Source organism: Typopeltis vanoorti, chromosome 2 (assembly GCF_054136105.1).
Source record: "Typopeltis vanoorti isolate ZY-2024b chromosome 2, IOZ_Tvanoo_1.0, whole genome shotgun sequence".
Classification (NCBI taxonomy): domain Eukaryota; kingdom Metazoa; phylum Arthropoda; class Arachnida; order Uropygi; family Thelyphonidae; genus Typopeltis; species Typopeltis vanoorti.
The window spans coordinates 165,996,312-166,062,500 of record NC_143550.1 but is presented as its reverse complement, the minus strand read 5'-3'; the positions used below and the strand labels follow the sequence as shown (position 1 = coordinate 166,062,500).

At 35.5% G+C, this 66,189-nt stretch overlaps 1 protein-coding gene across 1 annotated transcript; it reads right to left on the bottom strand.

Annotated features, from left to right (window-relative positions):
* Positions 1-6,072: 6,072 nt before the first annotated feature.
* LOC150109619 (uncharacterized) lies at positions 6,073-43,467 on the bottom strand. The gene is made up of 3 exons (XM_090413844.1): positions 43,400-43,467; positions 34,058-34,127; positions 6,073-14,161 (listed from the first exon to the last, which is right to left on the bottom strand). Exon 3 carries the CDS (start codon positions 14,070-14,072, stop codon positions 11,673-11,675), a length of 2,400 nt encoding a protein of 799 aa, XP_090269970.1. The 5' UTR covers positions 14,073-14,161; positions 34,058-34,127; positions 43,400-43,467; the 3' UTR covers positions 6,073-11,672.
* Positions 43,468-66,189: the final 22,722 nt, after the last annotated feature.

Genomic DNA, 66,189 nt, shown 5'->3' with positions numbered 1-66,189 from the left:
AAAACCTTGACTCCTCCTGATATGCTGATCAGTCGGTAATTTGCAATCAAGGAACCTCCTTTATGCACGGAAACTATTTCCCCTCTTTCCACCCCCTCGGGACTAACCCAGACCCGAGACTCAAGTTAAACAAAAGGGTCAAGGACACTGACAATTCTTTAGCCGCTTCGCGTAAGACTCGAGCTCGTATACCATCCAATCCCTCAGATGTATTCACATTAAGGTTTTGTAGTATACTATTCAATTCCATTTCACTCACCTCAATTCCCGTATAAGCTATTGGTTCCTTCATTCCTGCAATATCACCACCTGGATGATATACTCTTGCAAAGTGCTCGCTCAATAATTCCACTATATCAACTGATTCAGTTAAGTCCCTACCATTGGCATTCCTTAAAATCATTCAGCCATGTACATTTTTTCTTTTACTTGGCAAATCGAAAAAAAATGTTTGGGATTCTCTTTAGCTTTCATGGCCAATTTCCTTTCATAATGCTCTTTTGCTTCTTACCACACCCGCTACCCTTCTGGCCTGTGCTTTATACTGTTCGTGTGCCTGCAGGTCACCTTTCTCCTTAAATTCCCTCCACAGTTTTTTTTTTCAGCTCAAGCTTAATGGTGTTATTCATCCATTTAACCTTACTTGATTCACTCTCCGGATTCTAGGTATGAAGGAGGTAATGGCTGACTGTAAACGCTCCTTTACCACTTCCTATGCACTATCAACCTCCAGCCCTTGCAGTTTTACATGCCATGGCATTGAACCAAGCAATCTCCTAAGCTTGTCATACTTACAGCCTGGTAATTCAACACGTACCCTGTCTTAATTGAAAATTACACGCATTTAGCCACCTTGCAGGTCAAGACCTTATCACTCTCACCGATTGATGGCAACGTGGTCATATTCAGTTATGACCACATTCAATTAATATGGTGTTGGTCTGCCGTGGACGTCTAGTACAGCCTCTATTCTTCAGGTGAGAGGCTGTCAGTATTTGACACTCAAAAGGAGGAATTTTGTCTCATTCCTCCGACAGAAACTGGATCAATTCACTTTTCTTCTTTGGAGGTGGGAAACGTTACCTGAGAGCTCACTCCAAAATGTTCTATAGCATTTAAATCTTGAGATTGGGATGGTCAGCAGACAGGACACCTCACCATTGTATTCCCTAAACCATTGGGTGACCACATTCCTTGATGAATGGGAGCATTAGCTTGTTGAAACATGGCTGGCTGCACAGGAGGAAAGTGTGTCAATATGGAATGAAGATGATCACTTATGTTTGAAAAAGATATAATGCGCAGCATACACTTTATAGTTCGCCCACCGATTTGAGGTCCCTCGAAACTACTGCGCATGTCAGAAAAAGGAGAATCCATCGATAATAGGGTAATCAGTCTGTCTTCTTTTACGAACATTGTTGTTTTTAAAGTGTAACTATTTTGCTTGTATAACAGTTGGAAAAATGTACGTAGAGTGTTAATACGTGCAAATACTACGTTCTACATAAAACAATGTCACTTCGCTCCATGATAAGTTTCCTTTTATTCTGGGACTTTTTAAAACAAAATCCGATTTCATGAAGTATTTTCCTTAAAGTTTCTCTTTTCCAAGGAAAATTAATTTTTTCTTTAAGCACAGGAATCAATTTCGGAACAGTTGGCACTCTTTTCTCGAATACGTAAAATTCGTGAATAGCTCTTCTTATAACGTCTACATCAAAATCATTCAAAGCTACGGTTTCGATGGTTTTACTCTGGCGCTTTTTTTTTTTTTAGGAGATTTAAATTTTGGCTTACCTTCACCTTTTGATTCCCTACGAATTCTTTCAACAGTCGACCCCGATACGCCCGCAATTGCACTTGCACGTTTTATGACTTGAGAAAGGGGAACAAGAAGACGGCCTTCTGACGATTATTTTTCGCATAATGTCAGCACATTATTCAATATTCTTTTGCAAGAGCTACTGAAGCGTGTAACAATAGAACTTGTTGACTGTACTGGATCCATCATACAAATTAATAATAAAAAAATAATGCAAAAAGGAACAACAAAAATCAAGCTAGTACTAGTACAGCGACAGACAAGAAAGCACGTGATTTCGCATGTTGGCGACCAATTCGTACATCCTTCATTTCTTTCTCCCCTTCAGCATGAATCGACTATTCTTGGCACAAATCCAACAAGGGATCTAGAAATGGTGGGCGAACTATACCTTCGAATACAAGCAGAACTAAACCATGCTATGAAAATGCGCCCCAGACCATTGCAGAACCACTATATCCTGTCACAGGTGCAAATAAGTACTGTGGCTGGTAAGCTTCCTTCTGCTGATGCCACACACGTATTAGTCCTTTTGCAGCAAAAAGTGTGAACTTGGAGTCAGCAGACCATATTGCATTATATCCTTCTATACAGTTATGTAGTCCACTGGCTGTGATCTTTGCACCACTGGACGCGACGACGGCGTTGACTGGAGTGATCAGAGGCTTCTTAAGGCACCGACCTGATATCCAACTCTGTGTAGTTCCGGGTGCAGAAAATGGGTTTCTGATGGCAGATGTTGAATTTTTCACACAGCTGTTCAGCAATAGCCTTCTATTCTTGTCCAATTTTTATGGATACAACACTAATCCTAGGCCTACTTGTCGCAGAGGTCCTCCCGCATTTTGTGGAGACATTCGCGTACCTGTGCTTGAAAGTTCACCTCTCGTGGTCCGTCGATTACGTTTTGCTGTTATTAAGAAAAATCTGCCTTCACGCTCCATTGTGGAGGGTGACGACCTCTTTGTAAACGTCTGGAACACATTCCATTGGTTTGAAAGGCCGTCCAGAGCCTGGATAAGAGGGCTTCAAGCTTTTCAATAATTTTTTTTCCCTGTGAAATCATCTAGATTCTAGATGATGTCTTTGAGACATCCGGGTTTGCAACTTTATTCCTTCACGAAGGGTTCCTTCAAACGCAATTCGCTTAGCTAATCGTTTTATTCTGTCGAGTTCTACCACGTGATCCTTTTGCGCGCGATTCGAAAATTTGATTTGAATACGTTCCCCTTTCTGTTCGAAATTGTTATACAAATTGCCACAAGCTCATCTGAATTTGCGGTGTAATCTTCAGAAATGGTGCTCGTTCTCAGGTTATGGGTCCTAGTGTGTGTGTGCGCGCATGTATATATATATCTTCTTATTCGATCTCATCAAAATTTTTTTCCTATAACGATGGTTTTAGCTATTGTTTCAGATACATGTTACAACTGGTCTCATACTTTTTCAAGTTTCAATCAAAAAAAAAAAAAAATCAGCTAACGCCTTTTTATTCCCGTATACGGGGAGTAGGCGAGGCCATTTAGCCCTATCTAACTTTTGGAGACTGACTGGGCAGTTCAATCTCCACTGGAACCAATCAGAGATAGATGGCCTAAGGCTATCACTAATTAAGCGGTACTCAGTGAAGAGAGACGGCTCAAATGTGCCGCCATCTCGTGGTCCCTAATCCGAAATAATGTGGGTTCTACGGTCGATTTTCTTGAGTTTCATTAATATTTAAATTCTTGTTGTTCCAGGTTTGTTTAACCATCCAGTTTAAAGCAAAGTTTTTAATGTATTAATATTTCCATAATAGTTGTGTGAAATCTATTGAAAATAAATACTTAGCATTTTTACTCTTCCACTCAAAGCGAGTTTGTGATGAAGCAGAACTTGGACACGCGCAGTTTTCGAAGTGTACCTTTTGACGGAGCACAAATCTCGAAGAGCTCAAAACTACAGTACTGTTGTGACGCTATGCTGCCTATAATACCCAGTGGACCTTTGCAACCAGGAAATCTTTTTGATTGTCTAAGTTTCAGGACCGACGAGGGAGAAGCCAGTATAAATTAATGGGAATTTGATTATGTTGTATATGTTTTTTTTTTCTCTTTTCGCTAGTATCAGTTGTCCGTCTTTAGTGTGTGTGTGTGTGGGGGGGGGGGGGGATTTTTTTCCCTGCGCTAACCCCGTCGTTGGTCCTGCTCATGATATCCGCTTTGTAATGTCGGGTGACACTGAGAAACTGCAGACTGCCTACATGATAGTATCAAATAAACTGGCTATTCAATGATCGTGTACAAAGCATTTCTTCCTGTTAGTGGGGGGGGGGGGAAGCACTGGCTTTTATATTCTATAAGGATAGGCGAGGTCATTTTATTCAACTTTATTTTTTTTTTTTTTTGAGACTAAGAGGGGGGGTTTCAATCTGTTATTCTTGCTATCTCCATAATAGTTTTCGATTGTTAATTGTGATGCCAAGCAGCGAGATTTTCCCAGGCACAAGGCTCCGATTAAAAAGAGTATTACAAATTTTAAGTATATTTTTAACAACACTACAAAATCGTAATGTCGCTTTATTCATGATTAAAATCTTAGACCACTGCTGATAATGTGCTACCTTCTGTCCCTCAACTGTATTGGAACAAAATTTTCACACACATCATCATCATGTATCAAGGCCTAGCATGGCCTGTTCCGGCCTTAGAAGTCATCGTTGAATCATTTAAGAGGACGTCCTGGTTTTCTTTTTCCTAGTGGCTTGTACTTTTAAGGCTTGTTTTTGGTAATCTTTCTGCTTTCATTCTTTGAACGTGTTCCATCCATTTATGTTTATATTTTTTAATTTTTTCTATCACTGGTTCTTGGCTTAATTCTTTCATAATTTAACCATCACACACACACATGTATATGTACGATATATGATATACTTCAACCAGACAGATAAGTAGCTTGACTATAACTTCTACCTTGACTATCGTCACCACCAACTTTCCAGTTATGTGATTCGCCCATTACCAAGAGAGAGAAAAACTATGGGATTTTTCTTAACCTATTTCACTCAAGGAATCATCCTTCACCTTATATAATAAAGCAATTTTTGCAGCAGCTAATTCTTAAGTAATAATATCTAATCAAAGGGTAAATAGAACAAATAATTAAACTGCATTAAGTTTTTAATCATCATCATGCGTATCAAGGATTTAGGCCTAGCATGGCCAGTTCCGGCCCCTTAGAAGTTATCATTGGATCGTTTAAGAGGACGTCCTGGTTTTCTTTTTCCTAATGGCTTGTACTTTAAGTTTTTAATAATAAAGTGAAATACAGAAGTATCCCAATCAGTAATGCACTCAGGATTTAATCTTGAAGGGGGAGGGGGTAAGTTGAGCAGATTTCAGAATACACACTACGACCTATGACCGACATCTACAATGATCTGTAATTCATAAGTAGTATAGAAATAGAAGACACGACACAACATAAATTTTTTTTAAAAAAATAATTTTAATTAGGAAAAGATTTTTGAAAATTTTTTCCCCTTTTTCCTTTGGGGGACCCCCTCTGGGTGCACCACTAATCCCAATTTATCAGCTTTTCATATCTGAAGTGCCAGCAGTTTGTATCTTGAAATTTTGCAGTGGTGGCTGATGAAGCCAATATATTATCTCTAGTTCTTTTCATAGGAACATATCCCTTTTGATATTGTTTTACCCTTTCTCACACATTCATGAAAATAATCACACTAATTCCTTCAAAATAGTTTTGTATAATTATCACTTTAATGTGTCAATATGTAATTAGTGATGAAACAATGGAACGAGGCAGTGTCAAAATAATTTAACGAATTCAGACATCTTTCGATGTCTGAATTCGTTAAATAAATTATCTTGGTGCATGACTTGTGCTAATGTGGACTCTGAATTTATAGTCGTGAAGGGTCATGATGTTTATCCATTCCACATTACTTAGCGCTGCATGATGAGCTAAACTACGAAACAATTTCTTTGTCGCAAAACATAGGAACATCAATCCTTTTGTCATCTTCTACCTTGCTGTAACCCCCCCCCCCTCACAACACACACAAAGATGTAACCGAATAATTTAAAATAATTTTATGTAAACACTTCAAGCTCTTATTAAATTATATAATTTTTTGAAATATAATTTAATTTATAACTAAGTGAAACATTTTTTACTTGAGTTCTTATGGTGACATCTGAGTGTTCAGGAGCTCCATATGTATGTCAGGCAATAAAATAAATGCATTCGGTATAAAAACAAATTTTATTTAAAAATTAAGCCACCAAAATAAAAAAAAAATTCCATATATATACTTAATTACTAATAATGAATTCCATTCTCTAATGCCAACAAATAGCAATTATAATGGTAAAGTTTGCTGCAACATTAGACAAAAATAACCCTTTAAGGCAAATAGGAAAAATAGAGTAATTTATTTCCCCTCATAATTGGCATCTTCCATGCAGATAGAAGTATACAGTTCATTTGTGCCTTATTGGTACAACAGCAGTGATTGTTTCACATATTGATACATAAAATTTATTCATCTTATTTCAAACAATATGCCCAATGGGGGAAAATTATAAAGGTTCTACCTCAAATAAAAAAAAAAATCTTTAAATGTCAAAAACTGCATGTCTATGTGAGAATACATATACTATAGATATATATATATATATATATATATATATGTCACAGATTATGCTAAGAAGCACCAATTTACTATTATAAGTCATACAGATTATATAAAATACATATCTGAATAAAGAGAAATGTAAATAAGAATGTTTTGCAGCTGGCAATGTTTTATGAATTGATATTAGTTAATTATTCAATACATAGAACATGGAATAACTTTATTTTAGAAATGTCTATATATATAGCTAACCTCCACTGCTAAAGAATAAAATCAACTTCATTTCTCACAATTAGAAGTGTATTCTAAATCCGTAGGCTGAAACAATGAATATACAGAAATCATTATTCTAACTCAGCCTCAAACAACTCCAAATCAAATTTCTCTGATTCAAAGAAATCAAAGATTTTTTTTTTATAGGCATCGAATCTCCCAGACAAAAGCTACCACAAATACTCATTACTACATTGCTGAACAATTCCAGTTGGCTGTTCAGAATTTTATAGGCATCGTACCACCCTACAAGAACCATAACCATGATGGTTCTATTTGACATCATCACCACAAATACCACAACATTCTACCGAATGTTTTATGATTAAAATTTATAGGCATCGAATCTCCCAGCAAGAACCATAAACACACATACTGGTTCTATTGAACATATTGAAATGGATGTTCAAACCTGTTAGACCAACATACAATAAATAGACAATATACAAAAATACACATTCTAAGCAGTCTTGCCACAACAGTGGTATAATTTACACTTCTTATACATATATATTGATAACTTACACATAAAACACACATCTCTTTAAGATTTCTGGTTATGCACACAACCAGAAATTACAACCATTTATTTTTCCAGTACATGAATAATACAATTCGCAGGGTGCTGAGGATATCATACAAAAATAAGTAGCCTTAACTCATCTACCTAATCGGCAGCTTAACAAATAATTTTGACTTGAATAAAAAATAAAAAATTATTTTTGACTCATGTATATTGTGTTTTGACTTGTAAAATCATTATTGATTTGGCTAAACATGAAATGATCACAATTTTCCTTTATACTACACAAGCACTGATACACTACTGATATTCTCAAGTATAGCATTGCATTTTTTGTTACCAAGGGCTAAAATGCATAGACATCTAGCTTGTTCTATTATAAAAGATATGATATAATGACCTTTAGTGCAAATAAGCCTTAATACCCATCCTGAGCATTACTATAGACAAAATGGATAAGGGAATATCCATTCAAAAATACCAGGTGCTTCAAAAATGTTACTTTTTCATTTTTAATATTTCTACTGAAATAAAATACAACACACAACTGATTAAAAACTTGTAATATTTGTAGCAGAGGCCAATAGAATTCATGTATTATAAAATTCAAATAAATTGAGTTCAAAAATTTTTTTTTGCAGCACCTTATATTTTTTCCCCTGCTTATCTTTAATTATAGATAAAGGATAGATAATATTTTACAGCCTACTGACTTCGCTGATCTTTCAGAATATACATTTATAGGTCAGAGGGATATAGCAAGTCACAATGATATCTGGACACATTTTCTAGTTTCAAACTACAAACAAGAAAATGTGTGTCACTGGATATTATTACTTTAAGTGCTAATTCTGTGTATAGTAACTATACTAGAATAATAATTATTAGCACAATAGAAAGTGTGTAAGATAAATTTATATATATATTCTGTTCTAGATATTCCACCTGAGCCTAACAATTTATAACTACATGGCAGACAATTTGAAATAGGAAATTTTTTGATACTGAAGAATGCAGAACAAACTGAATTTCCCATTAACAGTGTTTCAAATCAGCCTTGAGAACACATTCCATTTACAGACAAAAAATACTAGTGGTGATGGTGGATTAAGTGGTGGAGACAGAGTTATAGAGTAGGTTCCCTCTCTTGATGAGTCTGAACTATTTGGAGATGTCATGTAATAATAAACTGTTAACAGGAAATTCAGTCAATTCTCAAAACTAATAAATCAAATTAAGATAAGTTTTCCACTGATCAACTGTCACTGTTAATAGCAGAGCTAAAATGAATAATAAAATAAATTCTCTAAGCTAATTTCAAATAAGCACAAAGAATTTATGAGCTATAAGATCAAACTTAGATACTTAAGTTTAACATGGGATGGATTTGCAAACTACTTGGGAACAACCTGGACATAGAATCCCATTAAAAAAAAAAAAGTGCTTTTGTGCTTTTCTTTCTTTTGTTGACTGCCACCAAAAAAAGCAATTATAATGAGAGAGAGCCTATTTACAAGCAACCATCTGGTTGTTTAACTTTTATTGTGGAAGTTAAAAGTTAAGCTAATAGTGAAAAATTGTTTTTTGAACAAGTAGAATATAACAAGATACCTCAATAACAGATGAGGCCAATAGATGCTGAAATTTTTACAGACATTTAAACTTCAAAATGAAAGCCCAGGCTAAATACTAAAAGCAGCAATTACAACTACTGTTAGATGTAGTTAGATCAATAGTATATTCCTTATGGTTCATCAGAGCATCAAAAAGTGCAATGCAAAGTAACAAAATTAGTCTTTTGACCAACTTTGGGCTTATTTCTATCAAAATATTTTCCTTAATATTTCCTACTTTTCCTAAAAGACCAAAGAAATTTTAATTATTTCTTAGTTAAGTGAAAGGTATTATAAATAATGTGGCAATATCACTTTTTTCTTTTTCTCTTTAGTAAAAGTTTAAACTAGAGGATTATTTATCTATATTTCATTATGTAAAACAAAGCAATTCTGCTACTTCTAAGTATACAAAATTCATCATCATCTTAATGTTCTATTTTTACCTTAAACTTTAACAGAAACTATGTGAATAAATAATGTAAACCTACCAACAAATATATTTTTGTTATTTTATTTTTTTTTCATTTTTTAACAAAATAGTATCCTTCAATAAGAAAATGTTAAAATATATAACTTCTTTAAATAAAGTGAAATAAAATTCACAATTTGGTAAATAGAACTGATTTAAGATCAATTTTATAGATTACACTTTTAATTCTAAATATATAAGCATAACATACAATGACATTATGTTATTGTATATAACATATACAATAACTATATTGTAAATGTAATGTAATGATTTTTCTTTGGTACTAAACTAAAAAAAGTCTAAATTTTAGTGAATATACTCAGTACTAGTGAGCTGTTACCTATACTTTTAAACCTAATTTTACTGGATAATTTTTTTTTAAAGAGCTGCCAATCTACATTACATCAAAAATACTAGAATACCAATTGCAAGTTTTTATGACTATGGATTCAAATTAAATTCTAAAAGAATTAAAAATATTACCCCCCCCCAGTATTTCTTATGATCTTAATTAAGATTATTCTCATTTATTTTCATAAACTCCTTTCTTTCAATGTTACACAGTGACCAGATTCATTTTGGACAAATTATGGAGACTAGTACCACGTTAAGCGTAATAGCTTGTTTCCTGTTTCGACCTTCATATTAAAGTTGTCTGCTGTGGTGTACATACAAGCACACACAAATATATTATACAAGTTACATTACAATTCAAACATATGACTACGTATCAATATTTTGGTCAACTTTTAATGATCGTCTGAAAATCTGAAGAAATATGGATGACAAATATTTAATCCACAACCTTTTTGTTCTAAAGTGTAGTAATCCAAGATCTTAGTCATAATTTGAGAATAACAAACCTTATTTTAAATTTACAATATTGATTAGGCTACTACTGTTACTGTATCATTATATGTTAACATGAATATGATCTGCCATGCAACAGGATGTTATTTTGATGCAGTTTTTTTTTTTTTTTCCCCACCAGTATAATAACAATTGACCAAATTCTTGAAAATCTAGCATACTATTTGAATTATAATGCAAATTGTTTCTCTCCACATGTGTGTAACGAAAGGAATTAATTTCTCAAATTAGTTATGTAAGTGTGAATAAAATATAAAAATTAGCTCCATTTTACATGATGCATTTCTACTCAATACTCCTGGAATAACTAAAAAGAATCCTTACAACACTGGTCTAATTGAGTAATTATTTTACAAAAAAAACCAAAAAAACTTAGATTTCACACTGAAATTCCATAATAGAATAGATTTTAAAAATTCATCACCACATTATCATGTAAACAGATAACAGCGACACAGGTAACAATTCTTCCTGGATTCACTTTATTACAGCAATGAAAGGTGTTCCTGCAGTGGAATCTAAAAACAGTCCACTGGATTACAGCAATGAAAGGTGTTCCTGCAGCAGAACTGAAAACGGTTCCACTGTGCTCATTGGATTACAGCAATGAAAGGTGTATGCAGTGGGACCAAAACCAGTTCCCTGCTAACTTCTATTTCAATGAATACTTTCCCCTCTCACAATCAAAAACTGGCCTTATAAACTGATAATAAGTAAATAAATGCACACCTATTAACAAAATAAAATTTCAACAAACAAATGATGAGGTTAATGTAAAAATTTTGAGTTATTTCTAAATTACCTGAAATCTTTATATCTTTTACTGAAAGCAAGGGCTGGCAACTTCTGTGAATCTTGCTTTCTTGTGTAAGGTAGTAAAATTTTGGATTTGTGTGTGCATCTGCATATATATGCCAGTACATGGATTATATAAAGAAATGTTCATATGACTATAACTGGTAAATGAAATTTATTAAGAACATTGACTACTTTCACCCTAATTAACGGGACTCTTTTGGCTGTGGAAAATATCAAGAGGCAAATTTACATGAAAAGATTAGATTAGGATCGCAACAAATATGGTATGTAAAATTTCAATAATTCAAATTATCTGTGAGTATGCCTATTGTGTACAACAGACAAAGCACACAGATAAAGTGAATTACCAGAATCCTAACACAATAGCATCTTTTTGTCTCTATACTAATCTTTTGATGTTTGTAAGTTTCTTCCTTGTTTCATTTTCAGACCTGATAAATGTCCCATGTAATTAAGCCAAAATTAGTTATGTTCTTAATAAATTTATTATTTGTTTACCAGATGAGGTCATGTGAACATGTATATATGGGAGAACCTAAAGCACAATACAGAAACTCATGATAAATTCATATACTTTGCACACAACAAACTCTATCCTCATCATCTCAGTTGTTCTCGGGAGCAACTTGACCTCATTATGAGCTAACTTCAAGTGTTGTATAATTAACTGTGGGTAGTATGCCATTTGCAATATCTGTAGTAAGAGGGGAAAGGCTTATTTCTCTGTGATGACGTTCCTTATGAATGCGAACAGCTCCACTCTGGGCAAACCCTTGATCACAGATATCACACTTGTAGGGTTTTTCTCCGGAATGAATTCGATAATGTATCTTCAGGTCATGTTGCCACGTGTATACTTTTCCACATACTGGACAAGGATAGACACGCCACTTCTTGTTTCTGTGACTCACTGTTTCACAAGCATATGTGTGAAATGAGCATGATTTTGAGTTCAAATCTGAAGATTTATCGTTTTCTTCTTTATTCTGACCTGATGTCATTAATTCTCTTAAAGTGTTTGACAGTTCAATTGCATTTTCATCAATTTTATTGCTGTTTATGGAATCTTCTGATGTGCACGTGCTACTGTCTTCTGTACCCATATTACTATCTTCTGAAAATTTTGACAATTCTTGGGTTTCTTCTTTATTTTGCTTCTTGATGCACTGATGGTGAACCAAATCTTGGGAATTCTCAAAACTTTCTTCACAGTTTCCACACAAGAAACTCTGCTGAGAAGCATGCTTAGCCATATGACGTTTCAGATTTCCAACTTGGGAAAAAGCTCTTTCACAGATAGTACATTTAAATGGCTGTTCACCAGTGTGAATACGTCTATGATTACGCAAGGTGGACTCGTGTGCAAATCCTTTACCACACTGAACACATAAGTGTGGTCTTGCAGAAAGATGCTTTGTCATGTGTCTCTTTAGGTTGCCCACTTGAGTGAATGCTCGGGTACAGACATTACACTTAAATGGTGCCTCTCCAGTATGTATTCTAAGATGGTTTCTTAAAGTTGCAGGGTCTGCAAATGCCTTTTCACATTTGTTGCATTTGTGTGGACGATCACCACGATGAACACCTAAATGCCGATGAAGATTACCAATCTGTGTAAAACTGCGAGCACATACATGGCATTTGAAGGGAGTTTCGCCTGTGTGAAGCCTCATATGATTAATAATTGCTTGTGAGTGTGAGAAGCGACGGAAGCACAAATAACAATGGTAAGGCTGTAATTCTAAACGTCCGTGTACATCTAATGCATGGTGTTTTAAATCTATGGCAAGATTAAAATACTGTAAACATTCAGTGCAAAAGAACTGCAGCCGACTGATGTGCACACGAAAATGGGCTAAAAGAAGTGCCTCACCAGAAAATGTGTGACTACATTTTGGACAATGCAGCTGATTATTCTCAGTTGTGGCATGCTGGATGATGTGGCCACCATACTTGTCATAATTGATGTTGATGCCACATATGCAACATGGTGTGGTAGAATTATGAGTATGCATGTGTCTTTTACTTTCTGCTTCAGTAACAAATGCCTGGTTGCAAAATTGGCAGGTATAAAATTTTTCGGGACTTACAATAACAGAGGCTCTGCAATTAGCTTTGTTTTCTTCACTTCCTAACTGGGTGCTCAAATCTTTCTCGACATCATCAGTATCAATTACAAGTGGTACATCACTACTATCATCATCATAATCATCTTCATCACTGGTTGATGTATTGGATGCAACAATATCGTCCATTCTTGTAAAATCTTCTTTACCAGGTGTAGACTTATTTTCTGTTGATACAGTGCTTAATAGTTCTCCATTTTTTGGAAGCTGAGCTGAGTTGGAAACATTTTCTTTTAATTTTTGTAGATCTGTTTGAATTTCTTCATTTTTTGTATGCTGATAATGTTGTGTATGTGCAAAAATACTCTGCCTAACAGAAGATGTTTCTGAATTTATACAGCCGTCATTTTCTAGTTTATGTTGGTTTTCATTGTTTATAGAAAGTTGTTCATTTAACCCATTTACTATATTATTTTTAGAAATAACAGAGTTATTTGGAAGAAACTGTACAGGCTGATTTACCAGACTCAACAAGCCAATCACACAGTTTTGTATTCTGTCCCAGTCTTGATTTTTATCTTCCTGAATGGATGGAAATTCTTTATCTATGCTGTTTTCCCAATACATCTGATTTTCAGAAATTTTATCCTGAATAGGAATTATTTCCAAATCAGTTGGATGAATATCATCCTTCGCCTGCTCCGTGTTTAGCCCTTGTTCATGCTCAATATCCATAATGACTTCATTAGCTTTAATTTCTTCCTCGTATTCATCGTGTAAGAGTATATTTTTCTTTTTTGGACATATTCCTTCATGAACTTGTAAAGCCCGAGCTGTATACTTTCCCGAACAATACGGACATGAAAAGAATTGTGGCCTCTCCTTGAATCCATTTCTATTCGCTTCTTCATAGCTGGGAAGAAAGTATTCACCATCACTTTCCTCATCGTCGCAAGCTGGATTTCCCATATTGTATAGCGCATACCAGGTGTGGATGTCAGAGGTGAAAACACTTGGTCGAACTTTCACATGCTTTTAAATTACTCCCACAGTACATCCTAAAATAAAATAATAAATGAATAAAAATAAAATAATAAATGAATATATATATAAAAATGCCACAGCTATATTCGAGATATTTAACAAATCAAATATACAATAATGTTATTTTTATACCTTATATGGGAATTAATTTATAAATTCGGAACTTTTTTTATTCCATATTTCAATAAAATTGAAATATTTGCCTATATTTAAATTTCAATTGCCTCAAAATTTTAAGTAGGTACTCAATTTGTTGTGCATAAAAACTGGATCATAAACATGATACTCTAATCACCATAAGAATTCCATTTCTCATCCGTCAAAAGATGGATCGAGTCCCCTGATGGTGTAGGAGTTTAATGTAGCCAGTTTGCCATTCCTTTACTGCACTCTAGGAATAAGTTTTTGTCTATAAAACTGTGTGTTCATGGGGCTGGTTTGCCTGTTCTGAGGGACAAAAAACCTGGAGTTTCCATGTGAAAAAACCATCTATCCCCCGTATGTAACTCACCATTTGATTGAAAAGACCTGATAAAGATTCTTCACGTCGTAGACTGGATTCAAACCCAGATCTTTTTCAACTATCTATACTCATCTATACCAACTAAGCTATGAAGATCTCTATGAGAATTAATATGCAATTTTTATGCTAAGTATTTATGTACAAAATTAAATACAGAAATTATATAAAGAAAATTTCTAAATTGCATATAATTTTTTCCCCTCCAATTCTTATTAATTAATTACAGCCTTGATAACTTATTTTGTTGAAATCTAGAAGTATCTAGCGTAAATTATTTCTCATTTTGTTTAGATAATATTGTACACAAATATCATTTGGAAAGTACAAAATTGTGTTAAGGAGCATGTAGAATACAAATATTGTTGACAACTATTATTAACAATAAACTGCCCTATATTACCAATGGAGAAGGGATAAAATGTCTAACTGAAACTTTCAAAAGTGGCAACTATTATCACACCATCTCCAATCAACAGGTTACGACTTGAATCATATCACATACATGGATGTTTGTGAATGTGTTTAGGTGGTAGATGAATTTGATTGCCCAGTGCGAGACAAGTAAATTTCTGGTCTTACAAACCTAATTGGTTCCTGGAAAGTTGTTGGTAAGCCAGCAGTCACAAATGATAAAGAAACACATTTATTATTTTATTATGCAAAAGTAAAAATGTTCCAGGGTTTACTGTTTTAGATCTTAAAATAAATTTTAAAAAATCCAACAAATCTGAAATCAGCCAACCTGGTTGCCGTTAGTGGTTAGTGTAGCTGCTCTCCAATGAATAGGCTGGTAACCTATTCCACTTAACCATGAAAAATATGGCTGTTACACTACTGCTGATGATGCTTTTATTTAACCTTCATGTCCCATTCATGTTGAAGTTTACTCTCCATACAAAAAGGAATGAAATAAATTATTATTACATGACACCTCCAGGGAGTAAATATTTACAACTTGACATTTTGCCAGCTTAAGTTAACATTATCAAATACACATTCAGTAAACTAAAAGAAAAATGACCTCCATAACAAGGACAGTCAAGTGTATGGAGGGCAACAGTGGTGCTCTGCAGTGATGTTCCATGATTACTGCTGATAGGTGGATAGGAAGGTGCACCAAACTTCATTAAATATTACACTATTTTAATAAATTTAGTTTAATCCTTTATTCAAGTGTAAGCAAACAAAGTTTCCCTGAAGTATCTTCAGGTGCAACCTTTGTTTGCTTACACTTGGATAAAGGAATAAACTAAATTTATTAGTCTAACCAAATGGGAAAAAACTTCCAACATCTTTCTCTAAATCCAGAGTAATTTAATAATAAGGTGAGACACCTTTTGGCAACTTGTATAGGTAAATATGAGTTCTCCATTGCTTCCACCACCTCTGGGTCTGGCTCCCACTGATGAGACCTCAATAAAAGATTAAACTAAATTTATTATAGTCTAACCAAGTGGGAAAAAACTTCCAACATTACACTATTTCTATTACAATTCACTAGGTTCTGTAGAATGAGCCACTTGCAGGAACAGTCTGTGATTTAAACATGGATCTGTGTGGTGGCTTTGCTTTTTTTCCATCTGATGAAATGGTTTTCATCCAAGGCATGTTGTGTTAGTCTGTTTTTTTGGTTTCCCATACCAAATATATTTTTTTAGTCTTTTCTTCTTGCCATGGTGGTTCATCCTGTCTGTCATAAATAATGGATCTCACATTGACAGATGATACTGCAGACACCTGAGAAGGAGGGAGAGAGAGGTCCTTAATTTGTCTGAGGAAAGTGGAGACTTTGTCTAGAAGTTTGCACTGTTCTGATTTTTGCTGTTTCAGGAGAAATTAAACTGGACTCACTCCAGAAACAAAACAAAAAACATCAGAACATTCTATAAACCTACAGATAAAGTCTTCACTTTCCTAAGATAAGAACCACCAGAATTGTCTCTCCCTTCTTTTTCAGGTATCTACAGTATTCCATGTCAATATAGGATCCAGTGTTTTGGATATAACGAACCACTACAGTAAGAAGAGAATATAAAAAATATATTCAGTATGGAGAACCAAAGAGCAGCCTAGTACAACATGCCTTGGATGAAGCCCATTTGATCAAGTGGAAAAAAACAAAGCTATTACACAGATCACATTTCAAATAACAGCCTGTTTCAGGAAGCAGCTCATGTTACAGAACCGAGTAAACTGTAACAAAAATTATGTAATTCTAGAAAAATTTTGGCAGACCATCCTATTCAGATGTCAGCAATAATCATAGAACATTGCTGCATCCACCACCACTGTTGCCCTCCACACAAGTGACTGTCCTTGTTCTGGAGATCATTTTAATTTTAGTTTTACTGAGTGTGTATCTTCAAAATTATTATTCATGACACCTCCAAGGAGTCTGAAGACTCATCGCGGGAGGACACCTACCGTACAACTCTCCGTCTTCACTACTACACAAAACCTCTACTACCAATCACCTACATCAACGCCATCTACTGCCCACCATCACCACCGCTGGTATTTTTTGTCTGTAAATTGAGTGTGTTCTGAAGGGCCGATTTGTCTGTATGTGGGATGAAAAACCAGAGTTTCTGGGAGAAAAAACTCTGCCACCTCCGTATGAGATCGGCTAATTCACCTTCAATTGAAAAAGTCCATTTGATAATGATAGCTTGGGCTAGCCAAATGTCAGGTAAGCATTTAATTTAGTTTGTAAGGTATTTATTTCATTTTCACATAGTTTTTATCTGAAAACTTTCAACTCGAATCACTACAACTATGGAAATCTCAACATGAAAATGCAATTTCGTGTCCTCCACCAAGATTTGTAATGTACATTCTCGTAATCTGTTATTATACCCAACATTTAACAATCCAAAACCATTTCATTACCCACTTTTGTATCTTCTATCTACTCAGATGTCTGAGGATGCAGTCACGACAAGCTTTGTTAGACTTCCTTATTCTTACACGTCTTTTAACCACCATGGCAATGAGGCTCCTGGATTACAATTCCCTGTTGAACATTCATTCATGATCCCTAGCCTTTTTGAAAAAACAAATTCCTATCAATATGGCATGCATAATTTCTTTAAACCAAAATGAAAAATTTTACCTTTGGAAAAAACAAATGGACATCCATTATAATTTTGTCCATGGCACCAGCCATCCAGATGTTCTTGTAGGCACTCTTTATCAGGAGTGTTGCTATAACTCTAGTGAACTTTGCTTCATCAAAAAAATTCATATTCCCCTTCAGGCCTTAGAAACCTGGGTATGTCATCAGTAAATTTGTTCAAGGAGAGATGATAGATATTTAAATATTAGGATTTTTTGATGAAGCAAACTTCACTAGGATGATAGCAACACTCCTGATAAGGAGTGCCTATAAGAGCATCTGAATGGTTGGTGCCATGGACATAATTATAATGGATGCTTATTTTTCTAATGATTCCTTGGTGAAGCATTCATAATAACAGAAAACAAAGAAATGGTAAGGTTAGAGACATTGTAATCTCAGCAAAGCTGAAATGACTGCAAATTTAGCAAACACCTGCAAGCAATATTATAAACAAATAAAAAATACCAGGTGAAAATAACAAAAAATGAGGTAAAAACAAAAAATCCAGTCAAAAGGTGCAATCAGTGTTAACAGAAAGTGAGATGCATCCGATAATCTGGGATAGGGAGAGGGAAGGGATGAACCAATGCAAGCAATTTACAAAGGCTAAACAAAATTTTTTTAAAAAAATGGTTTTTTGATTTTATCAGTGGCAGCACTTATACCTGAAGTATAGTTGGATACAGTGTCAGTGATAAAACTCTTCTTTTTAAACTAAAATTTACTCAAAGATAAGATGGGCTCTATTTGAATGAGCCCAAAATTTCTAAGTGGGAGTGTGTGCATAATCATTTTATATTTAGTATTATTATTTTATAGATATTGAAAGTTTTTCTACTTGGTTATATTATAAATTAAAGATGCCAAGAAATCATATTCTTGGTTTCATCCTTTATCTAAGTGTGAGCAAAGTTTGCACATGAACTTCATGACTGAGCAACTTACATATATAGGCTAATGACTTCACATCAATTGCCTTATTATCCTATAATGCAATGCACATATCCTTACAGGCATGTATACTACTATGCACTACCCATATATACTACTATGAGAAGGGCCACTACCCAGACCAGTTTCGACTTTTATTGAGGTCTCATCAGTGGGAGCCAGACCCAGAAGTGATACCAAGTGTGAAGTAATGCAGAATTCATATTTCCATATATAAGTAGCAAAAGGTCACATCTTATTACTAAAATACTTATGGGATACTAAGGCAATTGAAGTCATTGCCTCTATATATGGAGTTGCCTGGTCATGAAATTACTTCATGCACAAACCTTGCTTACACCTGGATAAAGGATGAAACCAAAAATATAATTTCTTGGCATCCTTAATTTATTAAGTCATTATTTTGATTTACTACTCATTTCTTTTTACAACATATACTGTACATTCATAAAGTGTTCCAAGTAAAACTACTTTTTTCAAGAAAGTTATCAGGCATTCTGTGTAAAGGTTTATCAGATATTCAGTAAATCGAAGGTTGTACCATAACAAAGATGTTAGCTGTACAAATAAAACAGTTTTATTTTTCTAATTACAAAGTTTTTACCTTTGTGAAAACTAAATAACTTTAAATATCACCATTAATTCTTATATTCATGAATCACAGTATAAGCATTTTAATAATGAAATTACCATTTCATTATTAAAATGCTACTAAAATTAATTATCACTGTTAACTTCACTAATTGGAAAGGTGTTTTGCTGCACAAATAAATGTTAATGTCTAAGTTTTTATCTAGAAAGAAATGATGAGAAATGTGTTCTATAATGCGTATATGCTATGCACCTGTGCAAAGTGAGTGGGTGAAGGACTTTGTACAATGTTGATAAGCTTGAGGTGGTAAAATGATATATGAGAACACAAAATTTTCTATTAAGAAATTACAAAAAAACTTGGAGACAAACAAGTTATATATTGATAAAAGCTGCACATTGGTGATTAAACTTTTAGGATATCTTCAATTTCTTTTTTTAAAAAAAATCTGTCACCTTAGTAAATGCCTTCTTAGAAAAAAAGCCAAATTTTACATTTCATATAACACAGAGTAGAAAAGTCAAACTGCATTAACACACCAGAAAATGCCAAAAAAAAAAAATTACCAATGTTCAATATGCCTGGTTTCTTAATAAAAGTATTCCCACTTAAAAAATGAGTTTATACAGAGGTATCTCCTACAAATTTATGCTTTTACTCTTGCAAAACACATGCACCAATAGGATATATGAGAATGGAGATATGATTAACCATACGATTAGGTTTATAAGAATCCAATATTGAAGACAGTGAAGACAGGATCACTTAGCAATCAAATTTACAAAAGGATGAGTGCCAGAAATTTAAGAAGACATGGTATCTAGCTTTAATACCTAGCTTCTAAAGTGTAGACAGAACAGCATGCATCACTGGACGACAGTAGTACTTTCCACTGAAGAATACTAACATCACATATGGAAAATCCACAAGCAAACTGCATCAATTTTGATATCTTGCACACACTGCTAAACACATGCAATCCAGAAGAAGCTTATGTAGTCTCCAGCTTTTAGAGCAGCTGAGCAGAGATAAATCAGGCAATTATAAAACTGTGAGATATGTAATCAATTATGGCTATGTGGTATAAAAAATAAATTAAAAATGAATTTCATTGAATTCTCTAATGAGCCACCACCATAAAGAAGGTACAGTAATCCCATGTTAATAGCATTTCAACACTGGAGATAACTCTCCCATCATAGGCATAAGGGTAGGATATGCAAGCAGGCCCATGATGAAAAGAAAAGCAATGAGCATATATATTATTATTATTACTAGATAACACCTCCAGGGAGTTCAAAGACTCATCGAAGGAGGGCACCTACTCTACCACTCTCATCACTCAGTCCACCAACTACTGAGAACCGCATTATCTACACCAACGCCATCTACTGTTCACCACCATCACCACTAGTATTTTCACAGACAATCACAAATATCCATGCCCACATCGGGATTGAAATCCACAGCCTTTTGGCTAGAGAGCAGTACAGTAACCACTCGGCCTGTAAATATATATATTATGTGTACAAGGGGGAGGATATAATTACAAGAAAGAACATATCTTAAATATTTGATCGAATTGTAAAAATTTGTTTTTTCTTTTCATCCTATTTTTAGGATATATATGAAGAAATGTCAGACATGTCAATTCCTTCATGGTGATTACAACCTTTGAGATTGGGTTACAAATTATGTTACAATAAAACCTGTAATATGTATATACGTATATATATACATATACATACATACATACATACATACATGAGGAAAGAGAGGAATTGTATGCGAGAGACCGTTTACATTTGAATGAGGAAGGACGTAGGCATCTGGAGAGATTGCTGTTCTGAACGAGTCAGTGTGTCCCAGGGAGGATGATAGCAGGGGTAGCCTCTTGTGGGAATGGATACTTGGGAGAAGGGAGACAATGTCAGGTAACACTGAGCCCAGTGGAGTCTAGAAGGGATAATGCTGGGTATAGAAACAATGGCATTTCTATGCTTTATACTAATGCCAGGAGTATCCGGAATAAGGGAGAGGAATTGGTGGCGCAGATAGCATCAGCCTGGCCAAAAATTATTGCGATCACTGAGGCGTGGTTGACAGAAGGGGATATAACAACAGGAATAGAAGTCGCTGGGTATAGCATTTTTCGTCAGGATAGGAGGGGAAAGTGTGGTGGTGGGGTACTGCTTATGATAAGTGATGACCTATGTCCTCTAAGAGTGGAGAATTTGGAAGGAAGTGAGACAAATGATTTTGAGAGCATATGGTGTGAGGTAGAGGTACATATACATACATACATATACATATACATACATACATCGAGGTAGGCAAGACAGGATATTTAGTGGGGTGTTGCTACAGACCCAGGAGCACAGAGGATGGGGACCAGGAGATGTTTAGACAGCTAAGTTTGGCAAGTGCAAGAAGAATGATTGTTATGGGAGATTTTAACTTCAGTAGTATAAATTGGAGAGAGGAAGATGCATGTAGCAATAGGGGAATGGAATTTCTAGAATTCTTGAGGGACAAATGTCTTAGGCAACATGTAACAGAGGGAACAAGAGGTTCAAAAGTTTTGGATTTGGTTATAGCATCAGAAGAGTTGATAATAACTGAGTTGACGTCTCTCCCACCAGTTGGAGAGAGTGACCATATGGTGATGACTTGGAAAATGAATAGACATGCAGGAGTATCAAAGAGACGGGAACTTATGTGGAATTATAAGGCAGGTGATTATAATAGTCTTAGACGTCAACTTCGGGAAGTTTCATGGAGGGAGGAATTGGTAGGCCGGGATATCACTAGTGCGTGGGAAATTGTGAAAGAATATTTGTTATCAGCAATGGTAAGTTGTATACCACGAGTGAAGAAGAGGAACGCAATTTGGAGTAAAGTGGATGACAAACAATATTAAACAGGAATTGCATGCAAAAAAGAGGCTATGGAAGAGATATAAGGAAACAGGTGAAGAGATGCATGAGGAATATAAGACACAGGCCAGAAGAGTGACTCGTGTGGTAAGGAAAGCGAAACTGGAATATGAGAGGAGATTGGCCCTAAGATCCAAAGAAAATCCTAGGGAATTTTTTAGCTATGTGGCCAGTAGGAGGAGAAATGACTGTGGAAGAATGATATTGTGGGATAAAAATGGGAATAGAGTGACTGATGAAGAGGACATAGTGGAATTGTTCAATGAACACTTTATTGGAGTATTTCATCCTAGAGGAGTCAGTTTTAATGCTAGAGGGATAGGACTGGTTCGAGGTCTGGAGGAGAGTGTGTTTCAGATACTGAGTACTCTGGATATCAGTAAAGCTATGGGACTGGATGGTATTTCACCACGAGTTTTGAGAGAATGTGCTAGGGAATTGACAGTGCCTTTAACGTGGCTTTTCAATGAAAGTTTGGCTTTGGCAAAGGTGCCCAGGGAATTGAAGGAAGGTAAGATAGTGCCATTGCATAAGGGTGGTAACAGACTGGAAGTGTCTAATTATAGGCCAGTCTGTGTGTCATCAGTAGTTGTTAAGATCTTGGAGAAAGTAGTGAGGGACCGTATACAGCATTGGGCAGATGAGAGTAATGTTATCTGTGAGAATCAACATGGATTTGTGAAAGGACGCTCTTGTTTTAGCAATATGCTAGCCTTTTATAATAAAGTTACAAGAACATTAGATGAGGGAAAGGCATATACTGCAATTTTCTTAGACTTGACGAAGGCATTTGACAGGGTGCCACATGATAAGCTGATTAAGTTGCAGCACATGGGTCTGGATGTCAGATTGGTCAACTGGATTCAGGATTGGCTGTCTGATAGGTATCAGAGAGTTGTGTATGGTGGAGCAGTTTCCAGGAGGCAGAGGGTTACAAGTGGGGTCCCACAGGGACCAGTACTAGGACCTATATTGTTCAACCTTTATATCAATGACATAGCCAGTGGATTGTAGGGGGATATTCAGTTGTTTGCAGATGATGCGAAGCTGGGAAGGATTATTAGTAATAGTGCAGATGTGGTAGCCCTGCAAGAGGATTTAAATAAGCTAGATAGATGGGCAAATGAATGGGGGTCAGTTTAATGCAGCAAAATGTAAGCTCTTGAGGTTTGGGAAACATCGATGGGATGCTGCATACTCTATGGGAGGAGTGATACTGGAGGAAGTAGGGGAGACAAGAGATCTGGGGTTGATGATTGATAGAAACCTGAAGTTTAGGGGACATATTGCAAAGGTGGTGAAGGTAACACAGAGGATTGCAGCTATTATGAGAAGGACACTGACCTGCAGAGATAAGAGGGTTATCATTCCGTTGTATAAGTCTCTGATCAGACCACACTTGGACTATTGTTCTCAGATTTGGTCCCCAGGATTTGAAGGGGATAAATTAACTGTGGAAAGGATACAAAGACGGATGACAAAGATGGTTTCAGGACTGTACAAGGATAGTTATGAGGATCGGCTGAGAGAATGTGGACTGCAGAGTTTGGTGGATAGAAGAAGGAGAGGTGATATGATTGAGACTTTTAAACTGTTGAGAGGTGGTTACAGGGTTGACACTGGGTAGTTCTTTCGCTTGGTTGAACAACGGGAAGGAGTGATGACAAGAGGCCATCCCTGGAAGTTACGAAAGGAAACTGTGAGCAAGAGGGTAAGGAGTGGTTTCTTTGTGTGGAGGGTGGTTGAGCCGTGGAATGCATTGCCTGATGGAGTGGTGGGAGCGAGAACTGTCAGTGAGTTTAAAGAGTGGTATGATAGACTTTGTGTTTCTCAGGGGGGGGACCTCCCCTCGATGAGTCTTGACAGACTTCATGTCTTAGGAAGGACCTCCCTCGATGAGTGTTTTGACTCCTTGGAGGCCTGAATAATAATAATAATAATAATAATAATATATATACACACACACACTTGGTCGTTGACTTCCATTCTGGCTGACAGGTCATATGTCGGCAATATATTTATTAACAGTATGCTTTAACCTTTCTAATCTTTTTATCATGTTTATAATTTATTTTTATAATCTTTTAAATTTATAATTATGTATATTGTACATAATGTGAAAAATAACACTGTACTGTAAACACAAAAATACAATCCAAAATTAATGTACAAATTAAATTTACGAAATCAATTTTTAATCTTTGCTTGTGCTGGGTTGTGGATTGTCAGGGTCATGTTCTTGGGTTGAGGTAGGAGATGTTCTCTTGATAAGGAACATGCTGAGTTTTGTTTGAACAGTTTGTTTCTCTTTTTCTTCATATATCTCATGATAACAACGCACAGAATCTTGAATGATATGTTCAACCTTTGTGAATCGTTCGACATTAGGGTCCATTGCTTCGAAACTGGCGAGAGCTTTATTCAGTTGCAAAAAAGAATCTGATAAACTCTTTACAGTGAATTTCTTTTCTGGCTCCTCTTCTTCCTCTCTCGCTTTTTCTTCTGACACTCTCTGTGCTTCCAATTCAATCAACTACTCTACTTCTATTTCACATTCTAATTTAAGATTTTTTGCAAGTTTAACTATTTTTTCTGTAATCACTTCCAGTTCCTCTCCTTTTTCAAATCCTTCAAATGTATTCGCATAACATTTTAGACACTTTTTCCCAAATTCCCAACATACAATTCTTTGTTACACATTCCCATGCAGTTGAAATATTCTTGATACACTGAAGAATGTTGTACTACTTCCAAAAGTCTCGCAAAGATAAATAAGCATCAGAATCTATCGATTCGATGACTTGTGCGAATGTCATTCTGAGGTAGTGAGCCTTGAATGCTGAAATAGCACCATGATCCATGGGTTGAATGAGAGCGGTTGTGTTAGGTGGCATAAAAACCACTCTAACCATCATGTTGAAGGTTATCCAGATGAGGAGGGTGGCCAGGGGCATTGTCCATAATCAATAAAATCTTGAAAGGGATACCTCTCTCCGCACAATATTCACGAGCCTGGGGAATAAAGCAGTTCATGAACCAGTCTTCGAACAGTGCTTGAGTCATCCAAGCTTTAGGGTTTGAACGGTAGTAAGCGGGCAGTGTGTGCTTGTTGATGTACAAGGGTTTTCTGAATGATAAATGAGAAAAGGCTTCAGCTTAAAACCCACGACATTCGTACCAAGCAACAAAGTCAACCAATCCTTAAAAGCTTTGAATCCTGGCATCCTTTTTGCTTCTTGGTGTATGTACGTATGATTAGGCATGCGTTTCCATTGCAAGCCAGTTTTCATCTACGTTAAATATTTGTTCCGGTAGATAACCTTCTTCTTTGATCAAACAGTCGAAACTATTAACAAATTTTTGGGCTTCATCTGCACTTCCTGTGACACGTACATTATGCAAAGCAAATCTTTTTTTTTTAAAACGTTTAAACCATCCAGTACTAGCCTGAAAATCTTCTGCGTAATCGTCTCCGGCATGTGATTTTAAACTCTGAAACAGACTTCTAGCCTTTGCTTGCACCGTGCAAAGGCTCATGAGTGAATTTTTCTGTATTATATCTTCCATCCACATAAACAACAATTTCTCCATTTCATGGATCTGTTGTTGTTTGGTTAAAATTATAGACTTCATAGATGTAGAACCTTTCACAGCTTCCCGAATTCTTTCTTTGTCCTTAAGTATCGTTAATATTGTGGAATGTGATAACCAAGTCACGTGCTATCATATTCACTTCCTTTCCCCCTTTATACTTCTGGACAACTTTCATTTTACACTCTAAATCAATAGTTTTCCTTGACTTCTTAGCTGGCGTATCTGTAGATGAAGGTATTTTCCTTTTACTAGACATTTTTTGGGTAGTATTTCAGTAGAATTTTAATTAATACACCACACGCAACAGATGCTTGAAAGCGACTGAGTGTATGTGAGAGATAGTTATCGTACGTGTAGCTGCCCGATTTATTATTAATTTATTATTATTTTTTTTTGTGGTCGTAAGTCGACGACCAGGTGTATATATATATATATATATATTTTAAAAGTGACTTCATAAAAAGAACAGGTTTGAAACTTATATAATTAGCACTGTGGGTAAGGTACAATTTTTTTTTTTCTAATTTTATATATTTTATTTTTTTCATATAACCTGGAAAGAAATTCTGCTCTAGAGAGCAAGTGTGGAACTTTTTTTCAAGCCACTTCACACCTCTAATACCAGGTTGGTGATCAATATACCAAGTGATGATGAAATTCATCTCCCACCTAAATGCAATCACAATCATCCATACTCATGGTTGGAATCAACCTCACAGCCTGCTGGTTAGAGAACAGATATGGTAACCACTTAATCAACCAGGAAAGCTGTTTGTGTCTCCATTTTGCCAAAGATCATAACCATATAGTACATTTACCATGGGTAGGCTAAGGAATCTATCATTTTTAATTTTGTACACAGTCCAGAAATCCTGCTCTAAAGATCAATGGAACTTTTTCAAACCACTTCAGACCTCCAACAGGCAGGACGGTGGCTTAAGACTATGGAAATGAGATTTATCTCTCACCAAAAGACATTTATGAATATTTATGGCATGATTCAAATCTATGGTCTTGTTGGTTGGAGAGTGGATAGATTAACTGCTTGGCCAACCATGCTGGCTGTGTAAAGAATTGTTGCTATCTGTTGACATTCATCCTTTCCAGGCACTGTAACCCAATGTTTAAATCCATACCAAGAGAAACAGTTCAAGACCATTACATTCCTGCCACAATCTTCATAACTACAATGATGGATAAGATGTACTTACCAGATGGATGAGTGTGAGCATGGACATGCACTTATCCATCTGGTCAGAAAAGGATGTAGAGGCAATCTGTTGCTCCATATCACAGACCTCCAACACTATAGACATCATGACATTCTTTACACCAGTGTAGTGCACACATATTGAGACTGCAACTCTTTATGTACTGCCTTACTACTAACCTGAACTACAGCACTCATTTTCACATCAGACCATCAAATTTCTATACTACTTTTTTAAGCACCCTTTGGTCTATCTTAACTTCTTGCATGTTTCTCCACTCAGATGTCACTATCATATATCAACTTGGAGCAATGCATCAATAATAAGCCAAGTAAGCCGTAAGCAAGCATCAGTAAGCCATGTTTTACTGATGTCATGAATAGACAGGCCCAGTTTGAGTTATAGGGGCTCGCACGAGCCCCTTGTTAAATTTTTCTCAAATTTCCAAGCCCCTTGTTCTTCTTGTTTAATAATCTTGTAGAACTAGAAAATAACACCATGGAATGTATACATGCTACTATAACTGTGTTGGATTCTGATTAAGGGGAAATTTAAATTATTAATATTCCTTGCAGAATCCAACTTGGTCCACCATACCAAAGCTATACTTGCAAAAGTTATTTGATATTAATCCCATGATTATAAATTATTATTCATGTAATTGCCTTGAGTTTATTTATTAAATTTTATTAATTAATCTAAATTATGTGTTAGCAATGATAAGACCTTGTATTGAAATATTATTCTGTTTATTTTGATTATTCCTAATTTAATATTATGAGGAATTGTATATATAAGTTTAATATGCCTTATGTGAATTATAATATTTTTGATTTTTTATTTATCACTACCAGTATGTAAAGGTATAATGTTATGCAATATTTGTTTTATTTTATTTTGTTTGTTACTATGGAGACGGGCTAGAAATAGCTAGCGCGTGCATGGATCGCGAGATATGGTATTCAACTGCAGAGAAGGATTTGGCATAAGAGAAACAACTTTGGATGGAAAAAAGAAGGGAGGTATATAAGCTGAGAGCGGAGAAAACCGGGGCTCTTCTCTTTTTCAGGACCATCCATTTGGGGACACAAGAGCATTGAGGATAGCACAGAGAGACGAGGAGAATAAGGAGAGGCAGCAAAGTGAATGCAAAGGATTGCTGTGTCTAGAACTTTAGTGCTAATTGGACCGGGAAAGTAATAGGCAACTGAGAATAATTCTAAAAGTTAAAGAATTACTACGTGTTCCATTAGTTTCATGGAACTTTAACAGAGAGCTGAATTGGTCGAATAGTGTTAAAGAAGGAATAAGCATTTTCCTTTATCCAAGTACGTCTATACACGTGAAGTGCGACCATTAATAGTTCAGTTATCATCGAGAAGATTTATTCCAAATAGTGCTGCCATAGTGTGCTAAGTAAATATAGTTATAAAGTGTGCCTATAGTGAAATTGATGAGCAAAGGATTTCTCCGGTAAGAACTGTCCAATTATATGTTACTTCTGTGCAGAGATATACAGGGTGTTCGGGATAAATTTGACAGTTTCGTAAGGAAAAAGAAAATCTTCTTTGTATCTATTAAATTTAATGAATTGACAAAAAAACATTACAGGCAGAGTTAATTACAATACTATCAACAAGATTTACTCAAAATAACCACCATTAGCATCGATCACAGCTTCAATTCTGCTTCGGAACCTCGAACAAGCTGATGCTACAGTCTCCCTGGGAAGGGCCGCAAAAACTGTTTTAATTTTATCCATTAACTGGGCTTTTGTATTACTGGAAGTGCGATTGGTGTCTTTTTCAACTGCACCCCATACAAAATAATCCATGGGGTTAAGGTCTGGGGAGTTTGGAGGCCAAACATTTGGACTGGTGAAGTCGTAGAAATTTTCAGACAACCATTTTTGACTTTTCCCAGAGGTGTGGCAAGGGGCCGAATCCTGCTGCCATACATACGGCCTACCATTGGCTACCCTTGTTATCCAGGGCTTGACTACAGTTAGCAACTCCACGAACAAAGCCCGAATTCCAATGCCAGGGTTCTTCAACACCTGTTCCTGCAGATTTGCGAGGAATTCTGCTGTACGAACGCAATCAGATCGTCTGCTAGGGATCTTTCTTCTTGCTACATCCTCGTAGTCACCATTGCAAGTCTCTAGTTCATGCCTGATTGTTTTTACTGTATTCAGGGAGCATTGGGCAGCAGTCGTAATATCCTTATTTTGATGGCGGGCACGAATCATCATGATACAAGTTATTCTCTTCCATGATTCAGGTGGGTTCCAGCTATCCATCCTTTCTGACATCTTGTATATGAATGAAGAAGGGTCCAAACTTTTAAATGAAGAGAAGTGTGTGTTAATACATGTAACTTACGGAAAAATATAATTAATTATAAATATGTCAAATTTATCCCGAACACCCTGTATGTGTAATTCCTCCTGTTTTGCTGAAATTAGCCGGAGTATGAGGTATGAAAGTGTATACTTATGAAGCAGTTGTTGCCACCATTAATGTATTGAGACTTTACTGACTGTGTGATAATAGTCAAATTTGTTACTAAGAGATCTTGTGATACTGAACTCTATTAAAAGTTATTTTAATATTGTGAAAGCTATAAATCTGATAGCAGAATGCCCATAGACTGAATTTGTAAGATGTTGTGACCAGTTAAGCTAAGACATTTATATTATCTTGTTCTCAGAATTGAGTTTATATGTATAATATATTACCCAGAATTAAATGTTTTGTTTTGATGATTTTAAAATTGTGTTTGCCTGAATCTCTTTTATTGCACCGTTCATGAAATTATCGGACCTAGCGGGAGCTTCAAACATAAGAGATAAACTCGGTCTACGTAAGAAATAATATTGATATAAATTTAGTTGATGTTTGGTTTTACTACATTTCATTAGAATAATCTAGATATAGAGTGGTGCAGTCTAAAAATATAAATTTCTCTATATTTAAGTTAATAATCAACCAGCAACTTATTACTTGTTTAAGAACAGAGTTAAAACAAGATAGTGGATCAAAAACAAGGAAGTACGATCCAACAATTGCTACTTTAAATTTATATGGATTTTCTGATAACTATATAAAAATATAAGACATTGTTAAAGTGACCACAGATTTTTAATTCGTACATATGTTCGTACAATATTGTCTACCGGTTTCGCTAGTAACTGACTAGTTTTTTCAAGGCTTGCACAGTACAAAAAAAAAAATGATAAATGCAAAAAAGGTTTAAGAATACAAAAAAACGTTAGTACCTGTTAGGTAGCTAAGGTAACACGTAACATTTTACGCCCAAAAACATGTATAACTATATAAAAAATCATTTCATTGCATTTTGTTCTGATAGAGCTAGTGTAATATTAGGAAACAAATCAGGTGTTGCAATCAAACTTGTACAAAAATTTTCCAACGTTATGATTTGCCATTGCGCTCATCGTTTACACTTAGCATTAGACGATTCGATAAAAAACATTAAAGAAATAAATCATTTTGAAATATTTATGGATAAATTATATGCTTTTTATCATTAATCACCAAAAAAGCAACGAGAATTAAATACGATTGTAAAAGACCTTGGTGAAATTTTAAAGATCGGCCGCGTGTTTGGACCATGATGGGCAGCTTGCAGTTTACTAACGGCTCTTCCTCTGTGGAGAAATTACCCAGCTTTATGCAAGTATTTTGCATCTAAAGATAAATATAAGGGCTTTTTAAACTGACTTCTCAATTTGGAATTTTTAAAAGATCTAGCATTAATGATTGATATCCTACAGGAATTATCATATCTGTCAGAAGCTCGACGATGCGAGCTCTTTGTTAAAATTTCCATAGCTCACCACTGGATAGGCCACTATATAGCATCCTATAATAATACTTCTTTCAGAGTCTATAAGCTCTTCTCCATATGCCATTGACAGTATACTGATGTACATATTCCTAGAGTCAGATGTACATCAGTATACTGATGTACATCTGACTCTAGGAATATCTATCTCATACAGCAAGATAAGTCAGGAGTGATGAGAGGAATATATACTTCAGCATCTTTCAATACTTGTTTCAATGTAAGATTTAGTCAGATTAATTATTTTTAAAGACTATGAATTTCTGTGGATGCTCTTTTAGTGATACCTTAAACTAGGACCAAAATGCTAAGAATTGGTATTCGAATCTCAGTGCAGCTGAAAAGCTTGCAAATTTAATTTTAAAGAATAACAAAAAAAAGAAAAAATAAAGAATTAAAGCAGAGCTACAAACAGAGGCAAAAAATCCACCATAAGTGAAAATCAATGCTAACAGAAGGAATTCTAACGGATCGAAATATAATAAATGAGTGAAATAATGAAGCTAATTTTCTGGAGTTAATTAAACAATTGCTGAAAATACAATTGAGTCTGCATTGTCATTATTGCTGATGGTATAGACTTAGTACTAATCTCAATGAGGACCCCCCCCCCAATCCTTAATAGATGGAGGTGAGTCTCCTTCTCCAACAGTGACCCAGTCCATCTTGGGAGAGTGTTTATATACTATGTATGAATATACATGAATGAAGTATATAACAAACATCCATGCCTAAGGTGGGGATTCCAACCTACAGTCTTTTGTCTGGAGAGCTAATGTAGCACAGTCCCATAATTCAGACTGAAGGCTTGGGATTACAAAATCCGGTTGATACGACAGAAAAAAACAATTATTTAGTAAGAGAATTTTGTGAGGTAAATATAAAATAAATTTTTTAATGCATAAAAGAAGGGGAAGAACCAGTGGGTCATTTTAGGAGTGAGTTGAGAGTATGGTCAGCAAAGACGTGAGGACTGGGAGAGTTGCAAATGCTGTATCGGCAAATGAGTTTAAAGAGATATGATAGGTATTGTGTCAATAATGGTGACTGGGAGTTATGAGTTTTCAGATGTTGTGAAGCTAAGATGATAATCTCAATGAACAATGAGGAAAAGAACTTACTTTTGAAAAAAATTTTTACCATTCTAGTCTTTCAAAGTTAAAAAAATATTGTGAAGGAAATATTTATACCATTGCATTAAATTAATAAGAAAGACTGCAAATGCTATGTAATCTGGGAAATGTAATAAACCCTTCTGCTTTAAAATGGCAAACATAACATGTCATAAACTTGTAGAAAATATTTTGGTTCAAGGTCACAAGATTGAAAAATATAATTTTCAATAGTACATATAATTTTATGGCTTTTGTGAAAAATCTAATTTTTACTAGTTAATCTACTGTGGCTAAAATGACCTATTTGGGGTTATTTCTAAGCAATAAGAAGAAATGCAAATTTCACAACAATTTTAATTTGTCATTCCAGTTTATTATTATTAGACCTGAAGTGGCTTCCATGTTGGTCTTCAGAGTAGCATTTCTGGATTATAATCAAAAAAAGTAAATATTAAAAAAAGAAAGCCTTAGCCCCACACACAGCATTAAGGTACTATAAGGTTTACAACTTTTTGTGGGCAGGAGTCACTTTCTTTTTTTTTTTTTTTTTTTGAAATTCAAACAAATGAGCTAAATGTTTCAACAGAAGAGAATATAGAAACTAACATTTCTTAGTTAAGTGATAAATGAAATTGCATTGTGGAACCAGCAATAATTAGGCTTAGTAATTTTTGTATCCTCTGTTCTGTATATTTCCTCTAACTTGTCACACTTCAATGGCCAACTGAAGAAACCTAAATAATGCCATGATAGTGCAGCTAATTCTATCTGTGTAGTTTACTACTATGTCTTGCTCCATATACTCTCTGAGGTCTACTTCTTTAGTAGGATGAAAGTTGTCCTAGGTTTTCAGGAGGAAATGTCTTGCTACCTAAGACTGGCTAAACTCACCTTCAGTTTAAGTCCTTAAACCTTTTTTACATCCTAGCCAAAGTCAAATACAGGTCTTTCCAACCAAAAGGTATTGCTTTTACCCATTGAACTTTGGGAGGGTCTTATTCATCACCAGACAGAATAACTTAAGTGGATCACAGTGAAATGTACAATTCCAATAGCATGTTTTGTACTTTTATCTAGACAGTTGTGACTTTTCTTCTTTAATAAGTCTTATTATTACATGATATCTTCAAGGAGTCACTCATCATGGGACGGCACACTATACTACAACTTACTGTCTCCCTTATTTAATCTTCCAATTACACAACATCTTCTAGCACCCACTACCAATAGTATATTTTTCTATAAATTGTGTATATTCTCCTGACCAATTTGCCTGTATGCAGGATGAAAAACCATACTACCTCTATATGAGGTTGGCTAACTCACCTTAAACTGAAAAAGCCCATAGATTCCTTCATCACATTCAAGAATTTAACTCTAGTCTTTTCCAACTAAAGGGCTATGCAACTGCAATTCAATTACACTAGAAGCACTTCACTAATTTTATGTTCATTAATATTATATTGTAATATAGTTGGACACACCTTTTACAGTTATAAACACGATTCAACAAATTGTGGAAAATCATACTCACTACACAAAAAAATGTACTTGCCTGAGGACCCACCCCTCCATTTTCAGATTAATTTTTTATTTAATAAAAAACTTGCAGATTATGATATAAAAAATAAATAATGTTCTGGAAAAAGTCAAAACAAAGCATGCATTACAAGAACATATTACAGAAAGTGCTGTGAAAACTATCATTCAATTTTTGATAATCTGACAAGTCATATTTACAAACTTTGAGAAATGGGAATGTATTCTATAAATCCTAATTAAAATTTCACATTATATCATTTTCAAATCTCAGCAAAGGGCACCCATTCTTGAATCTTGATGCTTCTTTACAAGAAACTCATTAATTTAAGTAAATAATTCATTCATTATCTCTCTGAAGAATTTTTGCATTTTCTATGCTCCATTATTCAGCTTCTCATATCAATTCAAAAATGAGAACACAGCAAATTATCTAACTGTTATTCAAGAGGAAGAAAGCTTACATTTACTCTTGATTCTTTTTCCACCTTTTTCTAGAGTAATTTCTTGAAGTTATATTATGATGGGTGGGATCTAATAAAAACATAAGCCAATGTAGCCAGGCATCTTTAAATATTTTGTTTTAAGAATGTTAACATTATATTATAAATTAATCACGGATTTCATTTAACCTAATTAAAGTCTATGCTAACAAACAATTTACAAAAACTTACAAACTCTGAAAATAAAAATGCTTATTACATCAGTAACTCAAACTTGAAGAATACACTCACTTAGACCAAGCATGTCAACTCTAAATAATATACTTATTTTTAAGTATGTATATTAAATTTTTAATAAGTATTTTAATGTGTATTTTCTATATATAAGTTTTTTACCTTGAGGATAATATATGTTAAAGATACCAAGCTATTTTCAACCTGGTTTTTACTCCATTTCTCAAGTAAGCAAACAGACAAATAAGTCAAGTTTGCGCCCGAGCGTAATTCAAGTCTAAGTGACCCGTAAAGTAGTACAACTCGAGGCAACTCATGGTAAAGTCGGAATAAGCTCTGATCACTATTCTTAATATTTACCCTTAATGCAAAGCCCATCTCCTTGAGGAGATGTACAATGCTATGCATTAAAGGCAAGGGGCCACTACCCAGACCGGTTTCGACCTTTATTGAGGTCTCATCAGTGGGAGCCAGGCTTAGAAATACCAAGGTTAAGTAATACAGAGCTTATAAGTATTTTATCAAAACAAGTTACCAAAAGGTGCTCTGACCTTATTAAATAGAAATCTCAAGATGAGAGATAGATATAGAAAGTTTTTTACCTTGGGCATAATATATTTGGGAAATGGAGTAAAAACCAGGTTTAAAATAGCTTGGTATCTTTAACATATATTATACCCAAGGTAAAAAACTTTCTACATCTCTCTCTCATTCCAAGATTTTTTATTTAATAAGGTCAAAGCACCTTTTGGTAACTTGTTTTGATAAAATACTTATAAGCTCTGTATTACTTAATCTTGGTATTTCTAAGCCTGGCTCCCACTGATGAGACCTCAATAAAGGTCGAAACCGGTCTGGGTAGTGGCCCCTTGCCTTTAATGCATCAAATATTTACCCTTAATGCAAGATTAAGAATAGTGATCAGAGCTTATTCCGACTTTACCACAAGTTGCCTCGACGTGTACTACTTTACGGGTCACTCAGACTTGCATTACGTGCAGGCGCAAACTTGACTTATTTGTCTGTTTGCTTACTTGAGAAATGGAGTAAAAACCAGGTTTGAAATAGCTTGGTATCTTTAACACACACACACACACACACACACACACACACACACACACACACACACACACAAATAAGCAAACAATCAAAATTATCATGAAAAGTTATATTTAGAAAGAATATATTTTTTCAGAATGTTCATTTATTATATGTTTCAAAAACAGGTATCCCTCGATTAATTAACGTAGTTAATTAATCCCTCGATGTTACCGCGTTAATGAAATCTAATAATCAATGGTAAAAAGTACAATTCGTCCCTGATCGATTACTGTACTAATAGTTCGTTTTATATGGTACTCTTTTAGGAAAGATAAAAAATGAATGCAAAGTAAATGTTTAATAAATAATTGTACCTACACTTGTTACTGCAATTTTTTTTAATCTAAAGAAGTCATAAAGAGTCGTTTGAACGGTTTTAGTTTTTTTCTTATCGGCATAAATTCTACAATAACAAGCAAAATTACTCTCCAGACCTCGGCAAACAAGCATTCTTTGATTAACATCTGGATCTATATCCATTATTGCTGCTTAAAAGTTTCTAAACTGCGAAATATTCCATCCAGTTCTTTGACTAGATGGAATATTTCCTTTGGAACCTCATCTTCACATTCCATATGTTTGTTGTCTTCATATGTATGTATTGTTCAATTTCAAGAAGATCGTTGTCACTGAAATCTTTGAATTTGAATCCAATAATTCTTTAACATCTTCTGCATCAACATCACCAAAACCGAGGTCTTCACCAATTGCAACGATTTCTTTGACCACGTTGTTCATAGGATTTTGAAAACAACCTAAGTCATTAGCGCATTCTGGCAGAAGGTTTTTCCAAACAGCTTTCATGCAACTAGAAGACACTTGCTCCCATGATCACAAATGTTCTCAATTGCATGTTTAATGTTAATATTTTTCCAAAATACTTGGAGCGTAATCGCATTTTCTCCCATTGTTGTTTCTACTGCCTTTGATAATGTCTTTTTAAGAAAATAGGCTTTAAAAGTTGCAATGATGCCCATGTCCATAGGTTGTAACAATGATGTTGTATTTGGTGAGAAAAATAAAACTTTCACATTCTCACACAGATCATTAAGAGAATTTGGATGACCACGAGGCTAGCAGCCTCGTGGCGTGAGCACGATTTTGCGTGGTAAATTTAAAGGCACGTTAATCAAAACTTTTGCCGTGTATATCAAGGGATTGCCGCAATTAATTTCGCTGCGATAATCAAATCTGCGTTAAGCAAGGGATACCTGTACACGTTATAATTTTTTATAACGTGTACAGGTTATTATTGTTATTTTTAACAATTTAAGAGAAATTTGTTTTCTAGCCTGCACTTAGCATGACTGCATTTAATCCAATAAATGGCATATTATATTCATGTGTATGAATGTCTCCTACAGAGATGATATATTATTGTTGGAATATTTAGTTGGTCTAATCAGTATTTGAACATTTAGATGTCATCCATATCACTGCAATTTTTCTCTTGGAAAGTATTAGAGGAAAAAAAAACAAATGCCAAATCTTGACCATGCTTTTCCCAGGCATGTGATTCCCCCTCCCCAGTTGAAATGAGTAAAATTTGATAATGCACATCAGCAACCAAACACTAAACCAACAAAGCATCACATCATAAAATAAATATAAAACCAAAATGCACATGTACTTTTGTACTTTTTCAAGCTCAACAAATTTTGACCAAGTTATTGCATAACTATGTATTAGATTTGTTTTTGTTCAAATTTAGTCAAAGAGAAACAACAAATCTAATTTTTCCTTGTCTTACAGGAGCAATATCAAGATGCATGACACAGGTCGCAACAAAGACATACAAGAAATCATTTCATGGCCACACGTCACACAGCACATGACAATCAAGAGTTGCACTCAGAGTGCATATACATATGTATGCTTTGCATGTTTTCAGATTTCAAACTATTTGATCAATTTTTACTATTAAAAGCAAATTTTAATGATTTGATATTTTATTATTATTTTTTTTTATTTTCTCAACCTCCACGGAGTCACAAGTCTCATTGCAGGAAGCAATGATAGACTGTGTTCAATCACTAGTGAACATAGTCTATCATACCACTCCTTAAATCATCCACAGTCTGCACTGCACATTGACCAACTGCTCAGGCAAAAAACTGCATACCCTTTTACTCACTACCTCCTGTTGTAACTTTCATGGATGGCCTCTTGTCCTTGTTCCTTTACCTAGTTCTACCATATGAAAAACATCCTCAGCGTTAACAACTTAAATGTCTCAATCATACCCCTCCCCTTTGCCTTCTATCCACCAAACTCTGCAGTCTGTATGTCCCCAGTCTATCCTCATAATCAATGTTGCAGTCCTGACATTTTTGTTATCTGTCTCTGCCTCTCCAAGGTTCCTTCACACAATCCTTCTCAGAAGACAGGAATCAAAGTCATTGATTCAACGAGCTAAGACTAATTGTTCAGTTACTCATCAATTACAGGAAGAACTCAATATCAAGCAATATATGAAATTAAATGGGTCTCAGAAAGGATTACATAACATCCATTTGACTCCTACAAACCTAACCTAAACAACAAGGAAACAGGTACGTTGAGTTCCAATCCTATACATTTCTAGCATTTCAGAACTGATTTCCAGAATTCTGAAGAAATATGATTTAGTGGCTACTTTTATACCCAAACTCTCAACTTATTTCCCCTCCTCAAAAGATAAACACTCTCACAGCAATCATATATTTATCACAAGAAATTTGATAAATCTGGAGTGGCTCAACACTGAGTAGACACAGACCACAATGTTCTTGGTCAGAAACACGCCCACTATATCGCTGTTGAAACACACACATACTGCTAGGATTAACCTTTTCTCAGTTAGAACATAATGTTACTGGAAATAACATCACACAGCTCATTCTATTTCAAATAAATCCATTGTTTGCATTCTACCTTATATCAACTGATTTTTGCTACCGAAGATGGTCTGTAATTTTCCAAATGAAGTATATGGCCTTATAATAAATTATCACCTATACCGTGCGTTTACATGTAAATAATTCATAAAACTATGGCACAAGTTTCTCTAAAAGAAACAACTTGTCATGTAGCACCCTGTCAAATGCCTTGGAAAAATCCAAAAAATTACAATGTATGCCTTACCTTCATCCACTGATGTTGTTACTCTATTGTAAAAGGTAACCAGATTACCAAAACAAGAGTACCCTTTAATAAATCCATCTTGGCCTGCATAAATAACATTATCCTAATCTTTCCAATTCTGTACATGAGTTCTTACCAATTTTTCTTATCAAATCTTAACTACAGAAGAAATACAAAGAGGCCTATAGTTTGATACCTCCATTTTACCACCACCCTTATGCAATGGTACTATCTTACCCCTCTTCCACTCTCTAAGAACCTGCCACACTGCAAGACTTTCATTAAAGAAGTTAATGAAACAGTCAGTTCCAAGCACATTCCCTTAAAACACGTGATGAAATTCCATCTAGTCCCCCTGCCTTATTTAGTGTACTCCATATTTGGAATACATCCTCTTCATTCACTTGTAACACTTCACCACTCATTATCCTTCTAGGAATAAAGCCTATAGTACTAGGATGGAACACTAATAAAGTGATAATTAAATAGCTCAACAATGTCATCAGCTTTGGTCACCCAATTCCTGCAAGGAATTGGATGACCAAATCTGGTCTCCATTGGATCTCCATCCTGTAAGATAATCCGTCCACTATCAATTTTCCTCCTACTCGTCAGATAGGGGAAAAAAAAAACCTCCTTGAATTGCAGTGCCAGTCTCTTCTCATATTCTAATTTTTCTCTTCTAACAGTAGTAACTTTCTTAGCCTGAGCCTTATATTCCTCAAGCAACTGCTCTCCATCTCTCTCTTTATATGCCTTCCTTAATCTCTTTTTCTTCTGCAATTTCCCTTTTATTCCTTTTGACTCCAAATTGCTTTATCTTCTTCGCTCAAGGTATACAATCTGTCATTGCTGTCAACAATTTTTTCTTAAGTATCTCCCATGCACTAACAATCCCCTCTTCCTTTAAATTTTTTTATCAATTGTACTGCTGAAAGCTGGTTTCTAAGTCTATGATAGTCACCTGCCTTATAATTCTACATAATTTCTTTCTGTTTTGATACCTCCCTATACCTAATCATCCTCCAACTCAGGACTACATGGTCACTCTCACCAATGGGGAGGGCAAGTAATCAGATCCTCTGATGCTATGACCAAATCCAGAACTCTCAATCCTCATACTCTCTCCACTACATGCTGCCTAAGGCAGTTGTCCCTGAAAAATCCAAAAATTCAGTTCCCTTATTACTACATGTTGCTTCCTCTGCCCAGTTTAGAATACTACAGTTGAAGTATCCAATAATGATTGTTTGCTTTGCACTTGCTAAACTAATTTGCCTAAACATTTCCTGCTCATCACCATCTATATTCCCTGGTCTGTAAACAGCATCTCACTAAATACCTTGTCCTATAAACATCCATCTCACACAATATACTTTCAAAGCCATTAATGTTACTTCCACAGAGATTCTCCCTGAGAGCATACAATTCATCTTTTATCATAAGTAAAACCCCACCACCACCATGTTTATCTTTCCTATCCTGCCGAAATATGGTATACCTTTGATTTCTGTCCCCATTAGAACATTCTCTTCAGTTAACCAAGTTTCACTGATACAAACCTTTGAAGAGAATGCTCCTAGCATTTGTATACAAAAAAAAATAGTGTATTGACAGCCTCCTTATAGCCATTATTACTCCCTTCATACTCCACCTAGCTCTGTAATATAGTGTACACTCCATTTTTTTAAATTGAATTATTAACCTAGCTGTTTCCCATCCAGAAAAAAAAAAAAAAAAAAAAGTGTTACTAGTGATTTCAAACAAAGCAAAAACTGGCAAATAGATACAAACCTTCATATGATTGAACAGACTGAATACTGAAAAAATTTATTTCCTTTAAGAAAATTTGCATTGCTTCTTTTCTTGTGCATTTCCATTTATTTCTGTTCTTTCATACTAGTTCTTCAGTTTTTATTCTTAGGTATTATCATTATTCGTGACACCTCCAAGGAGTCCGAAGACTCACTGCAGGAGGACACCTATTGTACAACTCTCCATCACTACACCGAACCTCTACTACCAATCATCTACATCAGCGGCATCTATTGCCCATCACCACAGCTAGTATTTTTTCTGTAAATTGTGCGTGTTGTGAAGGACTAATTTGTCTGTATGAAGGATGAAAAACCTGAGTTTCTGGGGGAAAAAAAACCCTGCTACCTCCATATGAGATCGGCTAACTCACCTTCAATTGAAAAAGTCCATAAAAATTCAACATCATGATGAGAATCAAACTTAGGCCTTTTCTAATTAAAGGGTGCAATGTAACACCATTCTTCCAATTGTGCTACGGAGGCGCAGATATACCATGGTATATTTTAATCTTGGCATTCAGTTCTGAATTTCAATTTGACATATTTCATAGAATAATGCAAGATGAGCAAATACTGAATTTAGGGGTCTGAGCTGATAGATGCTAAAAGGTTGTGTACAGGAGAAGTGATAAATTGCAAGACAGTGTTCAATGCTGGGCCTGCTGTTTAACTTAGATACTGATGATACAGATCAAGGTTTAAGAGGAAATGTTCAATTGTTTATGATGCTACATTAGGGATAGTAATGACAGAGCTGACATGATATTGCTACAAGAGGATTTTAGCTAAGTTAGTGCTGAGGGAAGATAATGGCAAGTGGCTTTGTTGTTAAACATAAGGATTTGCCAGAGAAGATGGAAGGGGTGAAGAATCTGCAATGACTGCAAGATAGGATCAGGATGTTCAATATGTCTCTTAGTGAAGTTTAGAAGATACTTTACACCTTTTGCAATATATTCAGAAGCTGCTGCCATAATGCAAAGGGCAGTTATAAGTAGTCATAAGGCAGTGGAAATTACTAATCTGTTAACAACGACCTTTTCCAACTTAAAAAAAATTAAAAAGTATGGTTAGTCAGTCAAGGGAACAAAAGTGTCATTTCATTAAGCATTAAAAGGTACCTTCAACATCTGGTAAATAATGATCAAAGAATAATCTTCATTTCTTAAATCTTCTAGAGGAGTTAAGTTGAGAGGAATCTTCAACTGAAAGTAAGTTAGCCACCTCACATGTGGGTAGCAGGGATTTTTCTCCCCAAGAACTCTTTTTTTTTTGTCCTACAACACAAGTAGATCAGCCAACGAACATAATTAATAGCATTTTTATCTATGTAGTGGGTGGTAGAAGAAGGTGTAGTGCAGATTATGGATTGTGCAGCATAGGCATATGTGGTTGTGAGAAGTACTCTCTTTCAAATCTTTCAACTCCATAGAAGCATCAAATGATAATGATGATGTTTCCCCATATAGTACTATTCAAATGTACAATCTTATTTAAATAGAAATGCATGTATGACTTTTAAATGGTTAGTGAGTAACAAGTGTGTCTGAATACTAGAATACAGGTATCAGCAAAACATCATTCCATAATTAAAACCGTTGATACCATTTTGCATCTCCAAGTTATAGGATCACAATTTTAAACTGTGACATTATCTTATCTTTAAGAAAGCAGAAAATAAGAATGTAAGGATTTTTTACCCTTTAGGCACAGTCTCTACTATAAAATCTTACTTATGTTTTAAGATCTTTTGATAGTAGGATAAGAAAATTGATGAAAAAATGAGTGATAAAAAAAATAAATAAACTATGAAAAGAGTGAAACCTTCTGCAGTTTTCTGTCACTTCTACACAGCTGGCAGAATACTTGTTTCTCTGATGAAAAAGAAATGATGCTAAAAAAACAATATGAAAAAAAAAAAAAAAAACAGTGATGGTTTTCTTATTAAGTGATGTCCTGGTCCACAAATGTGTTCAAATAGTAGTTTTGTATGAAATATGGAAAGCACTAGAGAAGATTCAAAACTATGTGAAAAGCTTCTCTAGGATATTTCTGCCATGTAAAAAAGAATCGTGGTAGATAGAATCCAAAAGCCAAGATTTATTTACGAACTGGAAATATTAAAATTAAAAGTATTTCAATTTTATATATCTTACTTGAAAATTTTCTGCAATATCATAAATCTTAAAAAAGAACATTTTTAACAACCAATCATGGCTATGGCTATTTTCGCATAGATGCTAATTCCTCAAAAAATTTTGTAAAGGAAGAAAAATTCACTATGTCATGAAAAATTATTCAATCAATAAAATAAAATAAAAGAGCCATAATCAGTTATATTTTTGTAGAAAAGTGAAAAATATGAATACATTTTTGCTCCAATGTTCGCCTATTTTATACTGCAAGATCACAATTTCCAGAGGCCTGACCGTTTTAAAGAGTTAAAAATGAGGGGAGAACTAATTTTATTAGCTGAGACTTGTGTACATTTTGAATTTAATTTATTTATAGAAACTGTTTTCAAATAATAAACCCGATTCAGATATAATGCTTTTTAATTATTTAATAAGTGCTTCATTCTACTAATAACGCACTTTTTTTTATATCTAATAAGTTTTTTTTTTGCTTCGTTGTACCAATAATATATCGAAACCACACTCCATTAAACCTTGTTTTGTGCGCAGATATAGAAACTAATACTGCACTCTATACGCAACTACGCAGCTGCACTGCATATACAGTTTCGATAACACACGGAAAAATGAGAAAGACAAAGAAACAGTATTAACACGGTGACGAGAATTCATAACAATACCAATGAAAAATTTGCAACAGGGTTATTTAAATTAGGCGAACTGGAAAAATAAAACTCTTGAATTACAGTCACAAACTAAATTGATGCATGAAAGCGAAACTGGAAAAATTCAGTTTCAGTGAAAGCATGGCGTCAACAAGACATTGTGTTCACAAAAGAAACCATGTAGGTCAAATAACAAGAAATACTGTGATAAACGTATCACAAATTCATAAAATATACATTAGCAATCCTTCAAAACTAAAATAAAACCATTAGAACATTATATCCTACCCTCTTTCCAATTCATTCCTTCCAAATAGCAGAGTCTTCAACCACACCACAACTTTTAGTTTCGTAACTGCAGGTCGTTATCACTACACAACGAACAACTACAAGAGGGGCGTTCCGTTCAAAACAACGCCATCTTCAATACATTTCAGGAGGATCGAAACAGAAACCCAAATATTTATATAATTGTAAATTAAGATGATAATAATACGAATATTAGAGCCGATTATTTGAAAATTCGTTAAAAAAAAAGCTTCATCGTTTAGACGAACAGATGAATAAATATAATCACAGATATGTACAAGTATCCTCATTAAGAAATATTATTAGAGTAAACCACATAATAGCATGCAAGTAAATATGTTTTTTAACTAAACAAAATCTTCAAATATTTGAAACACGAATATTAAAAATAAATATACCATAGAAGAAACTCAGGGAATAAAGCTGCAACGATGCCTATCACACTTTATTGAATATAGCGTCTTAAATGTAAATTTAAGACGCCGTTCTTTGTAAATTACTGCAGCAAATTTAAAAAAAAAAATAAAAAAATCCGTTGAACTGAACTAAGAATTGTTGATTTCTAGCAACTTGAATAACCTTTTCCACCAAGCAGTGATAACATTTAAAAGAGTTTAGCAAGGAAAATTTAAAAATAAATACAGAAATTAAAGGTGATAATGATAAAGCTTGCGATATGCAGTGAAGAATTTATAGTAGTTGAGAGCTTTTGCATATACTATTCCTAATCTTTCTCCCCAAAGAATTTCTTATTGAAGAAGAAATATCCACAAACATTGGTTATACATATCTATAATGAATTGTTTCATATTATTCGAAGGTACTAGCTTGAAAGGAATGCAAGTGGCAAATATTTTTAATAATGTGTTTATAAGATTTCCGAGAAACATTTGGTATTCTGTTAAGTATAAATTTTTATTCGTATTCTAAAATGCAAAGTTTTTATTTCCAGGAGAGATGAAATTTGATATGACTTCATCGCAGATAAATTGTAATGTAAAAGTTTTGTTTTTGTTTTAAAATTACTTTGAAATTATTTTTGAGTAAGATACATGCCATAACAATAAGCGGGATTAACTTTTTACTGTCTATAGGTCAAACACCCAAATACTTGATTAAATAGAGTGTAAATAAACATATTTTAAAAAATATGTTTATTTTTAAAAACATACTTAAAAAAAAACTATAATAAAAATTCTGAGCTAGGCTACCCGAAGATAGACTTACTAGTTCAAGCCTAGTCGCTGACTGGAGGAACTTTTTCTAAGCCTTTCTTCGACCGGTTCCAAACTTAGTTGACTCTGGCATAGGCAAGCGGTTTTTTCTCTCCCAGAAACTCGGTTTTTTCCTTCCCGTAAACTCAACAAAATCGACCGTAGAACCCATATTATTTCACACAGTAACATATCCTGTTAGGGTTAGGTACCAAGAGATGGCAGCACTTGTTTTGCCTGTCTTTTCATTGGTGGCTGCCTATAATTAGTGATAGACATGGGCCTGCTATTTCTGATTGGTTAACGGTGGAGATTGAACTGCTCACTTAGGTCTCCAAAAGCTAGATAGGGTTTAAAAGTCTCGCCTACTTCCTATAGGGAATAAAAGGCATTAGCTTATTATTATAACTCACCATTACAGACAATAATATGAGTGTTAGGATTCAAAGCTGCATAATGGTGGGAGTTGTCTTTCATAAATCTTTATCTCTGTCCTGAAAGTTTGGTTCATTGATAGCTTGAGTTATTATTAGTGAAGGCCGAAGGATGGGGACTTGCTACCCATCTCTCTTTAGAAATTAGCACTAAATATGTGACAACTACTTCCATTGGGAATTAAAATTCATTAAAAGGTTTTGCTTTTATTTAGTGTATTTGTTCCATGTGTTATCTAGAAGAGAAGAGAACAAACTCCTATTATTGTTCTGTTTCAGTAGTGGAGGCCATAGCCTTTGGGATCAGAGAACAGAATTTGAATGAAACAAAAAGTAGATTCAGTGGGTTTGCAGTTTGCAATACCATTAAGCAGCTGCTGCTTGTGTTGTTGCAGACCAGACATAAAGAGCAGGAATGATGGATGCTGGCTGAGGAGAACAGCATCTGCTGACATATCTGCAGAAACGACATAAGACAAAATTGTGTGTCTGATTCAAGAAGAGTGATTATCTTGCAAACTGGGAACTCAGCTTGTCTTGGGATTATGGAAATTTATCATTTTTGATAAATAAAGGAAGATTGTAGGTGAAAAAACAGTGTAGAATTCTAACAATAGCTATGAAGCACGAGGATAACAATCAATCTGCCATCAGGTGTAATGGGCAATCAGAGAGGGAGGGAGAGAGAGAGAGAGAGGTGGAGTAAACCGGTTACAAAGGACATAGGTGAGATCTTATATATCTTTATTCGATTAAATACCTTAGAGATATCAAGAGAAATTATTGCAGTTTCTCTAAATTTCTGAATGGTATGCATCCAAAGGCAGATGACATAAGCAAGCAATAGAAAGGAATGGAAAGATCACAATGTGATAACTAGTCTAGTGAATTTATCTATATTTTTGTCTTTTCACTTAACACCAAGATCTCCTGGTGTATTACTTTCTCTCGGAATCCTACATAATAATCTGTAGTATTGTTGATTAACTCAGAACAATTGCTGCTACTTCTCGACATGACAATCGTTCATTTATTTGATTCAAAAATAGTGTTCGGGAGTCAGAATGAGTATAAAGTTGCTTGCGGATCATTTCATAACAAAATACTTGTAGGAAACACAATTTGGATTCAGTAACTTGTTAAAAGACAGTTTGGATTCAATAACTTGTCAATGACCTCTGTTATTAAATGATGAGAACAGAAGTCATCGTGTAGTTTTGAGATGAGAAAGTGTCCAAGCAGGTTCATCTTAGGTGGAAGTAATAAGCAAGAAATTATGACGAACTAAGAAAAGAGATAGCTAACTTACTGGGCATAAAAAATTGAAGGATGATAACCTGAGACCTACTTCAAGATCTCTTGCTGATGGCAATGCTAGATTATATATTCCTAAATTTAGGAGGAAACAATCTCATTAATGAAATTAACCATCACCTAGCAAGGAGAATACTGTAGGGAGAAACAATGAGATGGTATTCATGAGCTGTGTGAGTAGTAAGGATATGGTAAAACCAAGGAAAGGGACAAATGTAATTATTATTATTACTTGACACCTTCAGGGAATCCCAAGACTCATCGAGGGAGGGCATTTACTCTACAACTCTCTATCTCCGCCACCCACAATCCTCCAACTACAATGAATCACAACTACACCATCGGCATTATTATATTCAACGAAAATCACAAACATCCAAGCCCACAGCAGGATTCGAACCTGCAGCCTTTTGGCTGGAGAGCGGGTACACTAACCACTCGGCCAACCAGGCCATTGGAAATGAGGTAGAAAAGTTGATGTATGAAAGAAGATTAGCAGTGGAAGCAATACGGAAAATCCTAGGGAATTCTTTGCTATGTGGTCAGTAGAAGAAAGGGTATGAACAGAGGACTGACTTATGTGAGCGGAGACAGTACACAAGTGATATTAGTTGTTAAGAGTTCAGTGAATATTTTACCAATATTCCATGTTGAGGTTAGGAAATAGTAGTAATAATAATAATGATCTACTGTCTTTTATTCTCCAAAGGGAGTAAGCATGGTCGTCGTTTTTAGTCCTATCAAACTTTTGGAGACTAATGAGAAGTAAATCGCCAGTGAGAGATAGTTTGCCCAAACTGTCGATGATATTAAATGCATCCAGTGAAGAGAGAACGGCAGACACCGGCCGCCATCTCATAGTCTTTAACATTAACACGATATACTATTGTCTTAAGTAGTGTGGGTTCTCTCGATTTCCTTGAATTTATAGGATAAAAAAACTGAGTTTCCAAGGGAAAAAGAGCACGATTTACTAAGGTTGTAGGAGTTTATGGGATGTCATCATTATATTTAGAAATGTGCAAATGACTTAGTGTACTTGGCTTGGAGGTTCACCAAGAGACCATCAATAGGGAACGTCCTTGAAAAACTGTATGAATGAAAAATAGGGAAGCACTGCAGGAGGAGTAAAGATTGGAATCAGTAATGGGCAACTAGAAAAATCAGTAATAGTCTGTCTTCCGGAAAGAGATTTTAGAGGACACAATGGATTTATTGAAAGGAGATATCTTTTTCAGAAATCTGGTTTCATTTTATCTAAATGCGTTTCATATAATACTGTATGACAAATTACTGAGGGAGGATAAACAAGGGGAAGCTTGGATTCAAGAATAATTGACAGATAGACATGAGAACAGTGCTTAGGAGTGATCTCTCAAAGGGGAGAAACAAGATGCAGCGTATTCCAAGGTGCTGTTTAAGGACAACTGTTGTTTAACTTATATTTGTATACTGATGATACAGTTCATCGTTATAAAAGTGAAATGAGACTGCCAAAAGAAGACCTTATAGGGTCCATTCTCCTAGCCAACTCCACGAAAAAGCTTTCTTTTCGCCAGGTTCCAGAAATAGACCATTGAACATTATTACAGTCAATTATGTTAGTTAGGGTTTTTTCAAAAAAACGAGATGGTGGAAATAACCACGAACTCAACTGCCAGCTACAAATAAGTGTGGAAAGTGACTGCCGATATTCAAAAGTTACCTAGAGATGAACTGATTGTGTCTACTTCCTTTGAAAATGAAAGGTGTTAAAGGATTTATTTATGATTTTATGTTTGTATAGTTCACAATTTTGGAGGAGATAATTAATTGGTTTTGCAATTTGCTAAATTAGAGAAAATTATGCTAGAGCCATTTAATGTAATACAGATTTAAGGATTTCTGGCGAAATTAATACGGTTGGGATCAAGGGAGGACATTAAGTTCGATATTGCCAAGTGTATAGTCATGTACTTTGACTCCAGAAAATGAAGTGATGAGTATTATATGGATAGAACATAGAATCACCAAGTGAAAGAGGCAAGTTATCAGGTGATTATGGTGAGTAATGTGTAAAAGTAAAATAATTCGTTCCAAAATATGTGAAACTATCTCAGAAAGTTGCTACCAAAATGTGAAAAGACTGACAAGTAGGGATAAAGTGTTTTTATTTTTCTCTGCACCGATTTGATCATATGGGTGAAAAGAAAATATCTGGAAGGTAGTGACTCTCATGTGTGGTATTAAATATAAAGACAAAGTGAGGGACTGTGTTTTGCAGAGGTTGGTAGATGTGAGGTGATACGAGTGAGACATAAGGTTAATGACAGTAGCCTATCAGATAGTTGTAGGTGGAAATTTTACAAAACCTAATAGATGGTTAAAGAACAAGAAGAAGCTTATTACAGGAAGATTTAACAGTCATGTAAGAAAATTAAAAGTAAATTTTCTTCGCAGAAAGCAGTGAATGAGTAACATGAATTGCAGAAGAGGATGATGAGTGCATCAATGGCAATTGCTTTCAAAGTTGTCCAAAAGACTATACGGATTTCCAGTGCTGAGACTACATGGGAATTTGGAATAATCCTAACTAGTAATACTATTTTAGATATTTTTCATACTGCTTCATCAAAAGTAGTTTTGGTTCAAGAACTCTAGCTTCAGTTACAGCTCACGAAAAACCTCTAAATAACGGAAAAAACAAATTCAAATCTAAATCAAAATATGAAAGGACTAAAGGCAGAGAATTTGCTTTACAAGACGATTATCGTGTTTCATAATCCCTAGCGGCCGCTGGGCGTAATTGCTATCTTTCCGTTCCTATCTCTGTCGTATTCGAGTTATGCTAGCACAACGTTGCCCAAAGAAATTCTTGAATGGCATCAGTCTCCTCCAAAGCTTGTATAAATAGCCTTGATAAATTATCACTTATACATAGAGAACAACTCATTCCTTACCTCTTCTGTCTTTTTGTCAGAAATATCCCAAACAGTTTCAATTCTAACAATTCTGATAATACTGGTTTACTCTTCCACACTCACAATTGTGGACAATATCTAAGCTTCAGAATTACCACTTGTTTTATATTGTCTTCATAAATTTTCATATTCATTTGGCAATTACCCTAGATGATAAAAGAATGCTTAGAGATAAAAAGTCAACGATCACTTCATTGTCCTAATCTATATTGGTGACCAGCGATATGGATTAGGCTACTGTCTTCATTTCAAGGACTTAAAAATGATTCAAAGGGTCATCAACAGCCAACTCTTATTCTAATCAGCAGTTGGCGGCCAGCAATATGAATTAGGCAACTCTCAATCTACACAGACCTCCTAGCCAACGCCACTTTTCACTGGACAACTATAGAATGGTTTGGACGCATGGCCTCTCTCTTGACATGTCTCATGCGATGGTGGTGGAGTTTTCCATTCCTCAAACAAGCAAACCAGCTAGAAGAATACATGCAATTTACAGACACAGTACAAGGGCTTCATGGCCTTAATTGCTTCGGAAGTAAATCCAAACCATCAACAACCAAACTTTGACATTTCTTAGCCAGTTGAGTCCAGCTCAGAAGATGTTTACTGAACTATCTTATGTGGTCTGCTTTATCCTTTACAAGCTCTCGCCAGTTTCTTTCCTGGTTATGCAATGCATAACGGTGGATGATTTTGTCTCCAGAGATTTCTCCGCCAATGCAGTAGGTCCATTATGACTGTTTCTTCTCGAATTCATTTCTTAGTTTATTTCAATTTTCTTTGACAAACTTTTGTATGGCATCATTCCACCGACGCTCCTTGATCTTCTGTCACCAATTCCTTAAACTCTGATCTCCTTGCCAATTTTTATTGCCACAAAGACAACCTTCTAAACTTTTAATGTTACTAAAATTGAATCGTAACTTATTTCTCAAAAGAGAGACCTCATTTTTCATCCTCTTACCTTTGATAATATCCAGATCTCCAGATAAGACGAGGTTTTTTTTGTGCTGTATACGCATCTAGCCTTTCTTGGCACAAACCCATAACATCCATAGGTTCCTCAGTCTCACAAAAACTTGGTATCGTTTTCGATTCAAGACATCACATCTCTATGGCTGTTAACCCTATAGAAATCCGAAATTCATATATACTTAGAATAATGTTTTCATAGTTGGGTAATATATCAAAAATCGCTATAAAGACTTAATGTTATCTAGAAAAGGCCACACTTCTTAATATATGTCGTCTTTGTCTCTCACAGACTCAATTCTGCTCAAAACGTTGCAATTCTGCTCTGTGTGTTTTCTACATGGATTTTCATGGTCGTTGTTCCACTGAACTGACTGCTACCAGTCATCCACTTTCCTCCGAACAATTTAAAACGCGAGAATTTGCTAATTAGTATCCACGCACGCACACACACACACATACACACAGTGAGGTTCGAACATCGCATCCTCCTCTTTGATTCCATCTACTCATGTTCTTAGGATCACCTCATCTATTCAAGAAACTCAACAGGCTTTTTCTTTCTTTCTTTTTTAAACTGGTTGGCCAAATATAACACTGATGTACTATATAGGTTTGCAGCCTCTAACTGGAGAGCCTCCATATAGACGAGGCGATATAGATGAGGCCCATTGGTCGAAAAGACCTGGGTTCGATTACCGTCAAAGACGTGAAGAACCTTTATCTCGACTATTTTGACTAGAGGTGAGTTAGCCGTTTTCTCGTATGGAGGTACAGGGTTTTTTCACCCTGAAAACTCGGGTTTTTCATCCCTCAGAACAAGCAAACTTGCCCGTGAACACACACGAATCTACAGTCATAAATATATACTTAATCCCTCACTAGGAGGGCTGAACCAGTCCTAACGGACGGTTGAGGAACGGGAGGAACCCACACGAATAAATAAAAAATTTCTAATTGTGGTTGTGTGTGCGGAAGGGTTGATATATTTACATTCAAATTCAAGTTTTTGCCCCAATTACTTTTCTGTAGAGCATCATTCGTATTTCCAAATGTTTTAATTTTCTGTGAATTCATTACATAAAATTAAAACATGCAAGAAAAATAAAAGCTAACTGCGTAGTTAAAAGCTACAAGTGATATTATCCACGGCCTCTATTTATGACTGTCTAGGATTTCGATTTTAAGCAAATTGATCCGAGGAGATCGTAATTAAGAATCATATCACACTGATACCCCAATAGTGTTGGTTATCTCGTATTAATAATTATCAGTACAACTTTCGTTTTGCTACAACTTGACATTATAAGTGCTCAGAGACAGGAAAACGCAACCAAAAACGAAACAGCTACGAATCCAAAGCAAAACTTTTCAATGACGAATCACGTGAATGTTCGTGTACTCATCCACAAACACCACGAGTTCGATTAAGTTTACCACAATAGGATTTTTCTAACTCTTCTTTTTCTTTTGTTCTCTGTGTCGTTTAAAAAAAAAAAATGTATTCGTTACCTCAATACCTTACGAGAAGCGGAACAAAGTGCGTAACTTGTTCAGCGGAAAGAGGCAACTAATTATATCAGATTTAGCAGGAAAACCTCCCAAAAGGAAGGAAGGAAGATGAATAATAACAAAGTAAACAGCCAGCAATAATTTCTTTGATGATACAACTGTAAAAACAATTAGAAAAATGAAAGTAAAAAAGCATATTAAATTTTATTCTAAAAAGAAACTCCTGCTTTTTTATTTTAACAATTAAAAGCAACTGCTGTCTGTTGAGATGATATTTGAAAACAAAAAAAAAAAATCGATATTGTTCTTACTTATATGTATTAGTATTATTATTATGATTCCATTTTCTTAAAATTGCCAATTGTTTTAAATTTTAATCTTCTTAGTAAACGCAAGAAGATTAAATATGAAGCTAATCTTCAGGTTTTAATTTTTTTTGTTGTTGTTGTTGTTGTTGTTGTTGATAATCTTATTGTATTAATTTTCTTGGAACTGTCCCACATGTATCGCAAAAGACAGTTAAATAATCTTTCAATAATGAAACTGAAAAAAAAAAATGTAAATCATGACTAACTTAAATTCATTTAAAAAATGAATTAAAAATAAGATTTGAATTAAATATCAAAAATAAGTAAAAATTATTTACTTATTTTTGACAATGGCGTGATTCATTGATTTTCTGTGCGAATCATGTCACACACACACACACAAAAAATCCATCCTATTACGCCATTGTTAAAAAAAATCAGATCACTAGAACGGCAATGCACGTGAAAGCATACTTCATTATGAGTCACGTGACGGTGTAATGCAATCATTTAGATTCTACATGTTGCACCATATTGTGCGTTTTTTGTTATTGATATTTTAGAGCAGAGAATCAATAATACAAAAGTATCGAAACTGTCCTGGGTCTTCCAGTAAGAACCAGAAACAAAGCACCAAAGACTAACGACAATATGAAGGTTAAAGATCCGTTTCTTTCGATATCAGAACAATTTCCAGTAACTATTTGCTTTTATTTTAAGAGTTTCATAATTTTAGTCGTGCTACATTCCATTTTTGTAGAAGCGCATCTGATTAAAAAAAAAAAAAAAAAAAAAAAACATCGACAAATAAATCAGCAATTTATTTTATTCTTATTTTATTTATGCTTAATAAGAATATATTCTTATTCTTATTAAGCATTAGATGACATATGTCGGAATTTTTCAGAAAAACATATTACTAAATGATCTTATTTTATTTTATTATTTTAAAAGTATATTCTCTGTGCCTTAGTATGACAACAATTTATCTCCGGATTTTTTTGCAAAAAAAAAAAAAAATTAATAGATTGCGTGATTCCAACTCATAGTGGTAAGGAAAGTCTGCTCCACACAACCCACCTTCTTGACTACTTAATTTTACATCTACACACAGTGGCACTATACAACTATTCTGCTGTCTATATACAGCGCCACCTACCGCCAACTAATATATATATATATATTTATCTTTCAATTGCGTGATTCTCTTCGCAGATTTTGTCCATGACCTCGTTCTATAACTTAAAAAAATCATAATCTGCCTTAGTTGTGTGACTACCACACTATAAATCCCACAAAATGATGGCGTTATTTAAAAGCATAATCATGATTTTTCTCCAACTATTTTTATTAACTCGTATATTATATGCGAAACAAACAAAAAACATTCCAGTTCAATCTAATAAAGAACGAGAAAATGTATCGTCTAAAATCAATAATTTTAGTTTCAAATGGCAAACTTAATAACAGTTTTAGTTTTCGTTTTTAATTACACCATATTAAAACTGCGTTTTCTTGTTTGAAGTCATTTGGAAATCTCTCCTTGTACGACGAACATTCTTATATGATTGTCTACATTTTACAGAGGTTTATTATGTGATACTACTATTACAGTATTTTGTTATTTGATCGACTGCACCCTCAGATTATCTCAACAAGCTGTAGTTCTGAGTTTAATATTAAATTTTCTTTGTATTTTATGTTTGTTTATAAATACAGTAGCTCATTTATGTAAAGTTAAATGTAGCAGCAATCGGAAGTCCCGCCTAGTGATTTATAAGCAAGCGGGAGATATATATATTCAAGTTTAAACGGTTCTTACATGTTAATCAACTTCTCTCTTTCTTCCTCTCCACCTCCCAGAATCTTTATTTATTTTGCACATGACATTTAATTATTTATTTTGCACATGACATTTAATTATTTATTTTTCACGAGAATATTATTTTGAAGACATGATACGCCATTCTTTCTTGTTCTGACTATAATTTCGTCTGCTATGTTTAAATACGAAACTGTTGATAGTCATATTCAAACGTATTTTCGATTAGCTTAAAATACGGTGCTGTGGATATTAACACTGTATTTATTGAAGTTACAAAATTATAAATTCATTTATTTAGAAATATTAATGAATAAATTTCATCTGTGATATTTACCCGACGTTTGTTTTTAATTTACGCTTATAATATTATAAAATAAAAAAGGACAACGTTATTTAAAGATAACTTTTCAAGTCTGTTGAATAAGGAGCCATATTATATATTCATTATTTTTGTTTCCTACTCGTTGGCTAGAGTTTGGGGTTTTTGGTACAGCGTGCGCAAAAAATAATGTATGCGTCCTTGCCTACGAGTACATCGTTGATCTGAGCGGCCTACCAACTATAGGAAAAAATCAACGGTAATTCTGCCCTCAGTACGAATGTTGAAGAGTCCATCATATTCTGATATCATCTTCAACGCTTGATCGGCTTGCTTTAAAAAGTGTTACCCAGTTGCAAATAGATAACAAAGCCTGAAGTGACAATGATATTCCGTATTTTGTAACGTTTTACTCAACTGAGCTTATCACATCACATAAAAATAAAAAGTACAGCACGTTCCAGGACGCAGGACGCAGGACATATATCGCGCAGAGGGTGAAGCTTGACGCTTTTCATATTCCCTGTTGTCTGTTTCGGGAGCAGTGATGGGAGAGATTTGTGAGCTATTTTAGCTTCCCCTGAGTGGGCAGAAGGGGTTATTCGTCGTTGGGTATTAGGATGGCGTTCGGTCTTTTATGTTTCCAGTGGTCATTACCGTCATAGTTTCCGGCTTGCTGAATTAGTTGGTTTGGATGCGTAAATGTCTTCGTAAAGAATTTTTCTGCTAGGGAGCGTAGTAGTGGAGAGATGTAGGAGATATTTATGTCCTGGTGGATCTGGGCGTTCCTGATGAACCACGGGGCGTCCAGTATCATTCGCACGCACTTGTTCTATAGTCTTTGTAGCTTGAGGATGTTTGTCTTTGAGGTATGGCTCCAGGCTTGGAAGGCGTATATGACTGTGGGATGGATCACTGTCTTGTACAGTAGTATTTTATTTCTTGAGTCTAGATCAACAGACACAGCAAATCAAGGGGTATAGCTGGGCGATAACTTTTGAAGCTTCGGTGCATGTGCTCTTGATGTGGCTGTTGAAGCATAGTCACTTATCGAGAAGTATTCCGAGGTATTTTGCTTCAGTTTTCCAGGCAACTTTAGAGTTGAACAGGGTGATGTCTCCTTTGGGGGATGCTCGTCTTCTTGTGAAGAGTATCGTTGTGCTTTTCTGGGGGTTTAATTGTAGTCTCCAGTCTTTAAGCCATTTTTCTAGATTCAGGATGGTGTCTTGTAGTTTTTTGGTAACGAGATGTGGTTGACGAGATCTGGCTAGAATAGCCGTGTCATCTGCATAAAGGGCGGTGGTGGATGTGAGAGGATTTTGAGGGATGTCTGCCATATAGATGTTGAACAGAATCGGGGCTAGCAGTGATCCTTGAGGAACTCCACCAAGGATTTTCCGTTGGGTTGAGACTGTTTCATTGATTTTGACTTGCATCCTCCTGTTGGAGAGGTATGATTTGATCAGGTGTATCATGTTTAGTGGAAGGTTAGCGATGATAAGTTTGTAGAGGAGGCCTTGGTGCCAGATCTTATCGAAGGCCTTTGAGATGTCTAGGAAGACAGCTCCAGTGTGTTGATTCCAATTGAATCCTGTGGTGATGTATTCTACCAGTCTATGGATTTGATGGGTGGTGCTGTGATTTTGACGGAAGCCAAATTGTTCTTCTGGAATGATATTTAGTTGGTTTATATGATCTTGGAGTCTGATGAGGATGATTTTCTCAGCTACTTTCCTTAAATTGGATAGCAGGCTGATGGGACGGTAATTTTCAGGTAGGTGTGGGTCTTTGCCTGGTTTATGAATTGGGATAATGTCAGCTATTTTCCATGACTGGGGGAAGTGCAGCCATTTGAGGATGGAGTTTATGATGTTTTCCAGATGTGCTATGGCTGTGCATGATATTGCCTTGATGACTTGATTAGAGATGCCGTCAGGAACTGGAGCTTTTTTGATCTTGAAATGGTTGATGATGCCGATTACTTAGGTAGGTGAGGTAGGCATTATAGGACTTGGATTGACATCGGGACGATTTACTGTGAACCTGACTTTACGATGGATCTTGTATACGTGGCTGATGTTTAGGTTCTCATATGCAGGACTGCATTGTTTCTCTAGTTTTCTTGCTATGGCTTCGGCTTTGTCAGCATCTGTGTATGCAAAGTGCTGTTCTGCTTGCAGAGGGGGGAGGGATTTGCGCTTGTTCCTGAGGTTGTTTAGGAATTTCCATATAGAATGATCTGCTGTGGAGATGGAGGTGAGCTTGTTGTCCCATTGTTGGTTCCTGTGGTTCTGGAGAGCTTCTCGGACAGATTTGTTTAATCTGTTGAGGGCTGTTTTATCCTGGGGAGCACGAGTGTCGTGATATCTTTTTCTTTGTCTGTTTTTTCCCTTATTAAGTCCATGATTTCTTCCGGGAGACGATTTTGTTTGTGGGGAATCGTGGATACTGTGGCTGCTGTTATGGCTTTATTGATTTGATTGGTGAGGTTCTTTATTGCCATGTCTATTTCTTCCTTGGCTTTTATATGGGGAACCGGACCAATGTGTTCTGGTAGCACTTTCTTAAGTTTCTCCCAGATGATGGAGGTTTGGGGGGGGGAAGGTGACTGGTCTTTGTTCCATAAGTGAAGTAGGATTGGGTTGTGGTCTGATGATAATTCGTTCAGTGCTTGAACGCTGTGCTGGTATTTGATGTTGTGTAGAATGGCGATGTCTAGGATGTCGGCTGTGCCAGTTGGGCTGTGGTCGGTTGGTTCAGTGGATCCTGTTATGACAACGTTATTTAATCCTGTGCAGCTGAAGAGGATACGGCCATTTTTATTTGTGGTTCTGCTGTTCCAGGAGGGATGTTTGGAGTTTAAGTCCCCAGCGACGATGATGGATTCATTTGTGCCTAGTACAGCATCCAAGTCAGAAAATAGCAGGGTCTTAGCAGGGGAGTTGTAGGCGGCGTAGATTTTAAGTCCTCCAGTTGAATTTGTGTGGACTTCGACACCGGTGAGTTCTAGGTTGGAGGTTGGGGGGGGTGAGTATTCCATTGTGCCTGATAAATATGGCTGTACCACCATCTCTGTAGTCCAGTCGGTCATTTCTATATAGTGTGTAGCCTCTCAGTTTTGGATTGTCTGCAGGTCTTAGATGAGCTTCATTAATTAGGATGACGCCAGGGTTGTATCTGTGAGAGAATTCTTGAAGCTCCAGGGTCTTGTTTTTTAGGCCATTGGCGTTCCAAGCGGCGATCTGTAGTGAGTCTGGCATTAATCTAGTTTTATTCATTGATAAAACAAGCATTGATAATATGGTTTGAATTTCTTTTAGAAATCTTTTTGTGGAGTTTGGTGAATGGTTTGACTTACTGAAGTCTTGAAGCATGTTTGCCAATGAGGCTGCGATGACTGTTGTCATGTTTGGAAGAATTTGGTCCTGCTGGATATCTTTGGATGAGCGGGCTACTTCGGCGTATGTCCTGCTTCGACGGTGGCTTTCCAGACTGTTGGTATTTTCCATTTGTGAGGGCTGGTATTTTGTTGTCTTTTGTTGTGTGTCAGGCAACTGGGGAGCCGTCAACTCTGGTGCCTGTGGGCAGGGTTGAGAGATCTGTTTCCTTTTGTTGTCTGGTTTATTCTTAGGGTAGTGACTGCAGCCTCTGTAGTTTGCCGGGTGGGGGCCCCCGCAGTTCGCGCATTTGGCTGGTGAGGTCCTGGGTTTTGAGCAGGTTGCTGTGGGGTGGTTTTGCCCACATTTGAGGCATTTGTAGTCTGCTCTGCAGAGTTTCTGTTCGTGTCCGTACTTCTGACATCTGTAGCACTGGCCTGACGAGGCTCTTTTTCTTAGTGGTTCTGTTGTGATTTTCAGACCACAGATCGTTGTTAAGTTGTATATGTTCTTGTGTGTGTTGGGTATCTCAACGAGTACTAGGGGCATTGGACTCTTGTCAGCCCGTAGCATTCTGCTAACCTTGACAGGTGGGAGATCGTGGAGGCAGAGGTCTTCGGTAATTTCATCTGTGCAGATGTTTTCTGTTACTCCCCTGAGTACAACTTTTAGGTTTTTCTCCGACTTCAGTGAGTAAGTATGATATTTAATATTTGACTCGTCCATGGTTTTTGTGAGGAGTCTGTAGTCGCCTACTGTGGAAGGCTGGATTTTAACTCCGTCGTCTACGTTTTTTGCCCATGAATAGGCAATTTGGTGGTTTTGCACAATAGGCCTAAGGGCCGTCCAACGTTCTTTTTCCTGTAGAACAATTGGAGGAACTTTTTCGTTGTTGGGTGTGGGGAGGTCAGTGTTGGGGGAATCTTTTTCCATCCCCTCGTTTATCTGAGTCTCCGATGTTTTACGTTTTTTCCGTGCATGGGTTTTTGTATCATGTTTTGGAGTGGGAGCAGAGATTATCAGATTCATCTTCCCTTCTTCCCCTGATGTTGAGTTGTCCCCTTCTGTGGAGTCGTCTGTGGCTGAATATAGGTTTAGGAACCCTGGCCACTCTACCTCAAATTTCTTCAACAGTTTTTTGAGGAGGTCAAGCGCCAGCTTCTTATCCAACGTTTGGATAAAGTCGTCGGGACTTAAACTGGTCATGTTTAAAATGTTCAAATATATGCTTACCTGAGCTGGATCTCAAAGACTTCCGTATAGCTTATAAACACAAAATATAACACACTAAAGGACTATCGCGAGACCCCAATCACTAATTAACAACACAATCATCAGCTAGTTGTTTACTTTCGCTTTCCGCTTATATCAAAAATCTGAATCAACCCTCCATATTATTCATAACAACTATCAAAATCACTGATCATAAAACTCCTACGCAAACTTATACTAAACTAAACATAAGTGAACAGTGCAAAAGAAGTAGGCCACACAGCACGTTCCAGTATTACTTCGTTCGAATATATAACTATTCCATTTAAGAGAATAAAAGGTGTTAGCAGATTATTTATAAATAAAATCCAAAAGTTTATTTAAATATAGAAATATATAAACAGAATGCTAGTGTATATTATTATTATTATTATTATTATTATTATTATTATTATTATTATTATTATTATTATTATTATTATTATTATTATTATTATTATTATTATTATTATTATTATTATTACATGAGTATAACTTTATATAATAATTAGTCTTACCCAGTAAATGATAAATGTTTAATTATTATTTTTGTTTTATAGTGAGCATACGGCAAATGATTCTTCTTTTAGTAAAAAGAAGAATCATTTGATTACTTTGACGATCTTAATATCAATCTTATACAACATTCGATATTCAAATGAAATACATCTCACGTCTCTGTTTACAATTAAAATAAACTAAAGTCACAGGTTATCACAACACTTTGCAATACAATATTATTCGTTTAATAAATACAGGAGGAAAAGATGTCTCTACTTACAATTCAAATTCTATTTAGCAAAAGCTGTAAAATCGTTTGGTAAATCCACAACAGAGGAAGTCGCAGAGTATTTGCGTTCGCTGAAATGAGTGCTTACGAAGCGAAATATGAACCAAAACATCGAATGTATATAAGTGTTTTTTATAATCGAAACCTGAAACAGAAAACGTTGATAAAGCGGCAGTACTAATCTGTAAATTTAAGAGTAGAGGACTGCCTGAAATACGTTCAAAAAAATCGCGTTTTTATTTCAGTATTCTTCTAAAAAACGTACAAAAACCAAAAACGAAAAAATCAGTTAGGCCAAAATTCATATTTTGAAATATGTAGGATTTTGTGAAGAAGATAATAATGTATGTTTTACGTTAATTAGAATCATGAACAATCTTCATTTTAACGTGGAAGAGTTGAACGAAAAATTAGCACGTTGAAAAGAGAACTTATTATTATTATTATTATTATTATTATTATTATTATTATTTTATTCACATTATTGATACACAGTCAAAACAAGATATCATATAAACGACAATTAGACTGGTGATACAGAACAATTCAGATTCTACCCAAGAATCTAAGAATAGTCCGTCACGTAGAGTCGTAAAATATGGACTGTTCCAAGAAATGCTATTTTTTGTAGGTCATACGGGGTCACGTCGTTGATGTTTAATTGCAGTAAATAGTTGGATATATTCTCTGAAATTGCACCAAGTACACCGATAACTATTGGGATGACTTTGGTGTGTTAAAGCCACAGCCTGCCAACTTCGATTGCCAGAAGTCAATATTTAGTAATTTTTTTCCAGTTTTTTGTTGTTTATGTTGTTATCACTGGGTACTACGATATCAATAATCCAAACCTGTCGATGTTCGATAATTGTGATGTCAGGTCTATTGTGTTCCAAACGCCGATCAGTTTGTATTCTAAAGTCCCAGAGAATTTTTGCTGTTTCGTTTTCCAATACAGTCTCTATTTTATGCTGCCACCAGTTATCAGAAGTAGGAAAGCCATATTTTTTGCATACATCAAAATGAATTATTTTGGCCACTTGATCACGACGGTGTTTATAGTCAGTTTGAGCTATTTTGCTGCAGGCACTGATTAGATGTTCTACAGTCTCATCTTTCTGATCGCATAATCTGCATTTGCTGTTATTATTATTGATGTTGAAAATTTTTGCTTTGATTGCATTTGTTTGTAATGCCTGTTCTTGAGCTGCTAGAATAAATCCTTCTGTTTCTTTTTTAATATATCCATATTGTAGCCATTGCCACGTCTTATTCACATCAATTTTGTCTTTCAGTATCTCGAAGAAATTGGCCGTGCAAGGTTTTTTTTTTTTTTTTTCAAGCGCACATATCGGTTATTTTGTTGTTCCTTTTTGTGATCGGTTTTGTTTGCTGTTGCTTTTAGAAGGCCCTCTTGTGTAACTGCTTGAAGCATTTGCTCACAGCTATTGTCGATGTAACTTCTTAAACTAATTTCTTCTTCTTCCATTATTATTATTATTATTATTATTATTATTATTATTATTATTATTATTATTATTATTACACTGGAATGTAACTTTTTTTTCTGTAGTGTATTTCTGGTGGGGGCACCTTAAACATCTGAATATGTTGGCATAACAAGATCGTTCATGTTCCATATTTGGATTTGGTTTCGATATTATGGTCTAAATGAATAATTTTCGATTTGATTATGCTGCGATATTTAGTTTTCTTGCCAAATAGTATCGCATGCTCCAACAGTTTCAGATGCCAAGTTAAGCGCACAATATCATGCAAAACCAATACTCTCCTATCCGTAAGTCTCATTTAAGTTTTTATTTCTTTTCTCCGATATAATTCATATTATTTGGCTGAATTCTTTGATCATGGTCTCCCTTAATTAAAAAAATCACTTAACTAGCCTTTGGCATACTGCGTTGGCGTCTCACCTTAGAATGTCTATGGTGAGGATTAGTTGGTTGTACTTACATCGCTGAAGGCCTGCCTAGACGACCCATTAGACTGCATATCCTCTCTTCAACCTCTGGGTCCGAATCCTACCGTTGTCACGGACGTTTATGAATGCTTTTAGATGATAAATTTCATCACTCGGTGTGATGAAACTTTGCTTGTTGAAGTGGTTCGAAGAAGGTTTAGGTTCGGTTTCCAGGACAGGCTTGATTATCTAATCCTTGCCTACCCGCTGTACTAACCTACTTTAAGTCAAGAGCCTTTCGAGGGTTGGATGCCGGCTTGGTTGTCCCAGTGGACGGCATACCCTCTGTCCAACCAACAGGTTATGGGTCCAAATCCTGCCTTGAGCATGTATGTTTGTAAAAGCCTGCTCTAGACGATCGTGATGGGTCTCTGAGTTTATTCTGCTTGTCTTGACTGTAAAAATAATAATATCAGTTATAGACAATTGTAATGCATAATGAGCTGTTCCAATGACCCCCCCCCTCCCCAGAATTTTCATCTACCCCATTGTGGAAGACAAAAAATCACCTGTTCCCTAAAAACTAAAAAATATTCATACCACAGTGGGATATGAAATCCCGACTAACGATAGATACAACCACGAATACACTCCCTAGATGAGAGCTTCCGAAACTGTGGGCTGCGGCCCCCTTGGGGGCCGCAAGTTTTGTTGAGGGGGGACGTGAAATAATGAAAACAAATTTAAAATGTTTTAAGACTAAGTAGTTCTTTTTTTTATCTTAAAAGAAACGTATTTATTTTCTATTATTTATTATTTCTTTTTTGTTATTTTTATATTTTAATGGAAAAATCACACATTGCTGTTGCTTCCTGCGTATTTCGGCGCTTAATGAATATCAGTAAATATATGCTGATTCATATAAGTTTCATTTCAGAGGTATTGATAGGAAACACACAAAAAAGCTTACAAACGCAAAATCTTGAATATAAATTGTATTGAATATAAATACAATGAATATTATAATAATATATGTCTTTATTACGATTTTTTTTTTCGATGGGGAGCCTTGAAATATTTTAATTTTTCCCAAGGGGGCCTTTACATCCATAAATTTGGGAAGCACTGCCCTAGATCAGCGTTTCCCAAACTTTTCCTACGACGGAACACTTCACAAATCCTGAAATTTTAACGGAACACCTTGGTTAGAGTCGAGTATCATCGGTCTCATATTTAATGTAAAGCTAAGCACATACTATCGCTGAAGCAGGCCGTATCGCATCGCAAAAATGCGATTGCGAACACTACAGGTGTGCGGGGCCGCAGCGCATTCCATTGACCTTGCTTGTGACCGCACGTTTCTTAGAATAGATACCTCCGTACTTTACTCGCGCTCGGAGGTGTCGACAACCGCGGGCGACTAAGTCAAGACCAGCTCGCGCTGGCCTTAATAGCACAATCCACACGCAAAGTGAAGAGTGCCCTGATTTTCAAACATGTTTGAACTTGTTACAGCATTTAAAACCATTCCAAACTCATATTAGTTTTTATATTTTTTACGGAACACACTGGTGTTCCGCAGAACACAGTTTGGGAAACCCTGCTCTAGATAATCCACTCAGTTTCCTTTAAGAATCAGAAACATCGCTAAATGACATCCACAATCACACGACAGACTGATCCTAATAGGTGACATTGACAAATGTTCTTGACCGAGGCTCACCAACCGCTAACACATACTTCACATATTTAGCCCAGTACTACATAAACCGACCACAAACTCTCCAACAAGAGAAGAAATACTCAAGGCCTCACGAACACAATCATGTATAGATCATATCAACATACGAGCTCCTATCAACACATACACGTCATCAATAATTACCACTGAAATTGTTGACCACTACTTTATCGCAACTTCATTCCACAATACCACCTTTGCATCCCCCATAAGCTGTAAAACTCCACCAGATAAACAACACGGTATTATCATAACAAAAAGCATCACTGGTAACCTTATAAAAGACACAAACTAGAACAAACTGCTTACTATAAATGATCCAATAACTTTATACGACAGCCTCAAATTTCTGTTTACAGAAAAGCAACAAAATACCGAAGAAAGAAGTGACATGCACGAAATAATCCATGGATAAACGAGGACATCCTTAACAGCATTGCAATAAAAGACATTCTATGGAAGAGAGTAAAAAAAAAAAAAGTCACCCAATCATAGTGACCCACAAACATTTACGAGAGCCTGTGTAGCTCAGTGGATGTGGCGTTTGCCAACCACGGCGCTTGACCGCAAGAAGGAAGACTTGGTTTCGAGTCTAGTCGGCGACTAGAGGAAATTTTTCTAAGCCTTTTTTCGACCGGTTCCCGAGTTAGTCGATCTCTGGCACGGGCAAGCAGGTTTTAAACATTTACGAAAACACAAGAAATCAACTGACAACTAAAATTAGAAACACAAAAATACACTACTATTCAGAAATTCGCGGAATATCGTTCCAGTATGAAGCAAACATGGTCTACACTTAGTGAACTATTAAGCCGAAAAAGGAAAATTTTCCCACAGGACTTTATCACCAAAAACTTGGGGTCAATAGAAGAACCATAAGGAATTGGCAGAATCCTTTAACTATGTCCCCACAAGCATACACCCCCCCCAAAAAAAAAAATAATTTTCCCCATTAGGCTCAATACAAAAACTATTACCCAAAAGTTAACAGTCCGCCACGTACATGTATCTCGTATTTCCTCCCGAATCCAAATTGGAACTCAAAGATGCTCTCTCACAACTAAAGCGAAAGACGAACCCAGGACTTGACAAAATCAGAACTCCCATACCTTTTAACATATATTGAACAAGTAAATCCTGTACTTCTGAAACTTGTGGACATGATATTCGACACTGGTGCTATTCCCAAACAACTAAAACTTTTAGTTTTTAGTTGTTTGGGAATAGTTACACCTAAATACAAGCATGAAAAAAGAAATGAAGTTTACAACTACAGACCAGTAACTAACTTGCCTATCATCTCTAAACTCCTTGAAAACGTAATACACACAAGGCTACAGAACTGTTTTACCGAAATATAGCATGATCTCACAAAAGCAGTACGTTTTTCAGAAAATGAAGAGCACAACTATGTCATTAGAGGATATTACAATCGATTTATCAATAAAGCTATTGATAAAAATAAATTTGCTATTCCCATACTTTTTGATCTAACCAAAGCATTTGACACACTTGACTATGAAATTCTGCTCACAACCTGTACTCAGTCGGAATAAGAGGGACCCTGCATACGTGGTTTAGGAATTATCTCACGCAAGTAACAAAAATAGGCACATATCACAGCCGAGGAATACAAATACAGCACGGATTCCCTCAAGGAGCAATATTATCACCCCACATTGTTCAACATATACATAAATGACATTCAAAACTTGGCCTTAAAAAGTCAAATGTATCATTAAGCAGATGATATAGCACTACCGACAGTCTGCACAGACATAAACACTGCACTTTCCAAAGCACAGCAAGACCCGAACAAAATAACTAGCTACTTCTCTCACAATTCAGTTATAGTAAACAACACCAAAACGCAAATGCTAATAATAAAGAACCCTAGAATTATGCACCCTACACCACTAACCATATACTGTATATATATACAAGGGTGGTCTGAAACGTTCTCGACCGCGATCATAGATGACAACACTATCGGCAAGATTTTTTTCTAAGTTGGTATATCTGTCATAAGCATCCATGTAAAATTGCAAGTCATTCTATCAAGTAATTTGTTTTATACAGCTGTCTGATGCAAAAGTGTTGTCTGTATCCCTTGAAATGGATAAAAATGAGTATCGTGCGGTTATAAAATTCTTTTAAAAGAAGGTTTAACGCCAAAACATTCATTCGCAGTTCATAAAAGTTTATGGGCACTCTTCTCCTTCGTTTTCGACAATTAAGAAATAGCCTGCCGAGTTTAAATGTGGTTGTACCACCTTGAAGATGATCCACGTGAAAGACGTCCAAAAAGGATAACAACACTAGAAATCATTGATCAAGTGCACCATATGGTATTGGATGACGGCGAGTCAAAGTGTTTGAAATTGCTGAGACTATAGGCATTTCAAACGAACGTGTAGGATATTTTTTGCATGAAGAATTGCAAATGTAAAGGCTTTGCGGAAGATGGGTGCCCCGCTTGCTCACAGCAGATCCAAAACGCACTCGCATGAAAATCGCTGAACAGTGCTTGGAGCGTTTTAACAAGAATAAAACTCATTTTGAACGTCGATTTATTACTATGAATGAGACTTGGATTCACCATTACACACCAGAATCCAAACAGCCGTCAAAACAGTGGAACAGAAACCGGTTGTTCAGCGCCAAAGAAGACAAAGTCGGTTCCATCAGCAGGAAAGGTCATGGCACCGGTGTTTTGGGATGCTAAAGGCATTTTGTTTATTAATTATCTTGAAAAGAGTAAAACAATAACCGGGGAATATTATACCGATCTTTTAACCAAGCTACACGAAAAATTCGTGAGAAAGGACCCG

Coding starts and splice junctions, on each gene's coding strand:
- LOC150109619 (XM_090413844.1), bottom strand. CDS start 14,072: ATGGGAAATCCAGCTTGCGACGATGAGGAAAGTGATGGTGAATACTTT.